This window comes from Pinus tabuliformis, chromosome 4_2, assembly GCF_031772625.1.
Source record: "Pinus tabuliformis cultivar Carrire ecotype Pingquan chromosome 4_2, CPIR1, whole genome shotgun sequence".
Taxonomy (NCBI): Eukaryota; Viridiplantae; Streptophyta; class Pinopsida; order Pinales; family Pinaceae; genus Pinus; species Pinus tabuliformis.
In genome coordinates, this window is record NC_142304.1 from 1,024,519,127 (window position 1) to 1,024,591,215 (window position 72,089).

At 39.8% G+C, this 72,089-nt stretch overlaps 2 protein-coding genes across 2 annotated transcripts; both read left to right on the plus strand.

Annotated features, from left to right (window-relative positions):
* Positions 1 to 25,936: 25,936 nt before the first annotated feature.
* On the plus strand, positions 25,937 to 26,506 carry LOC149173106 (uncharacterized). The gene has a single exon (XM_089426576.1). The coding sequence runs from the start codon at positions 25,937 to 25,939 to the stop codon at positions 26,504 to 26,506; it is 570 nt and encodes a 189-aa protein (XP_089282702.1).
* A 60-nt stretch (positions 26,507 to 26,566) lies between these two features.
* Positions 26,567 to 27,418, plus strand: LOC149173107 (uncharacterized). The gene has a single exon (XM_089426577.1). It carries the CDS (start codon positions 26,567 to 26,569, stop codon positions 27,416 to 27,418), a length of 852 nt encoding a protein of 283 aa, XP_089282703.1.
* Positions 27,419 to 72,089: the final 44,671 nt, after the last annotated feature.

The window sequence follows — 72,089 nt, forward strand, 5'->3', positions numbered from 1 at the left end:
ATTGGATGATTTATGATTTAGATTTGAGTGTTTCTTTGGCTTGAAGGCTAGATCCAAACATATATATTCTTTTTCCCTCTTTGTACAATTGGAACTCTCTTTTCAGAAGGTCACAACAGGTTATATCAACAAAATGCTTCAATAAGATTCATACAAACACATACAGAATGGTCCATACATACATGCGTAAATAACAACTACATATATCATTAGAGTAACCAAGATAGGTGAAATACAATAACAACATATGAATGAAACGTGTTGGCTTTGTTATATTAAGAAACTAAAAGATCCAATCATACATACAATCGACACTTCCACTAGCCCCGATAGTGGAACATTATAGTCACTGTCACCTGCTCCTCCAAAGAGATGTACTAGCTCTGCACTGTGGAGAAGCCAAGGCTTGTTACAATACACTCCAAGATTTCTCTAAGTTACACCTATAGGAAGCTTGGCTCCCAAAAGCCTCTACAATGAGTTATGAGGTTCTATAAATAGCAAAGGGTGGGGTGACCCTTGACATTCCCCTTTGTGACTCTTCACCTACCCTCATGACTCTTCAACTACTACATGATTGTTACATTCTACTATCGACACTTGGTCTTTCACTGTTACAACATGTTTACATTACAATATTCACATGTACCCATGTGAGACAACATAGGATTCAGTAAGCCATGCAATATATCACTAAGGCTCGGACAACTATGGGAAGACTAACTCTTCAAAATCCTCGCGATGATTGATGGTGGCGAACTGATGCCAAGCTTGGTAGTCTATTATGGTGTTCGTGTACTCTATGGAAACATCCTTCTGAAACCGAAATCTTGCCTCAGTTGCATCCAGGTCAACTAATTTGGCACCTCTGTTCAACTCGTTTGATAACATGTGCATCATAGCCTTGAGTGTAGCCAGACTAGCAACATACTGATGCATAGTGTTTGCGCTGATCTCCAAGTCTATGTTGGTGTCTACGAGCATCAACTGATCAAAGTAAATGTCTAGCTCCAGTCGGAATTGGTTCTTTGACTTTGCCTTGGTGAGTGTGACAATGGATGGGATCGCATGCATGCACACAATGACATCCATGCTCCTGAACACCCGTGCATGTGAAGCCTGCAAATTGGTGATGAGATGCTAGAGTTCCTCATAGTTCCGGTTCTAACTTTAGATGTGTGCCTTCAACTCTACTGCCTTGGGCTTCAACATCTTTTGCAAGTCCAATGGGGCTCCTTTGTACCTCATTGTTCATGTTTTCATGTGATCGACAACAGTGTTCAGATATGACAAGATGCATGCTCTCTTAGCACAACGCTGCTGCCAACCACTGAGATGGAGAAATAACTTATGCACAATGAAGAATCTAGAATAAAACTTCCACATGACAGTCTCAAGAGATGATACTTCATCTAGTATCGCTTTCCTAACCTCTGCTCTGGAAGATGTTGTACCCTGTTCTCCTCCCTGCTTGGCCGCTTATAATTCCTTAGCCATCTGCTTGTTCTCAACTATCAAGAATCTAACACTCAAGCTGGTGGCTTTGACATATTCTTTGGTAGCATCGGCAAATGCAGCTGGATGCTTTCACACATCGGACACTATCACTCATTCTTCAAATTGCACAGGAGATACATGGACATCCGAAGTGGGCACTCTACGCGACTGCACAACTTTGTGTTGTGACTCATCGAAAGACATGTTGTGCATCTCCTCTTCCGGATTGTCTTCAAGTATCTCTGTGTCCCCTTGATCACTTAGGAATTTCTATTCTTCCAGATCTGGTGAAGCTGGTGGGGTGAACTCTTAGTTCTGAGTCATGAGGTCAATATCCTAATCTAACTCTAGCCGAACCATATCAATATCCATCTATTCAATCTCTTGAGCCAAGTCCTGCTCTTGCAACTGCTCACCCTTTCTACTATGTGCCAGCTGCTTGGATGAGTCTATAACCTATATGGGTGTAATTTCATCAATCTATGCATGTTGCGCCTCCTGCTATACCTGTTCTTGTTGTGCTTCCTTCTCTCTTCTGCACAACTCTTGTTCTTCCCTGAGTTGGGGCTTCAACTCCTGCAACTCCTTTTCTATTTCCTCCATCCTCTGTTTCTCTATTTTCCTTTGCACGGTCCTCCTATCATGATGTCACCTCTTAGCCTCAATCCCTAAAGCTTCTTTCAACACAAGTGGATCTTCTTTTAACTTGCAGCTTTGCTCTTCCTCTGCGCTATCAACAAACTTTCTCTTGCCTTTGTCATGCGCATGTTTGCCACCCTCTGTTGTTGCTTCTTTCTGCTTTGCTAACCACTGTACAACTATGTTGAATGTTCATTGAGCCTTGAGAAGTGATAGTAATATCTCCATGGGTCTTCCTGAGATCAATGACATGCCCTATTAATCCAAGGATGTTGCACTCTCGCACAATGGTCCTTCACTAAGAAATGTGGGTCATACAGATTGAAACTTCTGGTGCCAAAGGTGAATCTTTTGAGTTATTCCATCTCAACCTCAGCATGCTTGAGTTTCCAGATCTCATACAACCCAATCCACAAAGGAAGAGCAGGAAAAGACGACTTCTTCTTCTTGTGTAGTCTAACTGACAACCCTATCAAGATGTGATATGCCACTTCTTGCATGATGAGCTTGTCCATGGCAAACTTTGGTAAAAAATGCAGAGCCTTCTCCATATTATACATCCGTATGAAGGTGCCAAGGGGTGTGGCATACCAATCTACTATGTTGATCAATGCATCCATTGTTTCATGTGACATGCAAGGTGGATCCTGCTCAAATATCATCTTGTACACCGGGGTGATGAAGTGGTCTGATAAGTATATGATAACTCCACAGAAGTTGCGTTTAGAGAACAACTTTCAATAAGTGTTCATAGAGGTTTCTAAAGGTGTCCATGCCCAACCCAAGCCTAGGAACTACTCACGGGCTCAAAGTGCATCGACTATGTAAGAGAACATGTATATCTTCACTTGCTGACTTTTGGGTGGATGTTGAGATTCTATTACCTATTCCTTCAACCTAAGAGCCAACATGTTGGACCAGTTGCAAGGTCTTCCTTCGCTCACTAGTTGATCCAACACAATCACCCAACTCTACGGGAAGGTTTATGTGCTCTCTTGGCCATATAAGTGACATGCAAAGATGACAAAGAGCTAATATGCCTTCCGCAATATCTTTGTCTTGTAAACCCAACTGGGTGTTTTCCTAAACTTGGATGGCTCTTTCACCCATCTCTTCAAGATATCTCTTGAGTTTTCACTATTGTTGGGTTTGGTGAAGGGTGTATCCATTGTGATCACCAGTTGTGGCAAGTAATACATCTCCTGAACATATTTTTCCTTGAAGGTAGCAAGTTTTGTTCCACTGACACTTCTCAAAAACATTGTCTTTAGATTAGTATGAGAGACAATCCAACGGATCATGTCTGTGCATGGAAACAGGGGATACCTGCATGCAATCCAATACAAGAAAAACTTGTGAATGTTGACATAAACCTTGTAGTCTTCCATATTTTCCTCAAATGTGCTTGAGAATGTATCATTGATGTCCTACCATTTCATCTTGATATCTTTGGCTATGAAAAAATTGGTGTCTTCATAGATAGGAAAGCTCATAGACACTTGCTCAACTGCATCTCTAGCTGCGCTCTTAATGGTGTCCTTTGACCCTACTCTCTTAGAGGCCATGGTACATGTACTGTTGAGAGATGGAGGAACACTTGTGATACCTAGAGACATAGAAACCCTCATGGAAAGAAATCTGTCAGTTGAAAACCAAAACAAATTGAGGACTGACATGCAACATACCCGGGTGACTGGCTGGGAAGATTACGCAATTTTCACTGGGAGGCGGGGAGACTGACTGCCAAAATTCCGCAAAGCACAGCCTGGACTGTTAGCGGGGTGACTGAATACTGAAACTATGCAATGCACAGTCTAGCCTAGCCTAATGAGGACTAAAACTATGCAATTTCTAGGGCTAGCAAGGCACTACCTCTGAGAATTGTGCAGAGAAATACTAGAGGTCAGTAATAGGCCATCTTTGCGCAATTTCTGGGAGGAAGGCAAAGCCTTTACTCTCAGAAATGCGCATCGCCAACTGGGCAAGGCAAGGTCTAGGCCAAAGCAACCCAGACACGTCGACGAGCTACTGAAAACATGAAAAGTCTAAATGCATGGTGAAGCTAAGTGCAAACAAGTGTGAATGATCATGAATGCAAACAGTGAGTGCAAGATTCAGAGAATGGGAAAACAAGCCAATGTGTGAAGTAAGTCACCACTATAATGACCATCAGTGCAAAAACAATGTCATGCATGCAATAACAGTGAGATGCAATGAAAAACTGAAACAATTCTTCTACAAGCTAACATGCATTAAAATGAAAACAAGTGTTTAACAAAACCAGACAAATGGTATTCACACAAAGTAAAATAGAAAAAGTGACAAAAATGCAGAAAAAGACATGAAAAGCGAACTCACCCGGAAAAAGCTGAGTTAAGTGTGCCAAATGTTCCTAGATGCAATGTGGGATGTGAGAGCTCAAAGATCGATGTGAGGAATGAGCTCTGAAGCATTGAATAAATAAGTTTTGATAAGAACGAGGCTTATGACGGCATGCCACAAATCTAAGAAAAGGTGACACTTGTCAGGAGGTTTCTAAAATGGATTTTCCATGTAACCTCCAACTGCTAAAAAGGGATCCCTAAAATCTAGGGAGGTTTTTTCTTTTTCGAGAAAAAGAAGCCTATGCATGCAGATCGAGATTTCTTAGTCCTGGAGGGAATTGGTCAACATTGGAGCACCTGCAACAACCTACAAGCCTGGGAATGACATTTGCGCAGTTTCTGGGTTGAGCAAGTCTAGTTGTCCTTCATGCAATGCACAATTTCTGGATTGAAGCCCTAATTGTCTGTCAGAATTGTGCAATTTTTTAGATTGAGCCCAATGTTGGGCTGCATTGCGTAGTTTTCAGAGGGAAGGATGCCTAGCTGGATTGAAAATTTCTAGAGCCTAGCAGGTAGCCCAGATGGATTGCACAATCTCCTAGGTGAGCATCACAACCAGAAAATGACTAAGTCTTAGAGTGTCAGCCAATGGGTGGGAGGAAAACAACTTGACAAGCACAGGTTGGTAAGACACTGAAACTCAACTGAAGCATTTGTACTTGGATAGTGAAACACATGCTTCTAAGGATGGTTGGTAGGGAGGCTCCAAAATGAAGCTAAGGAAAAAGTTTGGAGGGTGGTTGTCACCGCTACAACATATTCCAACCACTATTTTCCATTAATGTGGCCATACCATTTATAGTTACTCAAGGAGATTTAGCTCATGTCTAGTCTGAAGCTGACCGGGCTAACAACTTCATTAAGTGTATTCAAAACATCCTACAGTAGGTCCATAACATATTGGACAAATCCAATGCTAAGTACAAGGAGTGTTATGATCAACATCGAGTCCCATACAAGTCCCAAGTGGGCGACAAAGTTTGGTTGCATTTTCAGAAGGAGCACCTCACTAGGCCTCGCCGCAAGCTTCACCCACTCTGATATGGGTCTTCCACCATCACCAAGGATGTAGGGGATAATTCCTTCTAGCTCAAGATTCCACTGTTCCTTGGTCTACACCTAGTATTCAATGTGGACCGGTTGCGATGATAATTTCCTCCATTGTTGGACACATCTGACATCGCGGAGCAGTTGACACCAACAGATCTCAAACCAAGTTGCATTGAGTAGGCCACAACTAATAAGAAAATGGACACACATATTAAGAACAATCACCAGCAGAGGATCCAACTATACCGACTTGTCAAAGTAGGCCAACTCCTTCACCAGGGAAAGTGGTTCACTAGGAACCAGGTTCAACAGAAATTTCCTCACCTCATTGAGGCTTTGCACGCAATAGGGACCATTTCTTCCTAAGGGGGGAGGATTGACACAGGTGGATATTGGTGTCCACCCACCTATTCCACCTATACCTCCATCAGTTTTGTCGGTTTCCTTAATTATAGTAGCATTTACTATTTTTCGTAGTTTTTCGGGTCCTGAACTTTCAGAGTTTTTTTAACCCCCTAAATGGTGTTTTTTGAGGTCCGCAGCAGGCCCATAATAGGGGCATGTGGAAAATACTATATTAATTTGAGATATATTTCCAATGAGGTATTGTATGCGCCAAATGGAGATCATATGATCAAGTTAAGACCCCGGGAAGTTCGCTGCCCAGCTAACCCCAACAGGGTCCACAAACTCTTGGTGTTTCATCTCATGGGGTCAAGGTTTTGGTTGTTTTCAATTTTCCCTTTTTGTTCAATAATAAAAAGGACCTTTAGCCTCATTGTAACATAGTTTAGAGGCATGTATCCGCCACATCTCTTCTAAGAGATAAGCTACCATCACCCAAGATAGTTTATTTCCATTCTGTATGTAAGCATATTTCAGTTCTTTGATATGAATGAATTTTTATTTTATTCCTCCCACATCTCCATGTTTATGTGTATATCTGTATTTTTTTTTTTCCTGCGTAAGTCCAGATCATTAACCAAGAGTTCTATTTTTTCATAGGATTTTCAAACTTAGATCTTTAGGTCTACCTCTGCAACTTAGAAATGAATAATATTTCTTTTGTGCTTTCTATAGCTCCCTCTGCTTTGCTTGTCTCTCTCTATTTCAGCTATCACTCAATCAAACACCATTATTTTGTTGTACAACACTTCTTAGCTTCGTTGAGAGTGGTCTCGGCTCTTGCTGTCCAGTAGTCGCACTCACAACTACTCCTCAACGCACTCCTCTCAATCAACTATATTCCATACCATCAACACCATGCACATTAGTAGCTACTCCATTCACTCTACACACACATTGAATACACTCTACATCAACATATAAAAATTTTCTCTCCTCAAAGAGAAAAAATTTCAAATCTTCATGTTACTCGAGAGTGTCATGCATTGAATTTTCCATAGCCCACGATAGAGTAGGTAGTACATTCATTGTGCTTAGATATGGTCTCCAGTACCCATATATACAACCCTTGGATTGTCTCCACTAATTCTTCATGACCTAATATTGAGCTTACAAAACTCAAGGAGACTCATGGGTATGGATCACACTACCTAGGAATAATTTCCATCATCACATGTGCAACTCAAATTCGATCATCGCATGTGCAACTCAAATAATTTATCTTAATTAATTTTATATGGCACATAGTCCTTTAGTATGGAATCTCATGCCGAGAATGAAACTTTAGGTGGTTGATCTAGAATTATGCATGAATGAAACATAATACATATATAAAAATAAACACATAGATGCAGAAGATATAAATCTTCATTTCATCAATATTAAAGAACTAAAATATACTTACAAGAAGAATGTAAATAAAGTAGCTCGAGTGATGGTAGCTTATCTCTAAGAAGAGATGTGGTGGTTATATGCCTCTAAACTATGTTACAATGAGGCTCAAGGTCCTTTTTATTATTAATCGATAAAGGGAAACCCTAAGAAACCAAAACCCTATCCCCATGAGATGAAACACCAAGAGTTTGTGGGCCCTGTTGGGGTTAGTTTGGCAACCAACTTCCCAACATCGTAACTTGGTCATATGATATTCATTTTCCACGTATGACACCTCCTTGGAAATATTTATCTGAGTACTACAAGATTCGCACTAGGCCCTTGCCTATGGATATGGGCCTACTGTACACATCAAAAAAATTTCATTTACGGGATCAAAACAACTTTGAAAGTTTAAGACTAGATAAAATGCTAAAAATAGTAAACGCTGCTATAATCAATGAAACTGATGAAATTGACTGGAGGTCTAGGTGGAATAGGAAGTTGGCCACCAATATCCACCTAGATGAATCCTAACCCCTTAGGAAGCAATGGTTGCCATTGTGTCCAAAGCCTCCATGAGGTGAGGAAATTTTTGTTGAATCTGGTCCCTGGTGAAACACTTAGCCTGGTGAAGGCATTTTCCTGCTTTGACAACTCGATATAGTTGGATCCTCTATTGGTGAGTGTTATTGATGTATGTTTCCATGATCCTGTCAGTTGTGGATTGTTATATGTAGCTTGGGTTGATCTCTGTTGGTGTCATCTCTCAGTAACATCGGATGTGTCTAACAATGGGGGAAAGTATGGTCACATCCAGTCCACATTAAATACTCGGTGCAGGACAAGGAATGGTAAAATGATGAGCTCAAAGGAATTGTACCCTAAAACCTTGGTGATGGTGTATGATACATATCAGAGTAGGTGAAGCTTATGGTGGGGCCCAATGAGGCACTCCTTCTACGAATGTAACCTGTTATCACAAAACCAGTACTAGGGACTGCAACCAAGCAAGGTCTCATGTAACTGTTTCAGACCATACTTTAGATTAGGAATTAGCCTTCCTAATCAGAGAGGGCTCTCTCATGACTCTTGACAAAATCCTTCAAACACTAGAGGGCTAACTCTTCACACATTTATAAAAATATAGCTGGTTGGACATACATCAAATCAGTCTTCATTGGGCTATGGAGTCTCTCACAGTTAATAAACCAAATCACAGTCATCTCATAGAAGCCAAGGCTCTTTGCATCATCAAAGGTTCAAACATAATTTACCTAAATCAAAGCCTGCTGAACATATAGGAAGTCAGAGCATATAATATGAATTCTGAGTGATGTTCAAACATGCTTCACCAAAACCCACAGCCTGTCAAGCACACAGGAAGTCAGAGCATATAATATGAATTCTGAGGGATTGTACCATAACAAGGCTGTAAAAAGAACATTAAGAAACTAAAACCACCATCACATTTGAACAAAAGGATGCATTGAGAATCTTGGGAAGAAAAAACTCTGTTTGCTATTACTGTAACAGTCTTTTCATAAGCTCTAAAACTCTGTTTTTGTATATACAATCCAACCCCTATTACATCCTAGCTTTTACCTTATATAGGAAAACATTCCCCCTTTCCTAGAATGAGCTAACTAAAACACCTCGAGCATCCTCCTCCAGCATGAGGGGAGCCTCGAAGGTGATTATTAATTATTCCTACATGCTACTAACTAATGCATTAATTACAAACATGTTGGTACGTAATTACATAAAGTCCTAGTTAAACTAAAACACTACTTTCATTTCTCCTCTTAGGCTTGATGCTTCATTGAATGCTGTGACAGCTGTCCTTCTTCAGTTAAGCTGAGATGGTTGAAGGAGAACGTACTGAATGAGCTGGCCTTGGATTCCAGTCATGTAGACGGCTTCATTAATTAACTAAGGGAAATGCCCTGTTTGCACGTCTTTTGTCTCCCAACATTCTCCTAAAATATAGCAGCCTGCTCCCAAATCCTTTAATGACCCCAAGTATGGAGTAACGCCAGATTTATGATGTGCTGGAGGTGGTCCTTAATAAACAGCTATTCCTCTTCCTCAACTCCCGCTCACCGTGTTAGACTAGCTGCTCTGCACTTTAAATTATCACCTACAGCAGTTTCGTAGCGCGCTACGAAACTGCTGTGTGATTTTAAAAAATACACTCTTCCTCTCTGGTTTTCTAAATAATCATCAGTGTTCATGGCTTAAGCACTTGATTGTTTTGAAAAGATTTGCTTGCAACAAATATTTCTCCTGAGGAAAAACTTGTCTCCTCTGTTAAAGGACTCTTGGAAAATTTCAACATTGAATGCTTAAACTACCAATGAATGTGACATTGGGAACTCAAACTTTCCTTGAACGGGCCTTTTGATCATCTAAAATCAACTGTGGCCATACAATAGAAACATCTGGGATCACCATAAAATCTGCTCATCAACTTATTTGAAAAAATTCGTGCTTCCTTTTTTCCTTCCTCTACAACCTTAACTCCAGCTATCTGATGAAGATTCAAATTTTAGTGGCATTTCATTATTGAATGTCCATATATACTCAGCTGTTGTTAGTACTTTAATTTATCCAGTTGAACATATCTCATCTTCCATGCTGCTACAACAGAAACGTCTATCATCAATATATTCTGCATCCAGGCCCATCATTCATGAACCCACAGATATATCCTCATGTGCATATGTGTTTACAGAGGCACTGCTTATGTTAATATATTGTACAAGATTCCTCGACAAAATCATACAATGGAGCAGCTGTATTTTCCTTTTAAAGAGTTTACCATCGTGTTCACTAACCGAGCAGCAGTCATTCAGTCATCCATTATGCTCTGCGGCCCTAGCCAGAAACAGAGATAGTAATCTTCTTTTCGGTTCCCAGAATGATAAGTATATAAAATGACATAGCAATCAAGTAATTTGTTTCTCTGCTATGTTTAGGTTTCTTTCCTGCTGTTTCAGTAACCAAACTCATCTTAAGAAACTCTCAAATGCATTGTCCCTGTCATGAAAGCCTTTCCTTCGCCATTAAAATCATAGACATAAGATGCTGAAAGGTTGCGTTGTCGAGCTCAAAATTATGCAACAGATAATTCTTCAGATATCGGCTGACTTCAAGGAGTATCACCCTTTGTAAAGGAACAGAAGAAAATACACGTGACTGCCAATCCTTTTAATGAACTCTGGTTCATCAAATTGTGTTCTACCTATTACAGAAACCACTGGATACCACACCAAATCGAATTTTTCATATAACTGGAAAAAAATGTGTAATATCAAGTCAATCCGGCAACGCACCCCTGATTCTATGAATTTGACATAAGAAGCCGCAATGTTTGAGACATCAGATGCCGTGCTGAGCTTTCCAATATCACATCTTCTGCTAATGCTATTTTCTTGACCCGTGGCTTTTAAGTGAGCGCTAAAAATATATATGACAATCCTCCTTCTCTAAGCCAACAGCTGGAGCATGTGACCGGCACGTTACCACGTTTGTAAAAGACCACATCAAAATAATACAGTCCACCTTGACTGAGGAACTTATCTATTTCGAGCTCTGCCATTTGCTTCCTTGTCTCTATGACAACGATTTTTCCTCTCTGTCATTGACATTTGATTATGAAAACCCTGAATTGACAGTATCTTTGGTATGAATTGCGCCATCCTTCTTTATCTTCAGGTATTGCAGTCTTAGACTCGGGCCAGCGATAAACAATGGTTGCATATTCGCTTTAAAGTCTCTTTAATGTGTTCATACACCTTCTCGACACATGGTGTTGCTAAATACTGTGTTGTGACACCTGTCCAACGGACTTTATCGAGCTTACATGAATCAAGCCAGCCGTTTGCCCTGAATCCACAGGGTTATGTATAAGTGAAACAATTCCTTTCATTAACCCCTCCTTTTACCGGACAGATGCTACAGTCATCTAAATCTCTCTAAAAATCCGATGTTTCAAATAACACGATTTGTCACAAGCGGAGAAAAGCCTGACGGTGGGCATGCAACAAGAAATGCCACGTTACATATGATTTCCTTGGTGTCTCCGGCTTCTATAAATCTGCACAGTCTTCAGCATGCTTATTAATGCATGGGTGAAAAAACCAAACTCACTGGCCTGTAATTTCTGATATAACATTTTGAACTTTTTTGCCCATAGCTATTCCCTATCCGGTTTGAAGAACAAATTTTGGTATATAAACCACCCAGGAAACAGATTTTCAACAAATTCAAATGCGCTTGGAATAAGAGGAAACTTGTCAATTGCCGCGATAAGTCCAGTTGAAGCCCCAAAGCACTATCACAGCTGCAAAGCCCAGTCTATCAACAGTAAGTTTGTCATCAGTCTTTTCCCAAGCTTCCTGAACAGGTTTGAGGACATTCGTCAATGGCTTCACTGGATCAATAGAGGTCTCTCCAGTAGCCATTGCAATTACTCTGCCTCTCCTTTTACCTAGGCGAGTGAATGATGTGGAAGAGACACCAGGCTGATCTAAACGACATCTCAAAGATGACAGAGAAACCACGTGAGGCGAACAACGACTAGCCGATCCTCCTGCATTGTGATATTAACACTGCTTCCAGACAAGCCATGAAGAGAACTCTCTTCAAAGCATTCATCTTTAGAGTCGACGATTATGGTGAATGACCTAGATAATTCTTTCTTGCTCTCAAAGTGAACACCTTGACTTGGTGAGACAGCATGCCTAGTCACCAGGCTATTATCTGAGATGGCTAATATACCCAAATTACTTTGATGCGGTATTATGATTCAAATTAGCTAATGTCCTCATTGCATATGTTCCTTGCCTTCTGATTAAACCTCCTCAGACTCTACCACAAGGCTGGGCTTGCATTCTCCAGAAGACCGAAGAAATTGTCAATCAAAACATGCCACTACGCTCCCTACTAATGCTGTATAAATTATGTATTCACTATTACCACATACAACAGCAAATCTTCCATTTGGATTAATGCTACCAAAGGGATCCAAATTTTTCCATAAAGACCCTTCAAATAAGAACGGAATTTGGGAGACAACAGTCAATCTGGAGCGGAGTTCTTTGAGAGAAACATTTGATATATGCACATTATCAATAAGTATTTTCCCATCAGAGATTGGAGTGAGGCGAAATATGGCATTAAAGACACTAGAGTTGCTTTTCCAGCTATTCCAAACTGCTCAGTCATGCTGGAGATGTCCCTGATCAGCGAATCCTCAATTTCGTAGCGCTGCCAGTGCAAGATCAGTGTTTTTCGCTACGAAATCACTAAAACAGGAGGCGCTGCGAAACTGCTAACGGATTCATGCGCTACAAAAACAGTTTGTCCTTCAGCTAAACTGAAAAATTTTGGCAACACTATTTTCAGTGATAACAGTGGCTCCACTTGGGATAGTGTGCCCCTGTGGTGCACTAAGAACATGCAGCTCCAGTGCCTTACCCATTTGTAACAAAGAGAAATTTGCTTGACAAGCCTGACTGTAGGAGAAAGAAACTAATGCTACTGAAAAATAAATGCTCAGCCAACCTTGAGCTTATTTGCAATTTACCTACCTACCTACCCTAACCATTTAAACTTTCCTCAGCTCAATCAATATGAGACTTCCAATGCAGCCAATCCTTTGCTTTGTCTGACATTTGATTTCTTTGCCTGTCCCGAAGTTCAGCGCCAATGTAATAATGTAATGACCGCTGCCACTGAAAATGTCTTTGACTGCATCGAATTTCAGAGCCCATGTGACAATGTAATGACCGCTGCCACTGAAACTGTCTCTGATCTTCATAGGTAAGCTGAAAAACTGGAGAATAAAACTCTTCCATGTAATCAGCTATAGGATCCCAAAACACATGATCAGCTTGTCCTTCCTCGACACTTTCCAGCTGTGCAAACTGATCTTCAACCACAGTGCTCAGTTCCTCAATCATGAAAGAGGATGGAAGCAGCATAGTCTCCTTGCGCTCTGTCACAGGAAACTTTTGAGAATAATAATCATGATCATGAAAATTGTATGCCTGAATCTGTCCTTCTAAACCTTCAATTTCTTTCTCAATATCTTTGGCAATTTCATCAAAAAATTTTATTTTATCCTCTGACTTACAGTCAAAAGATTCCAGATATGAGGACAGGGACAAAGAAAAAGATTCATTTGCTTCTTCTTTATTATGATCATCATTCCACTGTTTAAAACCTTCAACCGAAGGAGATTTTACTTCCACCTCTGGCCTATCTATCCATTCCTCCAAGAACAAAAGCCAAAAGTCTGGCAATGACTTAATGGACTTGGCAGGCAAGCATTCAACCCACTGTTTGCATTTCCCTTGGAGTGAATCATAAAATAACCTTATGCAAACATCCTCATGTTTAATTCTAAGAAGCTGTGCAAAATGACAAAAATCTGAAATATGATCCAAGGTTAAACTCAAATCTTCACCGTTGAATTTTGGACCACTCCTTAGAAAGTATGCATCCTTGGGAAAATGATTTGGAAAACCATGACTTCCTGAGAAATCAATGCATGCATACCTTGAACAAAGAAGGGCAGCTTCTGGGTCTTTCATAACTCCAGTGGAATCACCATGAATATATAACTTTGAATTCTTCAATAATGGAGTCGCCAAGGTAGTTTTGCAGCCTTGAAAATCATTTGAACTCCTGCTACCTTCAGAAATTCAATCTTAAGCTCCCGGCAGACGCACCAAAATGTTATCACAAAACCAGTACTAGGGACTGCAACCAAGCAAGGTCTCATGTAACTGTTTCAGACCATACTTTAGATTAGGAATTAGCCTTCCTAATCAGAGAGGGCTCTCTCATGACTCTTGACAAAATCCTTCAAACACTAGAGGGCTAACTCTTCACACATTTATAAAAATATAGCTGGTTGGACATACATCAAATCAGTCTTCATTGGGCTATGGAGTCTCTCACAGTTAATAAACCAAATCACAGTCATCTCATAGAAGCCAAGGCTCTTTGCATCATCAAAGGTTCAAACATAATTTACCTAAATCAAAGCCTGCTGAACATATAGGAAGTCAGAGCATATAATATGAATTCTGAGTGATGTTCAAACATGCTTCACCAAAACCCACAGCCTGTCAAGCACACAGGAAGTCAGAGCATATAATATGAATTCTGAGGGATTGTACCATAACAAGGCTGTAAAAAGAACATTAAGAAACTAAAACCACCATCACATTTGAACAAAAGGATGCATTGAGAATCTTGGGAAGAAAAAACTCTGTTTGCTATTACTGTAACAGTCTTTTCATAAGCTCTAAAACTCTGTTTTTGTATATACAATCCAACCCCTATTACATCCTAGCTTTTACCTTATATAGGAAAACATTCCCCCTTTCCTAGAATGAGCTAACTAAAACACCTCGAGCATCCTCCTCCAGCATGAGGGGAGCCTCGAAGGTGATTATTAATTATTCCTACATGCTACTAACTAATGCATTAATTACAAACATGTTGGTACGTAATTACATAAAGTCCTAGTTAAACTAAAACACTACTTTCATTTCTCCTCTTAGGCTTGATGCTTCATTGAATGCTGTGACAGCTGTCCTTCTTCAGTTAAGCTGAGATGGTTGAAGGAGAACGTACTGAATGAGCTGGCCTTGGATTCCAGTCATGTAGACGGCTTCATTAATTAACTAAGGGAAATGCCCTGTTTGCACGTCTTTTGTCTCCCAACATTCTCCTAAAATATAGCAGCCTGCTCCCAAATCCTTTAATGACCCCAAGTATGGAGTAACGCCAGATTTATGATGTGCTGGAGGTGGTCCTTAATAAACAGCTGTTCCTCTTCCTCAACTCCCGCTCACCGTGTTAGACTAGCTGCTCTGCACTTTAAATTATCACCTACAGCAGTTTCGTAGCGCGCTACGAAACTGCTGTGTGATTTTAAAAAATACACTCTTCCTCTCTGGTTTTCTAAATAATCATCAGTGTTCATGGCTTAAGCACTTGATTGTTTTGAAAAGATTTGCTTGCAACAAATATTTCTCCTGAGGAAAAACTTGTCTCCTCTGTTAAAGGACTCTTGGAAAATTTCAACATTGAATGCTTAAACTACCAATGAATGTGACATTGGGAACTCAAACTTTCCTTGAACGGGCCTTTTGATCATCTAAAATCAACTGTGGCCATACAATAGAAACATCTGGGATCACCATAAAATCTGCTCATCAACTTATTTGAAAAAATTCGTGCTTCCTTTTTTCCTTCCTCTACAACCTTAACTCCAGCTATCTGATGAAGATTCAAATTTTAGTGGCATTTCATTATTGAATGTCCATATATACTCAGCTGTTGTTAGTACTTTAATTTATCCAGTTGAACATATCTCATCTTCCATGCTGCTACAACAGAAACGTCTATCATCAATATATTCTGCATCCAGGCCCATCATTCATGAACCCACAGATATATCCTCATGTGCATATGTGTTTACAGAGGCACTGCTTATGTTAATATATTGTACAAGATTCCTCGACAAAATCATACAATGGAGCAGCTGTATTTTCCTTTTAAAGAGTTTACCATCGTGTTCACTAACCGAGCAGCAGTCATTCAGTCATCCATTATGCTCTGCGGCCCTAGCCAGAAACAGAGATAGTAATCTTCTTTTCGGTTCCCAGAATGATAAGTATATAAAATGACATAGCAATCAAGTAATTTGTTTCTCTGCTATGTTTAGGTTTCTTTCCTGCTGTTTCAGTAACCAAACTCATCTTAAGAAACTCTCAAATGCATTGTCCCTGTCATGAAAGCCTTTCCTTCGCCATTAAAATCATAGACATAAGATGCTGAAAGGTTGCGTTGTCGAGCTCAAAATTATGCAACAGATAATTCTTCAGATATCGGCTGACTTCAAGGAGTATCACCCTTTGTAAAGGAACAGAAGAAAATACACGTGACTGCCAATCCTTTTAATGAACTCTGGTTCATCAAATTGTGTTCTACCTATTACAGAAACCACTGGATACCACACCAAATCGAATTTTTCATATAACTGGAAAAAAATGTGTAATATCAAGTCAATCCGGCAACGCACCCCTGATTCTATGAATTTGACATAAGAAGCCGCAATGTTTGAGACATCAGATGCCGTGCTGAGCTTTCCAATATCACATCTTCTGCTAATGCTATTTTCTTGACCCGTGGCTTTTAAGTGAGCGCTAAAAATATATATGACAATCCTCCTTCTCTAAGCCAACAGCTGGAGCATGTGACCGGCACGTTACCACGTTTGTAAAAGACCACATCAAAATAATACAGTCCACCTTGACTGAGGAACTTATCTATTTCGAGCTCTGCCATTTGCTTCCTTGTCTCTATGACAACGATTTTTCCTCTCTGTCATTGACATTTGATTATGAAAACCCTGAATTGACAGTATCTTTGGTATGAATTGCGCCATCCTTCTTTATCTTCAGGTATTGCAGTCTTAGACTCGGGCCAGCGATAAACAATGGTTGCATATTCGCTTTAAAGTCTCTTTAATGTGTTCATACACCTTCTCGACACATGGTGTTGCTAAATACTGTGTTGTGACACCTGTCCAACGGACTTTATCGAGCTTACATGAATCAAGCCAGCCGTTTGCCCTGAATCCACAGGGTTATGTATAAGTGAAACAATTCCTTTCATTAACCCCTCCTTTTACCGGACAGATGCTACAGTCATCTAAATCTCTCTAAAAATCCGATGTTTCAAATAACACGATTTGTCACAAGCGGAGAAAAGCCTGACGGTGGGCATGCAACAAGAAATGCCACGTTACATATGATTTCCTTGGTGTCTCCGGCTTCTATAAATCTGCACAGTCTTCAGCATGCTTATTAATGCATGGGTGAAAAAACCAAACTCACTGGCCTGTAATTTCTGATATAACATTTTGAACTTTTTTGCCCATAGCTATTCCCTATCCGGTTTGAAGAACAAATTTTGGTATATAAACCACCCAGGAAACAGATTTTCAACAAATTCAAATGCGCTTGGAATAAGAGGAAACTTGTCAATTGCCGCGATAAGTCCAGTTGAAGCCCCAAAGCACTATCACAGCTGCAAAGCCCAGTCTATCAACAGTAAGTTTGTCATCAGTCTTTTCCCAAGCTTCCTGAACAGGTTTGAGGACATTCGTCAATGGCTTCACTGGATCAATAGAGGTCTCTCCAGTAGCCATTGCAATTACTCTGCCTCTCCTTTTACCTAGGCGAGTGAATGATGTGGAAGAGACACCAGGCTGATCTAAACGACATCTCAAAGATGACAGAGAAACCACGTGAGGCGAACAACGACTAGCCGATCCTCCTGCATTGTGATATTAACACTGCTTCCAGACAAGCCATGAAGAGAACTCTCTTCAAAGCATTCATCTTTAGAGTCGACGATTATGGTGAATGACCTAGATAATTCTTTCTTGCTCTCAAAGTGAACACCTTGACTTGGTGAGACAGCATGCCTAGTCACCAGGCTATTATCTGAGATGGCTAATATACCCAAATTACTTTGATGCGGTATTATGATTCAAATTAGCTAATGTCCTCATTGCATATGTTCCTTGCCTTCTGATTAAACCTCCTCAGACTCTACCACAAGGCTGGGCTTGCATTCTCCAGAAGACCGAAGAAATTGTCAATCAAAACATGCCACTACGCTCCCTACTAATGCTGTATAAATTATGTATTCACTATTACCACATACAACAGCAAATCTTCCATTTGGATTAATGCTACCAAAGGGATCCAAATTTTTCCATAAAGACCCTTCAAATAAGAACGGAATTTGGGAGACAACAGTCAATCTGGAGCGGAGTTCTTTGAGAGAAACATTTGATATATGCACATTATCAATAAGTATTTTCCCATCAGAGATTGGAGTGAGGCGAAATATGGCATTAAAGACACTAGAGTTGCTTTTCCAGCTATTCCAAACTGCTCAGTCATGCTGGAGATGTCCCTGATCAGCGAATCCTCAATTTCGTAGCGCTGCCAGTGCAAGATCAGTGTTTTTTGCTACGAAATCACTAAAACAGGAGGCGCTGCGAAACTGCTAACGGATTCATGCGCTACAAAAACAGTTTGTCCTTCAGCTAAACTGAAAAATTTTGGCAACACTATTTTCAGTGATAACATAACCAAACTTCGTCGCCCACTTGGAACTTGTTTAGCACCTGATGCTCATCATGACACTTCTTACACTTAGCATTAGATCTGTCCAATATGTCATGGACTTTTTGGTGGGTGTGATGGATGCGATCAATGAAGTTGTTAGCCCTATAAAATTTAGACTAGACATGAGTCGAATATGCTTTAATAACTGCAAATGGTATGGCCACATCAATGGGACATAGTGGCTAGAACCCCAACACCACTTGAAGGGGGCTTGTGCATGTTGAGCTATGGAGAGATCTGTTTTAGTTGTCTGGGACATAGGGGAGGATTTCATCCCATGTTTGTGGATGATTCAAGTTGTACATGATTAGCCTGTTGGCAACCTCTGTTTGGCCATTAGTTTTGGGGTGGAAGGTTGTGGACTTAGTGAGCTTGGTATCCAACATTGACTAGAGGATTGACCAAAATGTACTCACGAACCTACTACCCTGAGATGAGTTATGGACTGTGGGATCCCAAAATGTACCCACACTCGCTCAAATAAGATATTAATAATGAACTTTTCTATGATACTCTTCTTCCAGGTTGTCAGAATGGCCATATTAGAGAATATGTCAAGAACCACAAAAACACAATCATTTCCATGCTTAGTAGAAGGAAGGCCTGACATTCGATCCATGGACATGGATTCCCAAGGTTTACTAGGAGTAGGCAGAGGAGTATCTAGGCCTTGCCTCTTGATTTTTGGTTTGGAAATGGCACAAGTAGTGCAATATCTGGTGTACTTCCCCACATCCTATCGGAGGTTCAACCAGTAAAAATAATTATGTAGCACTTCCACTATTTTCTCTACTTCGTAATGTCTAGTGACCTGACTATAGTGTGCCTCCCAAATAACCTTGGCATGCTCACTTGAAGGAACACATAGGTGTCCTGGGTGGCACAACAATGTGTCCTAAAGGTGAAAATCTGGAACTTTCTTTCCTTCTAAGAGTTTCTGAATTCTGGATCACTCTTGTAAAGATTCAGCCACCCCAAAGTAATGTGTCCACAATAGTCGAGCACAGTGGTCAGTGCTATAACCAATGCTCTATTGAGACAATTTGCAACATTATTAGTGTTACCCTTCTTGTACTTGATGTTAAAATGGAACTGTTGCAGATATGTGGACCATTTATGATGGTGATTGATGTGCAAATTTATTTTTGTCTATATAAATTGCAAGGGTCAGTGGTCTATGTGGATGATCATTTCCTTCCCCAAAATGTAATGCTTGCATTTTTAGCAGGCCTGCATAATGGAATCCATCTCTTTTTCATAAGTGGGATAATTTTAGACTATATATGAAAGTGTCTCACTGTGTTATGCCATGGGATGCCCCTGCTGGGTAAGAACTAGAGCAATAGCATAGTTGAAGGCATCTATGCCAATTTTAAATGGTTACTACATGTCTGGTAATATGAGAACTAGTGTAGACTAAAGGTGATCCTTCAACTCGACAAACACCTTATGTTGGGATTCATACCAAAAGAAATTTTCTTTCGCTCCACCATAGCTAATTTGAATCAAAGGCCAAGTGATATGAGAGAATCCCAAGATGAACCTGTGATATAAATTGGCAAGACCCAGAAAGATGTGGAGCTTTGTTAGAAGTGTTGGGGTTGGCCAATCCTGAATAACTTGTATCTTGGTTGGGTCCACATTGGCACCCTGCTCATCAATGATGTACCCTAGATACTAAACTTGGGTCATACCAAAAGTGCATTTCTCCAAATTGGCACACAATTTGTTCTGTTGTAGGGATTGGAGGACCCATCGGATATGGTGTATGTGCTATTCCCAACTCCAATTGAAGATTAGGATGTCATCTAGGTACACTACCACGAATGAGTTAGTGAAGGATCAGAATATGTCGTCCATCAGCCACATGAAGGTTGTGGGGGAATTTGTCAACCCAAAAGGCATGACCAACCATTCAAAAAGGCCCTCCTTGGATTTGAAGGCAGTCTTCCACACATTAGAGGGTTCTATTGGAACTTGATGATAACGAGGCCTCAAATCAATCTTGCTGAAGTATTTCGCCCACTTAAGTTGGTACAAAAGATCATCAATCTATGGAATTGGATACCTATTCCAAACAATTATCTTATTCAGTACTCGATAGCCAATATAGAGTCTCCAGGTGCCTCTTTATTTTGTACCAACACGATTGAGCTCCCACAGGTTGTCGAACTTGGGTTAATATTCCCTTTCAGAAACAAATCCTTAATCTTCCTCTTCATTTCATCATTATCTATAACATAGCATCAATAGATAAATTCATTGGGTAGAGATGTGCCCAGGGTCAGATTGATGGAGTGCTTGACTTGACAGTGCATAGGTTACCCTGTGGGTGAAGTGAAGATGTCTCTTTGCTCCTCCACAACCTTTTCCATCTATTTTCGTCGTTTGGAGAGCCCTGTCTAGAGGCTATGGATGTGGCCACCATCTTCTTCTTACCCTAAGGGTGAATCATAAGGAAGACAAATTTCCCGGTCTAGGAAATGATCTCACTATATTTCTTTTCAGAGATCAAGTAGATGGTGGTATCCTATATAATTTATTTCCCAAATAAATAATAACAGTGTGAGGCCTAGACTCATATAAAACATGACACTTCAAGAGGAGCAACGTCACACAATACCTCATCTGTGAAGGGCTTGATGCTATAGGGAATGAAACACTATTGGCTAACGTGGAGATCTCGTCCTTGTTGAAATCACTCGATGGTGTACGAATGCAGATGTGGTGTGGTCGGTAGGACCAACCAATTCATGAATTCTGATGAAATGAGGTTCTTTTGGATTCTATTGTCAACATTGAACTGCAGTGGAGAAAAAATCACCCACATTTGTGAGTGGAAGAGACACTCCCCCTCCTCTAGATCTTTGGGCTCAATCATATAGATCTTGACGGTGGCAATGGTGGCACTGGGCTCTGCATCAATAATATTCTTCCCTTTTTTATTTATGTTGTTAGGTTTTGACTCATAGTTGGGACATGCATCTAATTATAAAGCCTTCATCTCGACCGCCAGTGACTCCTTGGCCCGACACTCACTCGTGTTGTGAGTGGGGCTCTTATGGAACTCACACCATTTCCCCATGTCCTTATTTGTCTTCTTGGTGTTTTTCTTCGCTTACAGATTCAACAAGTTTTCCTGATTCACCATGCCTTGGATTCTTTCCTTGTTCTGTGGTCTAGGGGTTCCTTTCTCTTGCTTCAGATTCACAGATCCAAAGTCTCTCTTGTTTTGTTTAAAATTCTGCTTGATATTGATAACATATTGATAGGTGGCACTAAGTGAGGAGAATTCCATAAACTCAATCTCATCCTGGGTGTACTTGTGTAGTAAGCCATGGTATTTGAGTACTAGATGCTACTTACAATCCTTGATACCTAACTTAGTGTGAAGGGTATGAAAAATATATGTGAAATCTTACATGTCTTGGTCCCTTCCTTACCGTCACGTGGTCCACTTGATGTATTTATCTTCATAGCTCTCGATAAGGTAATACTACTCCTTTATGGCATCTTGAAAAGAATTCCAAGTGGGTGCAACTGAAAATACTGAGGATTCCCCCTTATCCTTCTTCTCACAGTAGGTTTCCCACAAGTTCTTGACATGGCAGGTGGCTTTGAGGAGTGAAAAAGTAATCATTTCCCTATTGGAAAAGTCATGAACCGAAAAATATCCTTCCAATATATTAAATCATTTATCTATGGCATTTTCATCTATTTGGCCTTCAAATATTGGGATGTCAAAGTTGAATTTTACCTTAAAGGGAGTGGCACCCCCAGAGTGGGTGCTGGATGAAGCTGCATCGCCTATGGGTAGCTGTCGAAGGATTTAGGAAAATTTATCCATCATTGCGTTCCTTTGATGCTTGAGGGCTTCCTCGAGAAATGTTTTGAAAGGATATCCTACTCCCTCATCTATCTTTTTTTCTGCCATGGGAGGCCATTGGGGTTTTCGAGGCTTCTCTTTCAAAGGTTTAACTAGTTTTAGTCCTAACTCCTTATACCCTAACCTTGTTGAGGACATGCAATGAAAAACAAAGAAATAGCAGACCTCTCTGATACCACTGATCTAGACTTATGTAGGAGCACAAAAGAATATATATATAAACATAAACATAGAGATGCAACAGAAATAAATCTTCATTTCATTAATATCAAAGAACCAAAAGATGTTTACAAGTAGAATGGAAATAAACTAGCTTGGGTGATGGTAGCTTATATCTGACAAGAGATGTGGCAGCTACATGCCTCTAAACTATGTTATAATGAGGCTTAAGGGCCTTTTTATTATTGAACAACAAATGGAAACCCTAAACAACCAAAACTCTAACTACAGGAGATGGAACACCAAGAGCTTGTGGGCCTATTTGGGTTAGTTGGGTAGCCAAATTCTCGGGGTCGTAACTTGGTCATATGATATTGTTGAAAATAGCAACAAGAAATGATAAAAATAGAATCTAGAATATCCCAATTTTAATTTGTCCTTGAATTAAAATCGAATTTAGTCTCACCATCTGCTTGTAAATAATCAATTAATTCATTATGGATTAATTAGTTGGAGAAATTCAAGTTAGAAGTCTTTTTGAAGTCATGCAAGAGTTATCCCTTAAATTATGGAGATAAGATTGAGTTATATTTTAGTTGTAATTAGTTAACTCAGTTTACCGAGTTAAGTCCAGTTAATTTAGTTCCAAACTATTTGAGTAACTAATTGTGAGTCATCAGTCAGTTGATGCATGCATGCACTCAACTAATGTACTCCAGATAACCGAAGATTCCCTCATTAGAAACTCATGCATGTCTATTATGAGAAAGACCCAGTTGAGATTAAAGGCAAGGACAATGTACTATCAGTTGCATGTGTTTTCCTATAAAGGAAACTAATGCATGCAGTCAAGGCAAGGTTCCTTGAGGATTGCGCAGTTTTGACAGTGTGTTAGAACAATGTTCCACTTGGTGAGGTGAGAATCATCCACTAGGAACTGCGCATGGAAATAGGAGCTTGGAGGGCAGAGAGGAAGGCTTATGAGAAGCCAAGATTTCCTGTGAGCATCTATGAGGATTGTACTAAGAGCTGGCTAACTGTGAGAGCTAAGGCTTTGTATAATTGCTATGTATTTCCACCTTGTATGATAATACAGATAGCGGGGTTTTTAGCTGAGGCTTTCCCCAAAGTATTTTCATGTGTATTGTGCATTGATTGTTCTTCTTTTGGTTATATTGTTCAGCTCGATAGCTCGATCTTGCTTGATATTTAAGCTTCCAAAAATTGATAGTAGAAGTAGGCTATAGTATTTTGCTTTGGTTATATTGCATTATCAGGTTGATCTACAATAAGATTTTCTACATGGTCTTAGAGCGAGATTTGTAGAGAATTTAGAAGAATTTCTACATGGTATCGGAGCCTAATTTATCGGAGCTGTGAACAGTATATGGAGAAGAGAATTTGAAGTTTGAAGTTCGGGGTTGCAGGTGCAAATCAAATTCATATCATACTTCAATTGAGATGGGACATTAAATATCAACTTGTATCCACGAGAATGTAGGAACGATGGCGGCGTCTCTAGGTTAGGGTTTCTGAGCACTGTTACAGATACAGAGCTGGAAGCGAATAGATCGATGCTAGTGGTTTTGCTCAGAAGGGGACAAGAACTGACCCTCCAGATGGTCAACGAGGGGTCCATTGGGACCCCTTCTTTTAAACAAATAGTCATGCAGAAGCAGAAGCAAACAACGCAGGAAGGAGTCAGAATTTCAGGATACGAAAGGCTCAAGCAGAACAGCGGGAAAAATAAGGAGAAAAAACAAGAAGAAGTCAGAGAGCCCAGCAGAAACCCACAAGTCAAAGGAAAAGGAAATGAGGGTTTGGAGAACAATGGAAAAAATGACACTACAGGACAAAAACTTACAGTTAATAATGAGAAACAGTCAAAGGAGAAGGGGGAACATAAGGAAGGCTCCCAGGGGAAAGAAGAAACGGAATGTGAAACCAGCTCGAACCCCAGCAGCAACCCAACAGCAAACGGAACCTGCAAACCTAAAAAAGCAGAGACCCTTAGAGTTGTCATAATAGATCCGGAGATTCAAGCTTATCGAGAGCACATGGCAGAGCATGCAGTCATTTGCAAGTTTATGGGCTTATGGCCAACTGAAAGAGCACTATGTCAATGGATACGACAACAATGGAAACCCAAGGGCGATGTGAAACAAAACTTAGGAGCAAAAGGCTTCTTCACTGTAGTGTTCACCAACCTAGAAGACAAGGACAAAATTTTTGATGGAGGCCCGTATTTCTTAGCTTCAGCCGGTCTCTACATGCGACCATGGAAACCAAATTTTGTTCCAGAAAAAGAAACCTTCACTCAAGTACCAGTATGGATCCACCTGTTTTCTCTTCCCATAGACTATTGGGGTCTATCAGCTCTGAAACAAATTGGGGATCAGCTGGGCACTTTTATCAAAGCCTCAGAAGCGACCATACAAAGAAAATACACCTCGTGTGCAAGAATCTGCGTGGAAATGGATGTATCAGGTGCTCTACATGAGGGTTTATGGCTAGAGTACAGGGATGAGGATTACTTCCAAGCAATAGACTATGAACAGATTCCTTTTCGCTGTCGAAGATGTCATGAGCATGGACATCTAATGAGGGAATGCCCTCTGAATAAACAAGAAGAAGTTACTAAAACAGAGCAAGCAAACAGAGGCAGAGATAACTTTGTAAAACCAAAGATAAGACAAAGAGCCAACCGAAGAAGAACAAACAGAATAGAAACAGAATGAGGTCACCACAGGAACACTTTTGAAATCTTAGAGTTAGATATAGACTCAGAGGATTTGAATAAAGCTCTAACCTCAAATGGAGGGCTAACAGAAAAAGCTGGGCAAACTACAAAAGAAACAGAAGAAACCATTATTAGCACAGAAGTCCAAATGAAGGAACAAATAGAAGAGCCAGAGGAGGATGCAGACATGCTTACCAGCGATGGAGGAAGCGATGACTTAGAGTTGGAGGAGGTTCTAGCAAAGGAAGGGATGAACCTACCAGTCATGGCCGAGAACTGGAAAGCTCGAGGCATAGAAAATGTGCCGGAAGAAGAAATCAGGAAGATCAATGAGCTATTTATAGCAAGGCAGAAAGCAGAGTTAGAAAGGCAAAGTAGAAAGTTAGGTATAGCAAGAGGAGCTGGGAACCACCCAAAGAGTCTTCTCTGCAACTCAACAAGTTCAAAGCAAAGGAAGAAGAGAGGCCGGAGAACAAGTGGTGAGGTTCTGCAGGAGCTAGGGATAATAATGATAAACTCAGGGAAGATGAAGGCTCTAAATGCCTTCCCATCTTACCAATAATTCTTCTAGTTAATCATGAAAATCATTTCATGGAATGTAAGAGGGCTAAACAGCCAAGCAAAGCAGAGAATTCTGAAAAGAAAATTTCAGAAAGAAAAACCGGATATCATATTCATTCAGGAAACTAAATGCAGCAATACAAGCATGGCTAACATCAGTAAGAAGCTCGGCAATCACATAAATTATATGGAAGTAGAGAGTCAGGGACGAGAAGGAGGTTTAGTCACTATGTGGGACTCGAGGATGATTCAAGTCCTCTCAGCAGAAGCAACCAGAGCATTTATAGCCGTGGAAGCCCAACCCACAGGTAACTCTGAATCCTTCTTATGCATAAATGTTTATGGACCGCAGAAGATAGAGGATAAAATAACCTTTTTGAGCTCTCTGTTAAGTTTGATTTCTAGGCATCCATATTCCAAATGCATTATGGGGGGTGACTTTAGCATGATAACTACCCTTCTGGAGAAGAAAGGGGGAATAAGAAAACTTAGTAGGGATGCGGAAATATTTACAGATTTCATTGACAGTGCTAAATTGGTGGATATCCCACCTAAGAGTGGCACTTTTACATGGAATAACAGATGAGGTGGAGATAGGTTGATTGCCTCTCATCTGGATAGATTCATCATCTCTGAGAGCATAATTATGGATGGTATTCTAGTTGAGTCAGACATCCTTCCAAGTGGAGGATCTGACCACTGGCCAATATCTTTAATAGCAGCTATCCATGGCACTCCAAGGAATAAACCTTTCAGATTCGAAAAATTTTGGTTGGAACACCCCAACTTCCTCAATCTGGTGGAGAAATGGTGGTCTGAACCTGTGATTGGAAGGGGATCCAAAATGTTTAATCTTCAGAAGAAACTAAAGTACACTAAAGCCAAAATAAAAGAATGGAACATTACGGAGTTTGGAGATATTTTTAAGGAGAAAACCTTAATAGAAGATAAACTGGAACAGATTCACAAAGCTTGGGCTTCAGGGCACAACAGTGAGGAGTCTGTAGAGCAGGAAAAAGCTCTAACTCATCAGTGGCATACACGCTGTCAGCAGGAAGAAACTCTTTGGAAGCAGAAATCCAGAATACGGTGGCTAAAAGAGGGTGAGCAGAATACCAAATTTTTTCACAGATCTGCTCTAGATTACAGGAGTGCGAATAAAATACTAGAACTCAAGGATGAGAATGGGGAAACTTTAAAGAATCACCAAGACATAGCGGCTTTACTCACTAGGCATTTCAGCATTATTGCCCAGGAACCACAAGCAAACAGAGAGGATGCTATAAAGGAGCTCATTACGGCCATCCCCAAAACTATCACCAATGAACAGAACTCAGCTCTAAGCAGAGAAATCACCCTAGAGGAAGTGGAAGAAGCAGTCAGAAGTATGCCAAGTGATAAGGCCCCTGGACCGGATGGTTTCACCATTAATTTTTACAAAGCTTGCTGGAACCTAGTGAAACATGAAATTTGGGAAGTTGTTGAGGACTCTAGGTGATCTGGATCCATCCTCAAATCTCTTAACTCCACCTTCATAGCGCTTATCCCAAAGATGGAAGAAGCAAACACTCCTGAGAATTTTAGACCAATTGCTCTGTGTAATGTCATTTATAAAATCATATCGAAAGTTATAACTAATAGACTGAAGCCAATTCTTCCTGGCCTCATATCAGAAGAGCAATCGGGGTATGTCGAAGGGAGACAGATCTTAGACAATATTCTTCTGGCTCAAGAAATGATTCACACCCTTCAGACTAGAAAATTAGCAGGGATGTTAATGCAGCTTGATCTATCGAAAGCCTATGATAAAGTTAGTTGGCAATATCTAGAAGCCATTCTAAAAGCCTTCGGTTTTTGCAAGCAATGGATCAATTGGATTCTAGCCCTTGTTAAATCCTCCAGATTCTCGATCCTTATCAATGGATCCCCCTGTGAACCCTTTTCACCCACTCGTGGAATAAGACAAGGAGACCCTCTCTCCCCCTTCCTATTCGTAATCCTCATGGAAGGAATCAGTAGACTCATAGCCAAAGCGAAAAGAGAAGGGAAGATCAAGGGACTTCAGCCTCTCCAATCCATTCCAGCCACCACACACCAACAATTTGTGGATGATACGATGTTACATGGAACCCCCACAGTGAAAGAAGCTCTGGCTTTTAAGAAAATCCTTGATCTTTTCAGCAAGGCGTCGGAATGGAAATTAACTTTTCCAAATCCACGATTTTTTTCTTTCACACCCATCCAGCTATTCAGAAGCATCTCTCTAATTTACTTGGTTTCAGAAAAGGATGTCTGCATTCAAGATATTTGGGAGCACCTCTAACACTCAAACCCTGGCAAAAAGTGCACTGGGAGAAAATCTTGGCTAATCTGGAGAGAAGGTGTAAGCATTGGACGCACAGGGCACTTAATTTTGCTGGGAGACTAGTCCTCACCAAGGCAGTTATGCAAGCTATCCCACAATACTTACTCCCCATGCTGTCGTCCCCCAAGGGCATCCTTCAACAAATTAGAACAATCCAAAGATCCTTTTTATGGAATGGAAATGGGGAAAAGAAAAAATGGGCGCTTGTGGCATGGCACAAACTCTGCAAACTAAAAATTTTAGGAGGCCTAAATCTGGTGGATCCTTCAATCATCAACATGACTTGTGGTGCTAAACTCTGGTGGCGATGGATAAAAGAGCCCCATCTCCCCTGGGCAAGACATTGGAAAGAGAAATATACCCCCGAATGCAATAATCAGGATCTTATTAGACTTCAGGAGGTTCCTGAGGGCTCCCCCATATGGAATCTTGCTAGGAAAAATCGCAACTTGGTGCAGGAAAACAGTTTTTTGGAAATTTCAGAATGGGAATTCAGCTCTTTTTTGGGAGGATGCTTGGCAGCAAATCCCAAAACTAGAAAATCCCGAACTCGATCTTCTCAAGCAGAAATGCCAACATGAAGGCCGATACAAAGTCCATCATTACTGGAACCGGAACAGCAGGGATCCCATCTGGAGAGAATGGATAAACTTCAACTTCGACAACAGCAATGGGGAAAACGACAGCACAAAGCATCTAATTGACCAACTACTCAAAAGGAAGATAAGGAATACGAAAGAAAAGGACCATCGTAGATGGGGAATGAAAGGCAGCGGAAACTTCTCACTCAAGGAAGCTAGGGAACTGATAGAAAATGCAGAGCGGAGGGAGGTCATACTGTGGAGTCATAAAGTGTGGGACAACCTGTTTTGGCCAAAAATCAAAACGTTCCTCTAGCTATTAATGAGGAAAAAAACCTTGACATGGGAAAATCTACGCAATAAAGGTTTTCATGGGCCTTCCAGATGCCCAATGTGCCTGGAAGAGGAAGAAACAATAAACCATTTATTTAATTCCTGTGACTGGGCATGTCATTTATGGAATTGGGCGGAGGGTATATTGTTAGACTCGAACAGAAATAGGGAGTCCATCCAAGATACTTTACAAAATTGGCAAAAAAATTATTCAAAGAATCCCAGAGTCAACAGCATTTGGAAAGTTATGCCAGGTTTCTTAACATGGACCATATGGAAGGAGCGTAACAGGAGAATATTCCAAGATGAATACAGAAACACAGAGCATGCCATAGATACTATTATGATAAATATTAGACAGTTAATTCAAGTGAAAGTCAAAGCGGAAACTAATGAGAAGCCTTCGTCTTGTGACTTACGGATTTTAAAACTCTTCCAGCTGGACATCAACCAGAGCATGGCTACGTCGAGCGGCCAGCAGAACCCGCATTCTGAGTCCAACAGTTGGAAATACCCGCCGGTTGGTTGGCTGAAGTTGAATTTTGATGGCGCGTCCAGAGGAAACCCTGGGATGGCGGGTATAGGAGGCATCATAAGAAACCATGAAGGAGACATTCTTCATATTTACTGCAAAGCTCTGGGAGAAGGGACGAACAATGAAATGGAGTTTGCAGCCTTAGAACAGGGACTACGGATTCTAAAAGACATGCAAAATTGTACAGCGGTGGTGGAAGGTGACTCGGCCCTGGTAATTTCTGTGGCAAAGAGAATCTATGGCAGAACCAAAGCGAGCAAAGCAACGAAACATTGGAGATTAGCAAAGGTGACGGAGAACATAGCCGAGTTAATCAGCGGTATGAGAGGGTTAGTCTTCCAGGTAGTGAGACGCAAGGCGAATGCGATAACGGACCACCTAGAAAATCATGGCATCGACAACCAAAATAGGGAATGGGACAACTGTTGGTAGCAGGTGAACTGTCCAGACCTGAAGCAGAAATGCACCCAGCTGGCCAAACAAGACATGGATAATGCCAACCGGGCTTAACCGGAAGGCGTTCGGTCTCCGCGTTTTTCTATGATAGGGCACACTGGAGTGGATATGGATATTAAAAGTTGGTAGAAGGCAAAAGGACAGGTAATTCCGGTGCGTTTATGGCAATAGAAGGGGAATAAAGGAAACAAATCTAAAATGATGTGCCGCAACGATCACCGCCGCCACCACAGCAAGTTGGAGGACACTTGGCACTTTCTGATTAGAGAGGGAAGAGGCAACATTTATGTCAAGGTTTTGATACATCACTCGGAAAACACAGTTCTATGCAGTAACAATTATGTTAGTACATCCACGTCGTTTCGGGAGGATCGGTTGGTCATGAGTAATATCCTCCAGAACAACTATTTAACAGCGAGTAGAGGCAAAGGCATGAACAGAATTTTTCAGTGCATCGTTCCAGTTCATTTTCTTTCGGCTCTCAGCGCCTGTTCTCACGTCGCAAGCGTTAAGCTAAGTATGGAAGGTGACGGCTGCCGCAGCACCACTGCGAATATGGAGCTCAAGACATCGAGGGAAATGTATGAGACCAGAACCGCGTCGAAGAACAAATGCAAATTTTCTGAACTAGAGGCTTCTGTGAAGGAAGTAGAGCGAAAGCGGTCTGAGGAAGATATTGCGCAGGAGGTTGATTGGCTTCAAGATCCTGGAACAGTAACCAAACGTGCCACACAGTTTGTGCGTACTCAGGCAGAAAGCTGGCGAGTAAAAACCCTGCTGGCGCGTGCTTTGGAATCAAAGGAAGATAGTGAGAGGCTGCCTCAGAGTGACCAGTTCATCCCTGAGGCCCAGATGAAAAGTTTATATGGCATTTATGAAGCTCTGGATTTCAAAGTCACTGCGGTGCATGAGGTAGTAGATTCTCTGTCCAAGAAGATGACGGTGCTTATTAAGCTCCTCAGGCAGACGCTCAGTCCAGAAGCACGGCAAACTGGTGGACCGCAGCAAGAGAAGCAGGCGGAATGCTGCAACTATCAATCCCTGCAAGCGAGAGCAGACAGCCATGTTCTGGAACAGGCCTTGGACACAGCGAGCAGGTTCGGGAAGTCCCCTCAGTAATTTTGTTTTGATGTTAATTCTCATCCGTCTTGACCGGTTGTTCATATGTCTTGACCGGTGTTTTCTTGGTCTCCCTAAGATCTGGGGTTTTGTCATTTCTATAGTGTCTGCGTGTTGAAGGGCTGAGGTCTTCAGCTCAATATCTCTTATGCTCAGGCGAAGTTAGATAGAAGGATCAACCACCCTGCGTGGTGTGCAGTTAACAGTTTTTTGGTCATTTTGTATGGAATTCATGGTTTCTGGCTTGTTATCTTCAGGCCTCGATCTGCTATGGCAGATTTTTTGTACTATATTTTTACTCTTTTAATATAATCTTCTGACTTACACAAAAAAAAGAGATGGGACATTATGCGACTAATTCCCCATCAAAGAAGTCCATCAAGGGATCCTCGGATGGATCGGAAGGTGAGGCATTAGCCTCTCAGTTTGAAATGGACTTTACCCTCATCGCATACATGGTGTCATCGATGATGTGTTGTGTTTGGTATCTATATAGTGGAGCCTCATTCAACATGACTGGAGATAAAATTTTATTCAATACCTTGGAGGAGAAAGACCTCAGGATGCACATAGAGATGGGTGATGATGGAAGGCATAGTTTTTCAGGAGTGGACATGGTTGCTTTTCAGAGGGAGCATGGAGCTCTTATCACCTTGACATATGTGAAGCATGTACCTAGACTAAAGAAGAACTTGGTATCGATTGCGATGTTGGAGGACAAAGGCTACGATGTTATCTTTAGTAAGGGAAAGGTTTTCCTTAGACACATCACCATGAGATAGGTGAAACAGATCGGTTCACGAGTTAAGAACCTGCATGCTCTTGAGGTTCAAGATGCATGCAAAGCATTGAGGAGCAAGGCAAATGTTAGAGACTTGGTGGTTGAGAGGGAGAGTAAATTACCTCTCAACATGCAGCCCTAGAAGAAGTCTCAGACAATTGTGGAGGAGCCACAATTGGAGAAGCAGAGAGGAGACTGAGTGAAGAGATCCACTCATGCAGATACCTCCATTAGGAGGGAATTTTGATCCAAGTGGGTAGAGGGATCATATGCAGTCATACCTCTAGGTATGAGGTGGGGTGATGTGAAGTGATAGTCCCATGAAGGCAGGAATTGGGCAGGGTCCATTGAGATGTTTTATCTCATGGATCATACCTTGCTACGGAAGCCCAAAGTACATAGTAGTGGGAGGAATCAATGGGATTGATGTAGTCAGAGATCAAAGTGACAGAGGCTAGAGAAGTCAAATACTAAAGAGCGCAGAGAAGGATTGACAACAGTGCAGAAAGGCAGAGTCAGCAGAAGCGCAAAGTTTTCAGTTGACAAAGGAAATAACAGTCAGAGACTTTGATGACAGATGCATCATACTGATTCAGGTTGGATTTTTTTTGTTTCTAGAGTTGCTGGAGAAAAAAAAATAGATAGAAGTGTTTCATGCATAACATTCCAAAGGTTCACGATCGGGATTGAGTTGAATTCCTTTCTTGTTGAGAGGGAGTGTTGGAAATAGCAACAAGAAATGATAAAAATAGAATCTAGAATATTCGAATTTTAATTTGTCCTTGAATTAGAATTGTGAATTAAAATTGAATTTAGTCTCACCAACTGTTTGGAAATAATTAATTAATTCATTATGGATTAATTAGTTTGAGAAATTCAAGGTAGAAGTCTTTCTGAAGTCATGCAAGAGTTATCCCTTAAATTATGGACATAAGCCTTAAATTAAGGAGATAAGATTGAGTTATATTTGAGTTGTAATTAATTAACTCAGTTTACCGAGTTAAGTCCAGTTAAATTAGTTTCAAACTATTTGAGGAACTAATTGTGAGTTATTAGTCAGTTGATGCATGCATGCACTCAACTATTGTACTCCAGATAACTAAAGATTCCCTCATCAAAAACTCATGCATGTCTATTCTGAGAAAGACCCAGTTGAGATTAAAGACAAGGATAGTGTACTATCAGTTGCATGTGTTTTCCTATAAAGGAAACTAATGCATGTAGTCAATGCAAGGTTCCATGAGGATTGCGCAGTTCTGACAGTGTGTTAGAGCAGTGTTCCACTTGGTGAGGTGAGAATCATCCACTAGGAACTGCGCAAGGAAATAGGAGCTCGGAGGGTAGAGAGGAAGGCTTGTGAGAAGCCAAGATTTCCTGTGAGCATCTGTGAGGATTGTACTAAGAGATGGCTAGCTGTGAGAGCTAACGTTTGTATAATTCCTATGTATTTCCACCTTGTATGATAATACAGATAGTGGGGATTTTAGCTGAGGCTTTCCCCAAAGTATTTTCATGTGTATTGTGCATTGATTCTTCTTCTTTTGGTTATATTGTCTAGCTCGATAGCTTGATCTTGCTCATCTTTAAGCTTCCAAAAATTGATAGTAGAAGTAGGCTATAGTATTTTTCTTTGGTTATATTGCATTATTGGGTTAATCTATAGTTAGATTTTCTACATGGTCTTAGAGCGAGATTTGTAGAGAATTTAGAAGAAATTCTACAGATATTTGTTTGGTGCATACAATACTGCATTAGAAATTTATCTCTGAGTACTATAGTATTTGTGGGAAGTCCTATGGACATAAAAAATTTCCATTTAGGGGGTCAAAATAGCTCCGAAAGTTTAGGATTCGAAAAACTGCTAAAAATAGAAAATGCTGCTATAATCAAGGAAATTGATGAAACCAACTGGAGGTCTAGGTTGAATAAGCGAGTGGCCACCAATATCCACTTGGATCAGTCCTCACCCCTTAGGAAGAAATGGTACCCATTGTGTGTACAGCCTCCATGAGGTGAGGAAATTTCTATTGAACCTGGTCCCTGGTGAACCACTTGCCCTGGTGAAGGAGTTGACCTACTTTGACAACTTGACATAGATGGATCCTCTGCTAGAGAGTATTATTGATATGTGTGTCCATGATCTTGTTAGTTGTGGCCTGTTAGATGCAGCTTGGGTTTAGCTATGTTTGTGTCATCTGCTCAAAAACATCGGATCTATCCAATAATGGGGGAAAGTATGCTTGTAGCCGATCCACATTGAATACTAGGTGCAGGCCAAGGAACGGTGGAATGCTAAGCTTGAAGGAATTTTCCCCTACAACCCTGGTTATGGTGTACAACCCATATCTTAGTGGGAAAGGATTACAGTGGGGCCCAGCGAGGCACTCCTTCTGCCAATGTAACCAAACTTTGTTGCCGACCTAGAACTTCTGTGGTAGTCGATGCTGATCAAGATGCTACTTCACTTAGCATTATCTCTCTCCAATATGTCATGGACGTGCTAGTGGATGTTATAAGTGCACTCAATGAAGTTATTAGCCTTGTCATATTTAGATTAGACATGAGTTGAATCTACTTGAGTAGTTGCAAATGGTATGGCCACATTAATGGGGCATAGTGGTTGGAATCCCAACCCCACCTAAAAGGGGTTGTGGCCAGTTGAGCTATGGAAAGCTCTATTGTAGCTGTGCCATACATAGGGGATGATTTCATCCCATGTGCGTTGATGCTTTGAGTTCTACATATGTAGAATGTGCAAGATCATCATATTAGCGACCTCTGTTTGGCCATCAATTTGGGGGTTGAAGGTCATGGACTTAGTGAGCTTGGTATCCAACATTGACTAGAGGCTTGATCAAAATGTAGTCAGGAACCTGCTATCCTGATCTAAGAGAATGGATTGTGGGATCCCAAAGTGTACCCACACTTTCTCAAATAAGAGATTAGCAGTGGCTTCTGTTATGATACTCTTCTTGCAGGTTTCCAAAATGGTCATCTTATAGAATATGTCAACGACCACAAAAACACAGTTGTTTCCATGCTTAGTAGAAGGAAGGCCCAACGTGTGATCCATGGAGATGGATTACCAAGGTTGAATAGGAGTAGGCATAGGAGTATATAATAATTTCGTCTTTATTGTCAGTTTGGCAATGGCGTAGGAAGTGCAGGATCTGATGTGCTTCCCCACATCCTTTTAGAGGTTCGACTAGTATAAATACTTCTACAACACTGCCACTGTTTTCTCTACTCTGAAATGTCCAACGATCTGACTATAGTGCACATACCAAATAATATTAGCACACTCACTTGAAGTAACACAAACGTATCCTAAGTGGAAAATCAACACATCCTACAGGTGAAAATCTAAAACTTACTTGTCTTCTAGGAGCATCTAGTATGTGTTGTCGAATTTTGGATCACTCTTGTAAATATGTAGCCACCTCAAAGTCTCATATTGATAAGAGTTGAGCATAGTGGTCAATGCCATAAACAGTGGTATACTTGATGTTCAAATGGAATGGTTACATATATATGGACCATTTCTGATGGCGATTGTTTTGCAACGTTCCTTGTGTTTGTATGAACTGCAGGGGTTCGTGGTCTATGTGGATGACCATTTCCTTCTCCAAAATGTAATGCTTCCATTGTACATAAGCTGAAATAATGGAATACTTATCTTTGTCATAAGTGGGATACTTTCATACTGTATCTGAAAGTTTCTCACTGTGATATGCCACCAAATGTCTCTGTTGGGTAAAAATAGCACCAATAGCATAGTCAGAGGAATCTATCTCAATTTTGAATGGTTGTTGTAGGTCTGGTAATGTGAGAACAAGTGTAGAGCAGAGGTGATGCTTCAACTCTACAAATGCCTTCTATTGGGATTCATACCAAAATAAATTTTCTTTCTCTCTTCCCTTGGTGACTTGACTAAAAGGCCAAGTAATATGAGAGAATCCCAACATGAACATGCAATAGAAATTGGCAAGACCCAGAATATGTGGAGCTCTATTAAAGTGGTTAGGGTTGGCCAATCCTAGATAACTTGTATCTCAGTTGGGTCCACATGAAAACCCCGCTCATCAATGATGTAGCCCAGATATTGAACTTGGGTCATACAAAAAGTGCATTTCTCCAAATTGGCACACAATTTATGTTGTCGCAAGGTTTGGAGGACTTATCGGATATGGTGAATGTGCTCTTCCCAACTTCGGTTGAAGATCAGGATGTCATCCAAGTACACTACTAGAAAAAATTTGGTGAACAACTACAAGATGTCGTCCATCAGTCACATGAAAGTTGTGGGGGAATCCTTCAACCTGAAAGGCATCACCAACCATTTGAAAAGCCCCTCCTTGGATTTGCATGCAGTCTTACACACATCAAAGGGTTTGATTGGTGCCTGCTGATAACCAGAATTCAAATCAATCTTGTTGAAATATATCCCCCCCTTGAGCTTGTCGAGAAGGTCATCAATCCCTGGATTAGATTTGTATTGTAGATAGTGATCTTATTCAATGCTCGATAGTTAATATAGAGTCTCCAGGTGTCGTCTTTCTTTTGTACCAACATGATCGGGCTCCCACTGTTGTGTGTGCGTTATATTATTTCCATGACTACCCCATGCGTGCGAGGGTCACATGGGGGGCAGAACCCCCTGCCTATTGGGGTATTTGTAGGGGGACCGTAGCCCCCATACATGGGGTTCAGAGCAATGGCGCAAGAATTTTTTTTTGGACCCTATATTAGGTGGGAAGACCTACCTATGGTTTTGTGCATGGATTTTTCACATGGTTTTCGGTATGATGGTTTCCTGTCCATGGTATTTTGTAAATTCGGTCAAGGTAACTACGATTATGTTCTAATCTAGGGTTAATGGATTGGGGTTTATGGATGCTTCGACATGTATATATATGTATTGTAACATTGAAAGGAATATAATGAAGAATCAATTTGGTAGTCCCGGTTTTGGGATCTAGGGGAAAATATATATGTATATATGTTTTATGTTTTATGCTCTCACCATTATTTATTTTCTTCTCTTAAGAATTCCTTTGCAGGTAATTTTTGTACGAGGTTAAAATCTACATCCATAGGGTGATGAAATTGTCCTCATGTGCTATTCTGTAAAAACTCTTGAATCTTCCTCTTTGTTTAATCATTCTTCATAATAGAGTGTCACTAGATCAGTCAGTTGGGTAGTGTTGTGCTCAGGGTTAGATTGATGGAGTGCTTGACCTCATAGTGTAAGGGTACCCTCGTGGGTGAGGTGAAGATGTCTCTATACTACTCCATGAACTTGTCCATCTGTGACTGCCATGTGGATGAGCCTTGTTTGGAGGTTGTGAATGTGGCCACCATCATCTTATTTCCTTGAGGGTGAATCATAAGGAAGACAAATTTCTCGGTATGGGAAATGATCTTAATACATTTCTTCATAGAGATCAAAGAGATGGTGGTCATCTGTGGTACCTTAGATATCCTATGTAACTTATTTCCCAAAGAGATAATAACAATGTGAGGCCTAGAATCATACACAACATGATGCTTCCACAAGTATTGTTGGCCTAATAATACATCACAAAATTCAAGAGGAGAAACATCCCACGGTAACTCATTTGTGAAGGACTTGATGCTGTAGGGAAGGCGACACTATCGGTTGACACAAGGATCTTGTCCTTAGTGAAGCCACCCGATGGTGTACGACTGTAGATGTGGTGTGGTCGATAAGCCCAATCACTTGATGACTTATTCTTCCACTATCGAAAACAAATTTCATCTAAGAACCCTTAACCCACATTTATGACTGGAAGAGACACTCCCCTTCCTCTAGATGTTCAAGTTTAATCTTTTGTATCTTGGTGGTGGTAACTATGGCTGTTGGCTTGTTGGGGCCTGACCTAGGTTCAGAGTTAATTAGCCAAAAAAATCCTAGTACTATTGGCCCTTTCGGCAACAGCCCATGGAGGGCAGACTGAGGTCTCACCCGAAATAGTATGGGAGGGTGCTAGAACTAGGTTTACACACCCTAGAGATGTCTGATGAGTTCAACTAGTCTGTGGGTTGTCCCTGCGCATAGGTTGCTTCGCGCACTTTCCCGTTCCTTGCGGCCTGATATACTGCCTTTGCACAGCCCTACCCAGGGGCTGTGCGTCGTGCTCTGCATCATAACCTTGCTTATATTCCAATATTAGTTAATTATCTTTGCCTACTTGAGTGCTTTAAGTTATACTTAACAACATAGAACCTTCATACAGGTGTGCACAGTAAATAAACATTATATCCGCAAATTATATCAATCATGCATTAACCCAAGAACGGATACACAGAATTACAGAAAAATTCTCTTTATTGATTCTTTCCATGGTTACAGACTCGACTCTCCCTCTGTACTCAGCTGCAGGGGTCCGTTCACTCACCTACAGACTACTAGGCCTCTGCGCACACAGCTGCAGAGCCTCTCCTACCCTAGGACCCAAGGACACACTTCACACTATGACTCAATCACTTAGATTTCTCATACTTCTCTTATGTTATCTATCTCTCCTTTTACACTTAGAGGCTCGCTCTATTTATACAATCCCATGGCCTATAGACCATGGGTAGGTCTATCTAGCCGACATTACATTAAAAAACTAGGGTGGACAACCCTGTGACTCTATCATACTTTCACGCCTCACGCCTGCAATTTGCGGAGTGTTACAACAAGATTCGGTCAAAACTTGGGCTTTGAGCCTCAAAACATGCCTTGGGGGGATTCCATGCCTAACAGGCCCCCAACACAAACATCGTGACTCACCCTCAAGTCACTCTATTAGTGCGACGATATTTGCGTGGAGTCCCTCCATCTGTTCTCGAACTGTGCAGAGGTCAGCAGTGCATTGAGCTGCTGCTTGCTGGATTTGTTTCATTCATTGTTCCGAGACCTCTGTGTCCAAACTGCTTCTCTGCCTCTGTGCCAGTATCCCTTGAATTTGTTTATAGTCCTATGCCTTTGTCCAGATCCTTGGAGTGCGAAGACTGTGCTTCTGCCAGTTAGTTAGATAGTCGGGTCACCCATGTAGGGCTTCAAGCAGCTGCCATTCACTTTGCCTAGGAAAGGCTCTCCATTTAGTTTGACTAGCTATATTGTGCCTCCGTCTGTGACCTCCTTAACCATGTATGGTCCCAACCAATGCATTCTGAACTTTCTTGGGAATTTTTCAAACTTACTATCATACAACAACACTAAGTCATTTACCTTGAAGGTGCACAACTTAATATGGCGACCGTGCCAAGCCTTTTCATGCTACTTTTGTACATGCTAATGAAAACTAGCCAGGAACTATTCCTCCTCAAGTTCTTCCAATTGCGCAAGCCTTTCTTCCAGGGCTTCGTGGTTCGTCATACCTATGAGCACTGCTATGCGCCGACTAGGTACAATATACTCCATCGGGATGACAACTTCCATGCCATAAACTAACCGGACGGGTGTTTGTCCCATCAATTTCTCACACGTTGTCCTATAAGCCCATAGTACTATAGGTATGTGCAGGTCCCAATCGCTTCACTGCGCATTGCACACTTTGGTTATCATAGTCTCCAGTATTTTGTTGAATGCTTCTACTGTCCCATTGGCTTGTGGGTGATACAGTGTGCTTTTCTGATGATACACCTGGAACTCTTCTATGAGTGTGTTGATGGTTTTGTTTAGGAAATGTGTACCGTGATCACTCATTAAGATTTTTGGACAACCAAATCGAATCAACAAGTGTTCAAACAAAAACTTCGGAGCCATGGTAGTTGTGCAGTCTTTGACTAGCTGTGCTTCCACCCAACAAGTTAGGTACTTCGTCGTGGATATGATGTATCGCGTGCCCATTTTTCCCTGAGGTTTGATAGGTCTTACAAAGTTGATTTCCCACTTTTTGAGGGGCTGCAGTGTCATTTGTGGATTCAATGACATCTCATCCCTTCACAATGGTTTACCAGTCCTTTGACATATATCGCAGGCCTTATAGTGTGCTTTTGAATCCTGATGAAGGGTTGGCCACCACAACCCTGCGCAAAGAATCTTTTGCGTGGTCGCCTGTCCTGCATAGTGTCCTCATGTAGCACCTTGATGTGCTTCCATGAGGATCTGACTTCGTTCAAATTCAGGTACGTACCTTCACAATATCTCATCATTTCCCATTTTGTATAGGTATCCCGCGATGACAGAGAAATCCGCCGTGCGAACCACCAATTCCTTCTTCTATTGAACAGAGTATTCCTTCGACACAGTCCTTGTTGTCAGAAAGTGGATTATATCTTCAAAGTGTCCATCTATGACACGCACATCAAAGAGCTGTGCATTAGGTAATCCTTCCTCCAAAATAATAGGTTCCTCACCCGTCTCAATACGCGACAAGTGATCTAGTTGTATGTTCAGGCGTACAGGCTTTACCATGACCTCAAATCCATATTCTTGGAACAATAAGAGCCACCTACATATGCACCACCCCAACACAGGCTTATTGACCAAGTATTTTAGTGGAAAATGGTCTCTATACATCTTGAAATGTCCTCCCAGTAAATAGTGCCGTTATTGTTGGAGCGCATACACCATAGCCAACCCCTCGCGTTCGATTGTGGAATATTTCTTTTCCACTTTGGACAACCTACGACTTGCAAATGCGATAGGGTGATCCAGGCCCTCTCCACCCTCTCGTGTTACCGCTCCTAGTGCTATGCATGACGCATCAACATGGACATGAAACTCCACATCCCATTTTGGGAAGACCAGGATTGGGGCGAGGCCAATTTCTCTTTTAGTACATCCAGGCTCTTCATGCAATCATCATTCCAGCAGAACATGAAATCCCTTTTCAACAATTTCTCCATTGGCGCAGTGATCTATGCATAGATTTTGATGAACTTCCTGTAGTACCCCATATGTCCCAAGGTAGCGTGCAACTGTTTAACACTTCGCGATGCTTCCAAATTTAGGATTACTACAATTTTCGCGGGGTCTACCATTAATCCCTGTTTGCACACCACATGTCCCAACAGGTTCCTAAAGGGAATGAGGAACGCACATCCTTTTAGGTTCAGTGCGATTTGGTGTTGTCAGCAAGTATCCAACATCAAGTGTAAGATCGCTACATGGTGCTTGACCAATTCAAATACAGTCCAATCATCCAGGTAGACCTCCAGGAATTTGTGGATATATTCTTTGAATGTGGCAACAACTATGCGCGAAAAGATGGCTGGCGCGTTATTTAACCCAAACATCATGATGGTGTATTGAAAGCAGCCTCATTCAGTCACGAAGGTGGTCTTGCTCCAGCATTCCAGTGCGATTTTGATTTGGTGGTACCCTGAGAACCCATCAGTGAAAGAATATGCTTCTTGCCAGCCAACATTTTCCAATACTTCATCTGTGAACGAGGTCAGGAATGGGTTGTGCACACAAGCATCATTCAATTTCCTAAGGTCCACGCATATTCTTATGTCGCCCTTCTGCTTCTTCTCCTATACTTCCATAGGGCTTACCCAGTCGGATTCTTCCACTGGTTCAATAATTCCAGCTGCGAGCATTTTATCAATTTCTACGCAGACCTTTTCCTTGTACTTCGAATTCAAGCAGTAAGGCCTATGCTTAACTGGCTTCGTGTTGGGTTTTAGGGTGATCTTCATCATCCCTAAATCACCAATGATCCATTTTAAGTCCATGATCTTGGTCAAGAATAAGTCTTGATACTCGCGAAGTAACTCAGTGACATTAGCCATTGTGGCATCATCCGAGTAGTCGTCAAGTGTTGCATACTTCTATTCGGCCTCCGTACCAATATTTACTAGCTTCATTTTTACCGGTGCAGTAATGTCAGGGTCTTCAATCAACGGTCCTTGAACTTTGCAATATCCTTCTCTTTCTGGAATGTTAACTTTTTGTGGATCTTCATCGTCTTCTTCAATGTTTACGTTGTAACACTCCAACGTGTAGCTCAGCTGGGTCGCCCATTTAGGTTGCAACATTTCCATTGGTTCCCATGGTATTTTAAAGATAGTTGCTTTTACGGCTTGTAGCACATCATCAACAGTATCCCACCACTAATCCTAAAATGTGAAGGTTAACAGGAATCCTTCTCGCAAGATATCCCATTCGTTCGTGCCATGGTAGAGTTCTGTTTCTATATACCAAGTCATGGGTATAATATCCAGGGCATGATAGAATTAGTGCACCCACTCAGGTTGTGGCTCTTCCCCATATACCATTGCCCATTTTGCGAGCTACACTCATGGATCATCCTGTCCTTCATATCTATCTTTTAACTACATTTGAGGCTTCCCAAACCGCATGCACATCATCCTTCTACATTCGTGCCAGTCCTCAAAAATTATTTGCTGCATACCCCACCATCTTGTGGGCGTAGTGTGCAATACCCATTTCAGAGCGTCGAAACGCTACTGTTCCGGTACTTCTCTTTCAAATTTGTTTAGGTATTCATCCACCTTGCTTAACCCCTCACATGTAGGCAGATCTATTACCTTCATTGCTACACAACACAATGATCTTTTCATCATGTTGTAGTTGAGCGTGGTTACCTAGTGTATCTGGCTCTGCCATCTTTCTATCTCTTCGTCAGAATAGGATGTATAGTAGTTTTCACACTCCCATGAGATTCGACTATCCGTTGTTGGATTTACCTAGTCTTGCTTGGGCACAGTTATCTTGTAGATACAGTCTAGATCATCGTCGCTGTCGTAGTCACGCACTGGCTCTGTGTAGCGCGATCCTTCCACAGGGTCTGAAGGTACCACTACGCGCAGTGACTTTTTCTCAAAAATCATCTTGTGCTTCTTTAGATTTATCACTCCATTCATGTGAGTAGCTCAATCTATTCCTAGTAGCATGGGGTAGGGATTGCTGTCATGAACAATCTCTATCACTTCGAAATCTACTAGCGCGCTTGCTCCTTCGATGTCTACTATGATTCCTTGCAATCTTCCCACAGGTAGGATCTTTTGCTGGTTCGCCATTTGTAGTTGGATAGGAGACCATTGCAACGCAGGCCTGCCCATGCGCTACCATGTCTGCTTTGGCAGGACGTTCATGTCTGATCCTAGATCTAGAATCACTTGATCCATCTCATATTCCCTAATCTATGCAATCAATCTCATCTCCCTTCCTGTTCACGTTGTGTGCTTCCTATGCTTTCAGACTACACGCGACTCCCCTGACGCGGTCCCAACGCATCTAGTTATGAGTTCTTGCAGCCCCTTCACAGCCTTGTTGTCACAAAACAGCTTCATGCATGTCTCTAAGAATGTAGTGAGCATCGATGGGTCAATTTCTGTCTCCAGTTTGTCCTTACTTCCTGAAGTGGAGGCATCAGCGAAGCTCCTCTTAGCTTCCATGAAGGTCTCCTTAGCACACTCCAAATCAAATTCTGGTTCCTTTCTTGGAGCCTTGCGAACCCAGGTACTTCCTTCAGGTTGCTTACCTTTGTCATCCCCTGTCATAATACCACTTCGGAGCACGATATTTACATTGAGGTCTTCCTCATGCAGCTCAGACCTCATCATTTGCAGGTTTTGAGTCGAGGGAGGCTGGAGTGCTCCTTTATCGCATAACCTCGCTATCAGTGTGGGACAGTCCTCTATCTCATGATCAAACTGCGTAAACTATAAGTATGATGGTCTTGTTGGATTTGTACAATCATGGGCATAATGCCCCGACCCTCCGCAATTGTAACATATCAATTGTCCGCGACCTCTTCTTGGTCCCATTCCACCTTGGCCTCATCTGCGCCCCTAAAATCCAGTGCGTACCATTCTTGCATTTTGATTGATGGCCCGTGTTTCAGCCTGAATTCTGTAGGTAGGATTCCAATCCATCATCAGTTCATAAATTCTACGGGTGCCCTCATCATGGCATACTGACCTGCAAAAATTACAGAACAACTACTGGGAATTCTACTTATACTTTTGTAATAGATGGAAGTTATCTGTAGCATGCTTCCCTCCTATCTGAAAAATTTTGCACCACACTGCAGGCATCGCGTTTGGTCCTACTTGTGCCTCAAGTCTCAATGGCATTGGTCCTACTCCTACGAGGTAATTCGCGAACACCGAGCTCTAGGCCTTATCGTGTCCTTAGCCCTTGCACTTTATGACCATACCTCATTGCACACTTCTGGATGAGCCTTCCTATCTTGTTTCAAGCCTTGCATCTCAAGGCACAATTTCTTCAATTGCACGTGAATCTGCTGGACTCCCAGGTTAGGTTCTTGTATCGAAGTCTCATGCAATCTCATCGTGACCTCCAAAGCTTCAGCCTGAGTGGTTAACCTTTGTTGCAACAATGTGTTCCATAGATGTGGTGCTAATGAGGCTACAAACCATTCGTGGTGTTGCCCATCTACTAAGGTCATGTTTGCTTCACAAATTTTTCACTTCAGTCTTTGATCCAACTCCCACAGGGTTTCGCCTAGTAGCATTGTGATTTCCTTGAATCCAATGATCGACTGTGCCTCCAATTTCGGCTTGCTAAATTATTTATTTAGCATAGTCTGGATATCCATTATCCTCACATTCGGATTGTCATTGGAATGCTTAGTGTACCAAGTCAGCGCGCGATCCTGCAGAGCGCTGACCAATGTTGCCTTCTTTATATTGACATTGTGACACCCTATGCTCCCCATACCGCTTTTAGCATGAACCAAAATTGCTCTAGATCTTCATTCCCTACTCCCATTGAATACTGGTAGCTTTATTGCGCTAGCCATACTACTTCACGGTGGTGGCGGAGGTGGTATGGGCGAAGTCAGGGGTGAAGATGGTGAAACTAGTGGTGGTGTGGGTGGGGGTGGTATGCGTAAAATTCTCTGCTTTATCAGATTAATCGTACTTCTTGGTGAAACCTTCACGAGCTCTTGTTTGCCTCCACACGGAGGTGAAATCAAGGGGCTAGTTTCTAGTTTTGTACTACCTTCATTTCTGTAGATTCTCCCACTTTGCATAGCCCCAAACATCAATTTATTTGCATAACCCCCTTTTCACACAATAGCATTTTAATCCAAGTGTTCAAAGATTTAGCATACTTACCTCGCGGTCCCTTAAGGAAGCATCGTTCTGCCTCACTATAGTTGACCAATGTATCTACCGTGAATTGGGTGATGAACCCTCCCATGATCTGATCCAGCCAGTGATCAACAACATGCGTGATCTTATCTTCCAATGCTTCAAGTCTACGCACTAATTCTGGAGTCCACACAATAGGTTTGTTGAGTTTACACCTTCCTTAGTTACTTGCTAGCTTCGCGATCCACTCGTAAAACTTAGTAGGGAAGGATGCAAAGAAAATTTCATGGATTTCCGTATATAAGTAGCAATATAACCACTCTTCCTTCGATATTCATGGATTCCTATTTTCTTGCACCGCGAACTCATGAATCTTTCTGTCCAACCACTCTTCGACTCCTTTCTTGGTTGGATTCCAGTGATATGAGATTAGACATCTCTATGTAGATCCCAGTCCTAGCAACGGAACGATTTGTTGGCTTGTTGGGGCCTGACCCAGGTTCAGAGTTAATTAGCCAAACAAATATCAGTACTATTGTCCCTTTTGGCAACAATCCGTGGAGTGTGGACTGAGGTCTTACTTGAAGTAGTGGGAGGGTGCTAGAACCAGGTTTCTGCACCCTGGAGATGTTTGATGAGTTTGACTAGTCCGTGGTTTGTCCCTGCACATAGGTTGCTTCACGCACTTTCCTGTTCCTTGCGGGTTGATATATTGCCTTCACGCAGCCCTACCTAGGGGCTGTGCACCGTGCTCTGCATCAAAACCTTGCTTATATTCCAATATTAGTTAATTATCTTTTCCTACTTGAGTGCTTTAAGTTATACTTAACAACATAGAACCTTCATATAGGTGTGTGCAGTAAATAAACAGTATATCCACAAATTATATCAATCATGCATTAACCCAAGAACCGATACACAAAATTATAGCAAAACTTCTCTTTATTGATTCTTTCCATGGTTACAAACTTGACTTGCCTTGCGCACTCAGCTATAGGGGTACGCGCACTTAGCTGCTGACTACTAGGCCTCTGCGCACACAGCTGCAGGGCCTTCTCCTTCCCTATGACCCAAGGACACACTTTACACTGCGACTCAATCAATTAGACTTCTCATACTTCTCTTCTATTATCTATCTATCCTTTTACACTTAGAGCCTCACTCTATTTCTACAATCCCATGGTCTGTGGACCATGGGTAGGTCTATCCAGCTGACACATTACAAAACTAGGGCGGACAACCTTGTGACTCTATCATACTTTCGTGCCTCGCACCTGCAATTTGCAGAGCTTTACAACAAGATTTGGTCAAAACTTGGGCTTTGAGCCTCAAAACATGCCTTGGCGGGATTCCATGCTCAACATCAATAATCTTATTCCCTTTGTCATTTCCCTTATCGGTTTCTGACTTAGAGTCGAAACATGCATCTGATTTTAAAGCATTTAGCTCAGCCACCAGTGACTACCTGGCCTGACACTCACTCATGTTGTGAGTGGGGATCTTAGGGAACTCACACCATTTTCATGTGCCCTTATTTGTCTTCGTGGTGGTTTTCTTTTCTTGTGGGTTTGGAGGGTTGTCCTAGGTCACCCCGCCTTGGCTTTATCCCTTTTTCTACAGTTTAGGGGTGCCTTTCCCTTGCTTCAGATTCACAGATCCAAAGTCTTGCTTATTTTGTTTAAATTTATGCTCGATATTGATAGTGTATCGATAGGTGACGCCAAGTGAGATGTCTAGGAACTCCATCTCATCCTAGATGTACTTGCATTGACAATGATGGTATTTGAGTACTAGATGCTTCTTGGAATCCTTAATACCCAACTTTTTATGAAGGGTAGCACGTCTTAGTCCCTTCCTTGCCACAACATGGTCCAATTTATGTATTTATCTTCATAGCTCTCGACAGGCTAATACTACTCCTTGATGCATCTTAGAAAGAATTCCAAGTGGGTACGACTAAAAACAGTGAGGATTTCCCCTTGTCCTTCTTCTCGTAGCAGGTTTCCCACCAATTGTTGACGTGGGGGGCAACTTTGAGGAGTGGAAAAGTCATATTTTCCTGATTGGAAAAATCATGAACCAAAAAATATCCTTCCAATAGATTTAACCATTTATCTATGACATATCCATCTATTTGGCCTTCAAATATGGGGATGTCAAAGATGAGTTGTACCTTAAAGGGAGTGGCACCTCCAGAATGGCTTCTGGATGAAGATGTGTCACCTATGGGTGGCCACCGAAGGATCTGGGCAAATTTATCCATCATCGCATTACTTTATCGCTCGATGGATTCCTCGAGAAATATTTTGAAAGGATCTCCTACTCCCACATCTTTCTTTTCTTCTACCATGGGAGGTCATTGGGGTTTGCAAGGCTGGTCTTGCAAAGGTTCAACCAGTTTGAGCCCTAACTCCTTATACCCTGACCACCTTGGGGAAATGAAAAGAAAAATAGGGAAAGAGAAAAATGATTTGATACAATTGATCCAAACTTATGCAAGAACACAACAAAATACATATATAAACATAAAAATAGAGATGCAATAGAAATAAATATTCTATTCATTAATATCAAAGAACTAAAATATGCTTACAATCATAATTGAAATAAACTGACTCGGGTGATGGTAACTTGTCTCTAAGAATAGATGTGGCAGCTACATGCCTCTGAACTGTGTTACAATCAAGCTGAAGGGCCTTTTTATTATCGAACAAGGGAAACCCTAAACAACCAAAACCCTAACCCTAGGATATGGAATGTAACAACCCTTGTAAAAAATCCATGTAAAAATTAATAAAGGTAAAATAAGACCTTGGTCATGGGACACGTATTCCAAGTTGAATGTTGGGAAAAACATCCTAGTGTGGGTGTTCATTTGGTTTATTAATGGCTATGGAAATTGGAAAAGGAAATGGAAAAGGATTTGGAAAGGCAAAGAGGCATTATTTGGCATTTTATTTATGAAAATGATGAAAATTAGGATAAAAGGAAGGTGAAAGGTCACAAGTTTCATGTGAGGAGGAAAATGAAGGAAAAATAATGGAAAATGAAGAAAATAGAGGCCTCAATAATAAAAAGGCTTCCGAGGATCGATTCATGGTTTTTTAATGAGTTCAGTTTTGGAGCTCTCATTTTTCTCTCTCTCTCTCTATCATACTCTTGGACACTTAGAGTTTTCTTGGAGCCCTCTTATAGGAGTGTGGCATACTTGGGATTTGTAGCAAGAAGCAAAAGGAAAAGCAAGAAAGCATAAGAAGACATTGGGATCAACATCTACAATGAATTTTTTTTGCAGGTACTGAGTTGCATGTATGATTTCCTTGCTAGTTTTTGCATGCATGGCATATGCATGTGGTTATTTGGCTATGATCTGTCATTGGCTTGGAGGATTTCTTGGATTGATAGTGGTTTTGCCAGGCCTTTCCATTTCATGGATACCCATGGTGTTTTGGGTTGTACTTTTGTTTTTGTTTGGTTCTCATGTTCCTTTGTATGTGGGTTGAGTTATTAGTTCCTAGAAGCCTTTGTTGGACAAACGCTCTGGAAGCCCTATAAAGTATTGGGTTGAGTTACTATTCCTGGAAGCGTTGGATGGAAAAATTCTTTGGAAGCCCTTGGTGGGTTTAGTTACTATTATTGGAAACCCTGGCTGGACAAATGCTCTTGAAGCCTGATGGCAACTATGGGTTGAGTTACTAGTCTTGGAAGCCCTGGTTGGAAAAAATGCTCTAAAGCCATGGATAACTTGGGTAGATACCAATCTGGTGATGGTTAGTGATGTCAGACCATGAGGTGGAATCACTGGTTGAGGATTGATGTGGATGGCCTCTGGAACCCTGGTTTAGTTTTGATTGATTTTGTTTATGAGATCCCACATTCATTCTTGGAATATGGAACAAGGGTGACTGGATGAAAGAAGGATTTGGTTCAACCTAGTCTATGGTCAGGTGGTTCATGGAAATCCCATACCTGGTCGAATTATGAAATAATGAATAAGAGATCTTCCTCCTTGGTATTTTATGGGTAAATATACTTGTTTATATGTGGATTATATGGTTGTTATATCCTTGATATTTATGTTGGTTATATGTCGGTTATGAGTGAGTTTTATGACAGTGAAAATGTATGGCTCTAATCATGTTTTGGTTAATCACTGAATGTATAATGAATATATGGCTTGATAAATGGTAATGCAGTTATTGTAATGAGGCAACAATTCTTTTTAGTGATTCTTAGATAGGTGTGAGACCCCTATGCTCAAATTTGTTATTTAAACTTGTAGAATGCATATTTGTGAAATGTTTAACAAAATTCCTGTCATGGCTAGTAGGCCTCTAGTTAAGTAATTTTTCAATTATTTTCATTTGTATCATTTTTTGATGTTACTTTTCATTTTTGGAAGTTTCATGGAGTCCTGGGTAATGGTATGAATCTTTTCCTTGAAAACGTTGCACAAAATCCATAGTCACTAGCACATAACTACTTGGAAAAGTCCCAAGTCGTAGGCATGCCTTGCTATGTGAGTGGCTGGAGGTTCCTAGATGCATGCATGCCCATGTCAAGGGAGAGACCGAGGCTTTAATGAAACAAAAGGTTAGCTTGTCTCAGGGGCTAGTCACCTGGATGGGTTGGATGGCTCTTGGGAGTTCTGTTGCATGTGTAGAAGGTCAAGTTGGAAGTGTTCTATCAGTTCCACTTCCTTAACTAATACATAGGGAGTCGAATCATATCATAGTAACTCTTCATCACATGTTTACCCAAGTTGGCTAGTTACTTGAGTAAATGTGGGAGGAGGGTGTTACAAAGGGGTACCAGAGCATGGTTTCGTTCTTATTGTGCAATGTCTAGTTTATGTTTCCCTTGGATGAAGGTGTTGTCATATGTGCATGTTAGTTGCATATAGTTCCTTGTGCTTATGGTCTATGTGCTTTTTGTGTATGCATGTCATTGGTCATGATTGCAGTGGCATCACCAGAAGAAAGTTTATGGTTCCATTTTTGAATGTATTTGTTGTGAGTGTATTTTAGTCATGCATTAGTTATGTGTGTCAGTGTCTATATGTTTTTATGCATACATTGGCTAGATGATGGTCGCTCTGCATGAAGTCATGGTATGTGGTCAGCATAGTCAGGCATTGATAACTGGCTAATGGCTGAAAATATGCTTATATGTTGATCTTATTATGTTTATATATGTAATGTGATAATCTGGTCAGTCTTACATATGAGACATCCTCCATGAACTATACTATTGTACGCTGGTTTGGTTTAGTTGACATGATATACCTTGCAGGAAGAAGAGATCAAAGATGACTAGCTTGATGTTAGACTACATAAATTCTACCTACGAATCAGATGAGAAGCATGGTGTTGGGCACTCGTTTGACTTAGCAGACACAATGAGGAGTTTGAAGGAAGAAATAAGGATATGCAAAGCAAAGAATGATAGAATCATGCAAGCACATGAGAAACAAGAAAAGGTCAATGCAATAATTATTTATAGTTTTTTAGAATTGTAGATGTTATCACAAAACCTTGGCCTGATAGGCTGCTGATTAGGAAGGCCTTGTGTAACTCTTTCAAACCTACTTTTGGTTGAGGCTTAGCCTCCTCAACCTGAGAGGGCTCTCTCAAAGGATTAATGATATTGATAATGGATTAGATGGCTAACTCTATTAAACAAATGAAGAAGTGTAAGTGGTTGAAACACAATCAATAAACATCCATTGGGCTTATGGAGTCAGAAAATCTTAGTATGATAACAGTATCAGCTAAACATGGAAGTCAGGGCATCAACAGTTCAATATATAAGTTAACACATAGAGACATGTAGGAAAACACAGTCCATAAATGTATGAAGGAAGTTAGAGCATGTCAATGAGTTCTAAGTATCATACATTCATACTACTGCACATAAGGAAATAAGGACAAACATAAACAAGCCACCATTGAACTCCTTCTGAATCCTGAGAAGTAAAGCCAAAGTCTACATTCATAAAAACATAATCTTCTACAATGGCACAATATGAGTCTTTCTCTGAAAATTTCCAACTCTTTGTACATTAGATCTTCTCCTATATAACAACTCTTTACATGACTTAGATTCCTCCTCTAGGATGAGGAAAATTCGAATTCTACCTGACCTGACACCTATTGACACTTAAAAATAAATATTAAATGCAAATGATAGCTAACCAGCAGTCTTAGAGACCTAAAACAATTAGGAGTGTAACTCCTCATTATGATTAAAACAACATTATCTAGGAATTAAACACTCCTTTTGACACCTATAACTCCATGAATTCGAATTTGATGGTGCTCATAACCCTCCAGCTGGCCCTTGATGACTCATCCTTTTACTATTCCTAGAAACTAGGAGACTGTTCCTTGCTCTGTTTTGGCTGAAAAATGGGTCTTGGGACAGAGCTCATATCTTCTCATAAAAAATGTATTTGGAAAACCTAAAGGATGGTTTTGTGAACCAATCCGTTCTGAACAAAAACCTCTCTTGGTTTTTTGAAACACCTTTCCTACTGCCCAAAATGTGTCTTTGAAAAACAGGTGTAAAACAAGAGAAATATGCTTGTGAAAAACTACACCTACAGCAGTTTTGTAGCGCAAGTTTGGTCACTCCTTTTTCCCAGATCATAACAGATTTGAAGAAAGTGGAAGATGGCTTTGTATTTTAGTATCTTAGGAATGAAAACCTCTTTCACTTTTAAGAGATGAGTTTTCCATTGCTTGGTAATCACCTTGGAAGTTGACTGCTGTTTTCATAACATAAAATTTTGGAGTTCATAAATGTCCTTCTTTACTTGTTTTTCCCTTCCTTGATGTTTATACCTTTTAAGTAATCCCTTTCAGTTGCCAATATTCAAAAATATTGCCCTTTGTCTCTCAAAATTGGTCCACTAAATGATAATATGTAGCTACAGCAGTTTCATAGCACGCTACGAAACTGTTGTGCATTAGGCATCACCTACACTACGAAACTGCTGTGTAATTACAAAAACATAGTTTAAGACCAAACTTTAACTTTCTTGAGTCTTTCTTTTTCTTGGAAATGAATCTTCCATATGACATGGGGCTGTTCAAAACTAAATAACTTGACACCATTCTTCAAGGTAAACTTCAAAAGGTAGTCTATATCAAAATTTAGGATTACCTTACTTGCCTTGCTTGAGCCTTTAAAGAACTCTGATGTATGCTGACCCTGAGTTTTCCAAGTGCTTCCTATGCATGAAAGGAGCACGAGAATGACCAAGACCAATTCTTCCTTACCTTACCCTTTTCCTTTGAAATCTTTTCAGTGATAACAATAGAGACAGGGACCACTTCAGATCAACTATGATTAGGAGGATAATCCTAATGGGGTCTATGGCAGTATACCCCATAGTGGGCACAAGTTAGATAAATATGATGCAATAAAGGATGAAAGGTTCTTGGATACTATGAATAGGAGGGATGATGGATACATGCACTATTATAGTTCTAGTTCTGATAGGTATCATGGTCATAATTGTTATCATCCTTACAGGTGGAGTGATAGGGGATTTTTCGGAGGAGTTCAAGAAAGAAAAGCCACCTACATTTGATGCGGAAATGAAGAAAACATGAGACGTAGAAGCATGGTTGCTTGGAATGAATAAGTTCTTTAGATTTCACAATACTCAAAGAACGTGAAGGCCAAAATAGGTACATTTAGTCTTAAAGGTAAAGCATATATCTGGTGGGAATATGTAAAGAACATTAGAGATATTTATGAGGAGGAGTTACTTTGGAGTGAATTCGAGAGACTATTCAAGAAGAAGTATCTATCAAAGAGGTACTATGACGAGAGGGTAAAATAGTTTAATGAGCCAAATATGGGATCTATGACCAATGAGGAGTACACTAGCAGATTTTTGGAGTTGTTGAGATATGTGCCTGAGCTCAAGGAGGAGAAGGCCAAGATAAAGAGATTCATGGGTTTTCGATAGCATCCAAAGACGGGATTGAGTTTGATGAGCCTAGATCATTGGAAGAGGCCATCCAGAAGCTAAATCATTGTTATGAGTAATCAAAGCATAGATTTGAGACAAAAATGGACTGGAAATGTATTGCAAGGAATAAAGGTAAATGGGATAAGAAAGGAGAAAGGCCTTAGGACACAACTAACAAAGATAATTCAGCATCGCACAAGAAGTTCAATGCATATGACAAAGGACAAGGATTTCAGTTTAAGGAGCAGAGAAAGGGTGTGTTAGAATATAACCATAACATCTATATTTATTTTTTAGCCTAAGTATCCTTGACTTAGCCACATGCACTAAAAATCATGTTCACACTTCGTTTTTGGTAAACTAGCTCGGTGGACCAACTTTCCCTTGTTTTTTGCCTTTAAAGGCTTAATATTATGGAAATATTGGTCCAAACACTTTCATAAACCATTTAGACATCTAAGTGCATGTTCACACCTAACCACACCTCATCCACTTGAGTTATTTGAGGATTGGCGACCCACATGAAGATTCCCCCTTAAATCAAGGGATTTGGTCCCCCGAACCATTTTAGCATGTTTTAAAGTTTCTTTCTTTGGGAAATGTGCCCCTCCTCATGCTTTCCTCATGGCTGATAGTTGGCATTGGTTGTCTTGAGTCATCGTTGCTATTTTAGGCCTCCCTTTAGCTTTTCTTAGCCTTTTCTAGTTTTTAACTAGTTTTCTTCCTAGTTTTCTAGATTCGGCAATTTCTATATAACCACCTCCCTTTGGGATTAGAGGTTTGGTTGCTCATGTATTACTATTTTTCATTAATTTAATAAATTGATTTTATGGAGAAAATTATTTCTCTCCTCTCTTGAATATCAGCAAATTACTTGTGTTTAATTTAACTAGAATTCTAGATCTATCGGAGTTTCTGCAGGAATTCTACAGGGTGCAACTTGAAATCCTATACAGTATTGGACTTGTGGAAAATATCATTGTAGGAGGGATTGTCCACAACATTAGGGTGGTAGACCACAGATCTACAGTGCTCGGGAATCGTAGATAGTTGAGGATGTTAGACAGAGTGTTCCTCGGATCTATGCAACATTGGATAATAGGCAGGCAGATCACCAGACGTATATTGTCAAGATGGATGGTAAGCTTTGTGATCAAGTTGTTTATATTTTGATTGACCCTTTATCTAATTATAGTTTTGTTAATCCTAACCTAGTGGATAAGTGTGGTTTGAATAAATAAGTGCATGCATAATATTGGTTAGTAGAGTTGGTTACAGGTACTAAGAAGCAAGTTCATCATTGAGTAGGAGCTTGTGCATTTGAGTTGAATGGTATGTCTACATCAACACATTTGAATGTATTGTTATTGGGTTTGTATAACATGATTTTCGGTATGGACTAGTTGTATCTCCATAGGACCAAGGTTTATTGTTATGACAAATCTATGGAGTGCTTGGATGATAATGAAGAACAAAGAGTATTGCAGGGTAAGAAGAAGGAAACATCAGTGAGAATGGTGACAGCTATGTAGGTGAAACATAGTCACAGGAAAGGGTGTGTGTTCTTTGTGGTAAATATTTCTAGTGGAAAAGGTAAGGAAGTTGAGGATTCAAATGTTTTGAGTAGGCACCTAGTTTTACAAAATTTTCCAAATGTATTTTTAGAAGAAATTTCAGACTTTTTGCCTCACAAGGAAGTGTATTTTTGTATTGAGTTGGTACCAGGGGAAACACCATCATCAAAAGCACCATACAAGATGAGCGCCCCAAAGTTGGTAGAGATAAAGTTGCAATTGAAGGAAATGCTTGATAAGGGATACATTAGGCCAAGTGTATCACCATGGGGCTCACTGGTATTGTTTGTGAAGAAGAAGGATGGTACTCTCAGGTTGTACATTGATTATAGGCAGTTGAACAAGGTGACCATTAATAATAGGTACTAGTTTATGAGGATTGATGATTTGTTTGATCAGTTGAAGGGAGAAACAATGTTTTCGAAGATTGATCTAAGATTAGGATATCATCATGTATGGATTAAAGAAGATGATATTCACAAGACAACTTTCTGGACTAGGTACAGACATTATGAATTTATTTTATTTCCATTTGGTTTGACTAATGCTGCAGCAACTTTTGATGAATAGTGTGTTGTGTGCTTATTTGGAAAAGTTTGTTATTGTATTCATTGATGATATATTGGTATATTCTAAGAATGAGGAAGAGAATTTCAAACATTTAGTAGCAGTGTTGAGATTTCTAAGAGAGCATTAGTTGTATGATAATCTTAGCAAATCCAATTTCTTTCAGACAAGGGTACATTTATCGGGGCATGTTGTTTCCAAGGAATGAATAGAAGTAGATCCAGAGAAGGTAAGGGATATCATGGAATGGGAAGCTCGTAGGAATATGGATGCCGTAAGATCATTTATAGGGTTAGAAAGTTACTATAGGAGGTTCATCGAGAACTTCTCTCACATTTCATATCTTATCACGTCATTGCAATAAAAAGGTAAGAAGTTTGAACGGATAGAAGAATGTGCAACAAGTTTTGAGTAGTTGAAATAGTTGTTGACAAATGCTCCAATGCTGAAGATTGCAGATTTGTAAAAAGAGTTTGTGGTCTAAACAGATGCTTGCAAGGGAGGACTTGGTGGAGTTCTTATGTAGGAATGATAGGTAGTATGCTATGTGTTGGCATTATGACACAGGTTTGGCACTATGACACAGGTGTTGTCCTTGATGGCAACTCACTCAGATGGCAGATCACTGTTCAGGCTCTCAGAATGAAAGAAAAATAGGTATACACAGGTTTCCTTTGACGAAGTCACGTATACACGCGGGATTGCCGATCAAAAGTCATGTATGCGTATGCACGCACTTTCATGCACGGAAAAGCACGTACATGTGGGAAAGCTTATTTTTAGGACCATGGTATTTGGACCTATGGTTTTGGACCTTAGTATTGCATCCGAAGTATTGAACCTAGGTTTTGGGTCCCTAGTATTGGTTCTCTATGGTTTTGGACCATGGTTTGAGTAAGGCCTAAGACTATAAAAAGGAGGAGATCATTTGGCAAAGGCATTGACTTAAGGATTGAATATCTTATGAAGAGCAAGATCTGGAATACTGGTGATCAGTTTATGGTGCATAGCTGAATCTGAATCAAGGAGGAACCTGAGCACAAGAAGACGGATAAGTTCTATTGATGGGTCAAAACTCAAGTCTTCAATAGTAGTATTTTGATCTGTTATATTTGGTGCATGACTTGATCTATAAATATGATAATCTGGTTATAACTGATGTCTGAAAGAGTGGATTATCTTTTATAGATCTGTACGCAAGTTCGACACATCAGAGGTGCGTATACACACTGGCTAAGTAAATCAAAACAGCGTATACACTGGTTGGCCTTAATACAGAAGCGTATGCACGCAGGTTTCTACATATTGAAGTAGCGTACGTCTCTTGAAATATATTTTAGATACTTTTGTTTATTACTGCAGTGTTCTGGGTTCAGAATTGGTGTCTGGTTACTGTTACTATTTTCTGGGTACATCATTCAGAGAAGTGATTATTTGATTCAGTTTGTTTGGTGCAAAGGAGATTGGTTGATGCAGATATACTTGATGTTTGATTGATGTTATTCATGGATCCAGTCTGAAAATTTATGAAATGTGGTCCCTAGAAGAAAAGAGAAGGTTGTAGCCTTCTGTAGGTCAGCACCTATGTACTAGTACCTCATCTAGTACAAGAGCTAAAGGGGTTGTAGCTCCCTTCCAGGAGAAGCTAGAGAATGAGAGAAGGTAGTAGCCTTCTGCAGGTAGAAGCCTGTGTACTGGTATAAGACTGCACCAGTACATATCCATTGTAAAAACAAGTTTCTAATTGAAAGAAGATAGAGACGAATTGCAGCAGGTGGTTTTCACCCACATTAGGTTTCCACCTTATATCTTGTGTTCTTGTGTGTGACTGTCTAATCTGTTTTTACTATTCCTAGTTACTGTTTATATGGTTCTAACACACAGATTAATGATCAATATTAGAGGAAAAAATTAAATTACAAGTCTACAAGTTATACGTGAATTTCCTTAACTATAGTTGCGTATATACGCGATTTTCACTAACTGAAGTAGCGTGTGAAAATCTGATTGTGAAATCAAAAATAATTGACCTGATAATACTGATTCACCCCCCCTCTCAGTATTATTTCCAACAATTGGTATCAGAGCAGGTCCTTCAGAAGAAGCTTGATCGCTTGAAGTAAGATCTATCATCATGAGCAACTATGAGAAAGAAGCATCGATCAGGCCACCAATTTTTGATGGGAGCAACTTTGTCTATTGGAAGGCAAGCTTCACAGCCTATCTTCAATCTCTTGGAATGGAAGTCTAGGATATCGTGGAAACATGATACACATTTCCATCAGCAACTCCTATAGATACGTCTGGTAAGAAGCAGTATGAAACAAATGCAAAGGCTTTCAATACTCTATTAGGGAGTCTATCTCAATCAGAATTCGTCAAGGTTATGCAGTTCAAAACCACAAAAGAAATATTGGACAAGATCATTCTAAGCTATGAAGGAGATGATCAGGTAAAACGAGAAAAACTTCAAACTCCCAGAATTCGATATGAAAATCTCAGAATGCACAATGATGAAAGTGTGGCTAACTATTTCCTACATATAGATGAGATTGTTAATTGTATGAAAAGCTTGGGTGAAGAAATAAAAGAATTTGTTTTGGTTGAAAAGGTTCTAAGATATTTGTCTTCTAAGTTTGAATCAAAAGTTTCTTCCATAGAAGAAAAACAGAATCTACAGAGCATTACCATGTCACAGCTGCACGAAATCCTAACCGCTTACGAAATGAGAAAATGGGGACCATCAGACAAGAGAGAAGCTGCATTCAAAGCCTAAGGAAAAGGAGATTACAATGACTCAGGACATATGTCGGAAGAAGAGGAAGAATCAAATTTTTTCAAGAACCTTCAACGGGGTTCTGGAAGATTCAAAGGTAAGCTACCTTTCAAATTTTTTGCTTGTGGAAGAGTCGGTCACTATGCTGCCAAGTGTCCTCATAAAGATAAGCTTGAAAAAGGTAAGGAATCAGTTAGATGGAACAGAAAACAAAATGTAAGTAAGAAAAGCTATTACACACATGAAGACAGTGATGGATTTTCAAATAGTGATGAAGATGAACAAGGTAATGATTATAGACTTTTAATGGCTTTTGAAGATGATGATTTCTTGGATGCTATAGATGAAGAAGGTCTTTATGAAGAAATTTATAAACTCAAAATTTGTTTAGAAGAAAAGAATATGATTATAGATACTCTGACATTCCAACTTGCTGAAAGGGAGAAACACAATGAAAAGTTAGAATGTGAAATTGTGGGACTTAGAAAAGACATTGAGAAAGCAAAAGCTCTTAATCTTAGATTTGCTAAAGGATTTGAAACTTTAGATGAGATTATCAAAGTGCAGTGTTCTCCTCTAATCAAGACTGGTCTTGGGTATACTGAAGAAACATCTCAAGAACAGAAACCCTTTACCTCCAAAAGTTATCTTGAAGTAGCAAGGAGAAGTGAACAGGTTGACAATCGACAACAAAGGCACAATGAAGATCATCAGGTAAACCATGGACAATTTACTTCAAGAATGAACAGAGATCACCAAGTAAGTCGAGGGAAATCTACTTCAAGGATGAATAGAAGCTACAACCAACCGTAGGTAAATCATCCTCAATTTTCCTCAAGAACGAATGGCTACTACAATCGCCTAGACAGAAGGTTTGATGATCGCAGGAATTTCTTCAATGGCCAATGTTTCTCTTGTCATAACTTTGGACATAAAGCAGCTCAATGTGTTGCCTACAAGACCATCATGACCAGAGAAGCACGAAATCAAAGGAGTGTGACTGGAATCATGAAAAGAACATACAATAACTTTTCTACTCTTGAAAATGAAATATAATGTTCTATTTGTAACAACTTTGGTCATGAAGATTCTGAATGCAGGAGTAGGTTTCGGCAAACAACTCAGAAGGAGCAAGCTTCATTGAGCCCCAAAACATGGAGGAAGAAAGAACCACAACCAGAAAGATGTGGTATAGCCTTATATGCGAAAGGGCAGGAAAACCAGTGGTACATCGATAGTGGATGCTCGAAACATATGACAGGTGATAAAGAAAAACTTCAATCATATAGTGCCTTAGAAAAGGAAAAGAAGGTCTCATTTGGAAATGACACCCCTGCATTCATAAAAGGTAAAGGTTCTATTCTTTTGAAGGAAAAGGTCAAAGCTGGGAATGTTATGTATGTTGATGGGTTAAAGCATAATCTATTAAGTGTCAATCAAATGTGTGATCAAGGGAATGAGGTAATATTTCGATCAAATGGATGTATTGTTCGTGAGCTTGATACAGGAGAAATGGTGATAAAAGGCATAAGAACACCAAATAATTTATACATACTCAAGGGAGGATAACAACGATGCTATCTAACCAAGAATGATGAACACTGGCTATGGCACAGAAGATTGGCGCATCTAAGCTTCTCTCAGATAAGGAAAGCATGCAAAGATCAGGTGGTTCGTGATCTCCCTAACATCAAAATTCCAGACAATACAATATGAAAATCATGTCAGTTTGGGAAGCAAACCAGAACTAATTTCCCTGAGAAGGATGGATCAGCTAGTAGGCCACTTGAATTTGTCCATACTGATGTATGTGGTCCATCTAGGAAAAGGTCACCTCGAGGAGAAGAACACTTTATATTGTTCATTGACGACTTTTACAGGATGTGTTGGATAGGACTTATGAAGCATAAAGACAAAGCTTTTGAAAATTTCAAAGCATTCAAAGCCTTGGTTGAAAACAAATCAGATCACAGAATCAAATGCCTCAGGTTTGATAGAGGTGGGGAATTTACCTCGGATGAATTTTTCGATTTTTGTGAAGAACATGGAATTAGAAGGGAATTCTCTACGGCAAGGACTCCTCAACAAAATGGAGTAGTGGAAAGGATGAACAGAACGGTTCAACAAATGGCTCGTGCTATGCTTGATGAGCCTGGAACTCTTGCAACCTTCTGGGGTGAAGCCACATTTGTTGCAGTTACTATTCTCAACAAGACAAACGTCCGGGTAAACAACACTCAAACTCCTCATGAACTTTGGTATGGTAAGACTCCCACAGTAAAATACTTCAAAATTTTTGGAAGCAAATGTTACATCAAAAAGACTGATGAAAACTTTGGTAAGTTTGAACCTAGAGCAGATGAAGGCATTCTTCTTGGTTACTCTGCCCACAACAAAGCATATAAGTGTTACAATAAAAGACTTGGAAAAATTGTTGAAAGTATTGATGTAGTGGTTGATGAAGAAGGAAATATTCCTAGGCAAGTAAAATCTAAAGATTTCGAAGATGATGAGGACTATCCTTCAAATCATACTCATGATGAAGAAGAAACCCATGAGGCACCAGAAGAATAGATAAGGATAGAAGAAAAGACTCCATCTAGGTACGTTCAGAAGAATCATCCACAAACTCAAATTTTGGGGCAGAAAGAGGCATGTGTACAAACAAGAAGAACTATTTCAGAAGCTTCAAGCTACCCAGCATTGCTCTCCTCCACTGAACCACAAAATGTAAGTGAAGCATGCAAAGATGAATGTTGGGTCAAGGCCATGAATGAAGAACTGGAGCAGATTGAAAAGAATAACACTTGGGAGTTGGTTCCTAGACCAAATGATAAAAATGTAATAGGCACAAAATGGATATTCAAAAACAAACTAAATGAAAATGGAGATGTTATTAGAAACAAGGCAAGACTTGTTTGTAAAGGGTATGCTCAACAAGAAGGCATAGACTTTGAAGAAACTTTTTCACCAGTTGCTAGACTTGAGGCCATAAGAATGTTCCTTGCTCTTTCAAGCTTTCAGAAGTTCAAAGTATTTCAAATGGATGTGAATTCTGCTTTTCTAAATGGAGACTTGGATGAAGAAGTGTATATTGAGCAACCAGATGGGTTTATCCTTGGAAATGATCCAAAACTTGTATGTAGACTCAAAAAGGCTCTCTATGGCCTTAAACAAGCTCCAAGGGCTTGGTATTATTGTTTGGATAAGTACCTCCACCAACAAGGTTTTACAAAAGGATCAACAGACAACAATCTATATATAAAATTTGATAATGATAAGTTGCTAATACTTGTTGTATATGTTGATGATATCATCTTTGTTAGCAATGAAGAAGACATGAGTCAAAACTTTGCCTTTGTGATGCAAAAAGAATTTGAAATGTCCATGCTTGGTGAGCTCACATATTTTCTTGGTTTACAAGTCCAACAAAACAAAGACAACATTTTTCTATCACAAACCGAGTACCTCAAACAGATCTTGAAGAAATATGGGATGGAGGATTCGAAACCAGTATGTACCCCTATGGCAACAGGATGTAGCCTCAGCGCAAATGATGATTTAGTAGTAGTACATCAACCAACCTATAGATCCATGATTGGTAGCCTGCTCTATCTGACAGGAACCTGACCAAACATCATGCATGCAGTAGGAATAGTTGGAAGATTCCAGGCAAATCCGAAAGAGGCACACCTTCAGGCAGTTAAAAGAATCTTCAAATATCTTCAAGGGACACAAAACTATGGCTTATGGTATCCTAGAGATATAGATCTCACACTTCATGCATATACAGATGCAGATTGGGCAGGAAGTGTGGATGATAGAAAAAGCACTAGTGGTGGTGCATTCTTTATGGGGTCCAGATTAGTCTCTTGGTTCAACAAGAAGCAAAGTTCAATTGCTTTATCTACAACTGAAGTGGAATATGTGGCTGCTACATCTTGCTGTACACAACTCCTTTGGATGACGCAAATTTTGCAATATTTTCAAATCACTTGTACTCCACCTATCTCTATTTTACGTGATAATACAAGTACAATCCGCATTTCAAAAAATCCAGTCATGCATTCAAAGACCAAGCACATACCTATCAAATATCATTTTCTCTGAGAACAAGTGCTTGAACAAAAGGTCAAGTTGGAGTATGTTCCCTCCAAGGAACAGGTTGCTGATATAGTCACCAAACCACTACCTAGGTAGACATTTGAATACCTCAGACAGAAGCTGGGAGTAGTTGATGCATCATCTTGCTGTTGAAACTTGTCCGTTTCAGAAAAAAGTGGTTGTACGCGAGTTTAATGAGGAGAATCCGCGTACATACGTCGGTTTATGTGGATACAGTTGCGTATATGTTGGTTTGAAGACAAACAGTGGGCTAAGCTCAGGATGAAAGGAGTCTGATATGGGTCTGATAGAGACCATCTGGCATAGGTTCAGGGGGAGCATATATATTCTTCTAATAATGCATTGTTGGAATTATCCTAGAAGATCTTGGTTCAAGATCACAAGTGTTCTGGTTTCAGGGGAAACAAGTGCAGAAGGAGAACATGGTTACTGATCTGAATGATGAATGACAGATGCTGCTGATGATAGTTGTTGATAACTATCATAGTCTGGTTGTAGATACTTTGTCTCTATGTCATGTATTTATTTTCTTATCAAGGTCATGTAACGACCTACCTTGGTTTCCCCACTATGCCTGGGATGGATAATGTAATGTTCTTGTTTTATATTGTGTAAACTTTTGATGTATCCCCACTTGGTTGGGTGAATGAGTCAAACCCCACTTGGATTGAGACATGGATGTATGTATGAGACTTTGGTGGTAGGAAGGTCATTTATGGTGTATAAAGTTATGTATCTTCTTGTAGAACATATTCTTGCAGACCTTTCTTACAGTCAGGGGGAGCACAGACAGCACAGCAGAGCAGAGATTTCAGCATGAACTCAGGGGGAGCATAACCCTTTGCCCTTGATGTCAAACGGGGAGAATAACTTTGAGTGAATTGGGGTTGCCGTCAAGTCCAAAGGGGGAGATTGTTGGCATTATGACACAGGTGTTGTCCTTGATGGCAACTCACTCAGATGGCAGATCACTGTTCAGGCTCTCAGAATGAAAGAAAAATAGGTATACGCAGGTTTCCTTTGATGAAGTCGCGTATACATGCGGGATTGCCGATCAAAAGTCACGTATGCGCATGCACGCACTTTCATGCATGAAAAAGCACGTACATGTGGGAAAGCTTATTTTTTAGGACCATGGTATTTGGACCTTGGTATTGCGTCCGAAGTATTGAACCTAGGTTTTGGGTCCCTAGTATTGGTTCTCTATGGTTTTGGACCATGGTTTGAGTAAGGCCTAAGACTATAAAAAGGAGGAGGTCATTTGGCAAAGGCAGTGACTTATGGATTGAATATCTTATGAAGAGAAAGATCTGGAATATTGGTGATCGGTTTATGGTGCTTAGTTGAATCTAAATCAAGGAGGAACCTGAGCACAAGAAGACAGATAAGTTCTATTGATGGGTCAAAACTCAAGTCTTCAATAGTAGTATTTTTATCTGTTATATTTGGCGCATGACTTGATCTATAAATATGATAATCTGGGTATAACTGATGTCTGAAAGATTGGATTATATTTTATAGATCTGTACACAGGTTCGACACATCAGAGGCGCGTATACACGCTGGTTAAGTAAATCAAAACAACGTATACGCTGGTTGGCCTTAATACAGAAGCGTATGCACGCAAGTTTCTACATATTGAAGTAGTGTACATCTCTTGAAATATATTTTAGCTACTTTTGTTTATTATTGCAATTTTCTGGGTTCAGAATTGGTGTCTGGTTACTGTTACTATTTTCTGGGTACATCATTCAGAGAAGTGATTATTTTATTTAGTTTGTTTGGTGCAAAGGAGATTGGTTGATGTAGATATACTTGATGTTTGATTGATGTTATTCATGGATCCAGTCTGAAAATTTATGAAACATGGTCCCTGGAAGAAAAGAGAAGGTTGTAGCCTTCTGTAGGTCAGCACCTACGTACTAGTACCTTAGCTAGTACAAGAGCTAAGGGGGTTGTAGATCCCTTCCAGGAGAAGCTGGAGAATGAGAGAAGGTAGTAGCCTTCTGCAGCTAGAAGCCTGTGTACTGGTATAAGACTTCACCAGCACAGATCCATTGTAAAAAGAAGTTTCTAATTGAAAGAAGGTAGAGACGAATTGTAGCAGGTGGTTTTCACCCACATTGGGTTTCCACCTTATATCTTGTGTTATTGTGTGTGACTGTCTGATCTGTTTTTACTGTTCCTGGTTACTGTTTATATGGTTTTGACACACAGATTAATGATCAATATTAGAAGAATAAATTAAATTACAAGTCTGCAAGTTATACACGAATTTCCTTAACTGTAGTTGCGTATATACGCGGTTTTCACTAACTGAAGTAGCGTATGCAAATCTGATTGTGAAATAAAAAGTAATTGACCCAATAATACTGATTCAACCCCCCTCTCAGTATTATTTGCAACACTATGAATCATGGAAACAGAATGAGCACAATCAGAATTATCCAACAAATGATCTTGAGTTAGAAGTGATCATCCATGCATTGAAGATGTGGAGGCACTATCTTTTTGGCAAGAGATTTGTATCGATGAGAGATCATAGTGGAATATGGCATCTATTTTACCAACTGAATTTGAATGCTAAACAAGCTATATGGTTGGCCATGATCATTGAGTTTAACTTTGAGATCAAGTACTTTAAAGGTAAAGAGAACAGGGTTGCAAATTCTCTTAGCATGCAGATACATGTGAACCATATAGTAGGTATGAGTTCTTATGGGACAGATATATAGGATCAGATTTTATAGGTAGGTTCACAGGATAATAGGTACATGGAGCTTAACCACATGTTATAGCAGAGTACATGTCTAGGTACAAGTGAAGGTACAGGTGCACAGGATGTGGACTATTGTCTCACAAAAAATGTCTTGGACAAATTTAGGGACATAATATATGTGTTAGATGACAATAAAATCAAGAAGATTATCTTGAGAGAGTTTCATGAAAAATCGTATTCAGGTTACCCGTGATATCATAAGACATTGACAACGGTGAAAAATTTATACTACTAGATGAACTTGAAGAAAGAAGTGGTAGAGTTTGTCGCAAGATTCTTGGATTGTCAACAGGTAAAAGAAGAGTGTAATCATCCAAGTGGGTTACAACAACAGATCTCAATTATAGAGTGGAAATGGGAGGTCATTTCCATGGAATTCATCACAAGTTTACCAAGGACATCTAGACAACATGAATTGATTATGTTTTTGGTGGACAAGTTGATAAAGGTATCACACTCCATTATAGTAAAGTCTACTTATTCAACCAACGATGTAGCACATGTTTTCATTGGAGATGTAGTGAGGTTGCATGGTGCCCCGAAGAATATTGTGTTAGACAAGGATGGTATTTCATTTCTAGGTTTTGGAAAGAGTTATTTACAGGTTTGGGTAGATAATTGGCCTTCAACACAACTTATCATCCACCAGATAGATGGATAGACAAAGATGGTTAACAGGATATTGGAAGATATGTTGAGGATGTATGTGATGCATCAACAGTCAAAGTGGGAAGAGCATCTTCCGCTTGTAGAGTTTTCTTAGAAGAATGGGTATCATGAGTCTTTGAGGATGAGTCTATTCAAGGCACTCTATGGTCAGAGTTGTAATAATCCTATTCATTGGAGTGACCCAGTTAACAGGGTATTGATAAGACCAGATATGTTGGTAGAAATGGACCAGGAAATGCAGGTAATCAAGAAGAATCTAAAGACAGCACATGATAGAAAGAAAAGTTATGCAAATCGGAGTAGGTTGTTTAAGGAGTTTTAGGCTAGGGAACTTGTGTACTTATGCATCAAGCCCAAGAAGAGCTCCTTGTGGATTGGATCATGTGCCAAGATGGCACCTCGATTTTTGTACCTTTCAATATTCTTGAAAGGATTGGACTAGTAACCTATCGATTGACACGACCTCTGATAGTGAAAGTCCATGATGTTTTCCATGTATCATTGCTTTAAAAGTATGTTAAAGATGTTGATCATGTGATTGATTGGTCTGTATTGTAGGTGGAGCCAGAAGGAGAATTCTAGCCAAAACCTCAGTGTATATTGCAGAGAAAGACGCTCATGCTCCAGAACTGAGCAATTGAGCTAGTTAAAGTGCAGTGGAAGCACTTTGGGCCCGATGAAGCTACATGGTTGATGGCAGATCATATGTGGGCTATGTATCCTTCTCTATTGATTAGTTGAGCGAATGTCCTTGATGTATGTCTTTTTTATATGATTTGTATGATGTTTTGGTATATGTACATATGTATATGGATATAAATAGTACCATGAGTTGTGTTATAAAGCCCCTATAAGTGGTATGAGTGTCATGTTGTTATGTTGTCGTGTTGGTTTGCTTCTTAGCAAGTTGATCATTTTAAATATTGCAACGAGCTAAGTTATAAATCTCCATGGGAAGTATATTTTCCTTTCAGCAGTCTTGTTGGTTGTAGGTGTCATTGAAAACTGAGGATGGTGTTCCCCCAAGGGGGAGGGTTCTGTAACATCCCTAGTCAAAAATCCATGTAACAATTAATAAAGGTAAAATAAGACCTTGGTCATAGGACACGTATTCCAAGATGAATTTTTGGAAAAACATCCCAGTGTGGGTGTTCATTTGGTTTATTAATGGTATGGAAATTGGCAAAGGCAATGGAAAAGGATTTAGAAAGGCACAACGACATTATTTGGCATTTTATTTATGAAAATGATGGAAGTTAGGAGAAAAGGAAGGTGAAAGCTTAGAGGTTGCATGTGAGGAGAACAATGAAGGAAAAATAATGGAAAATGAGGAAAATAGAGGCCTCATTAATAAAAAGGCTTCTGAGGATCAGTTCATGGCTTTTTGATGAGTTCAGTTTTGGAGATCTCATTAATCTATCTCTCTCTCTCTCACATACTCTTGGACACTTAGAGTTTTCATGGAGAACTCTTGGAGGAGTGTGGCATACGTTGGATTTGTAGCAATAAGGCAAAGGAAAATAAAGAAAACACAAGAGGAAATAAGGATAAATAGCTACACCAGATTTTGCTTGCAGGTACCGAGATTCTTGTATGATTTCCCTGCAAGTTTTGGCATGTGTGTGGTTATTTGGTTATGATCTCTCATTGGCTTGGAGGATTGCCTGGATTGACAATGGTTTTTCCTAGGCATTCCATTTCTTGGATAACCATGTTGTTATGGGTTGAAATATTTGTTTCTGGGTTGGTTCTCATATTACTGTGGTTGTGGGTTGAGTTATTAGTTCCTAGAAGCCTTTGTTGGAAAAAAGCTCTGGAAGCCCTATAACAACTTAGGTTGAGTTACTAGTCCTGGAAGCCTTGGTTGGAAAAATACTTTGGAATCCCTTAGTGGGTTGTGTTGTAACATGTTTTAAATTATATGTGATGTACATGTTAAATATAATTGTAAATATAAAAGAAAAAAATCAAATATTGAAAGAGAAAAGAAAAAATGTGAAATAATTTTTGTTATTTGATTAAACTAAAGTTATGCTGGTTTATCAAAATTATTTTGAATTACTAATATAGTGTTACTACAAAGTTCTTGTAATAAATTAATACGAACGGTGGGACCCTACGATGACAGTTAGAAGTGTTAAAGTGTGGGCAGGTTAGTGGTGAGCGAAAGGTAGGAGGATGGGACCCACCTGACGGAGAAAACCTGATGACACAACTAAGTCAAAGGTTAACACAGGTAGTGCCCCCACAAAGAATTTTGTCGATCTTGTTGACTTTTGCATGAACAATGCATATTTACTGTGGGGGCGCCACCGAGAAGTTAGTCTCGTATAGAGTAGTCCCCCTGTAGTGACGTCAGCAAGCGAGCTAGTTCATTCTAATTTCATTCACCATGTCATGCTCCTTTTTCCAGCTGTCCTCCAAACTGTCAAATCCTTCATTAAATTCGGTCATTTTCCAGCGATGGAATTTAATGTCATTTTCCCTCTTATATTTTCTCATTGCGCTATAAAACCTTTTCTTATATTTTTCTCAATGCATTGTCTTATTGTTCGCTATCAACAAATTAAAAGTCCATCTCATGTCTAAGTCAGCCTCATCACTAGTACCAGGTATTTTGTCATAATAAATCGTTTATCCTTTAAAAATGGCCAAGAAAATTGTTTTAGCCGGTTCATCCTCTCACATTCTGCTCATGGATACTAAAAGAGATATCTTTGATATTTATTTCCTTGTCAACCATCATGAATTCTACCAACATGTCTAGTTAAACCAGTCTAATTCCCCAATTTATGTTGCAATGGTAAAATCTGGTGTGTTGGCAGCCTTTTTCCCTCAAACATATATGTTTCCTGAATTTATTCATTGGCTAGTTTCAACAATGTATCCTCAAAAATTATTTGTGATAAATAGGCTGGGAGAAAGTGTTTTTCAAGTGTTCGCTCTCTTGATTCAGCAAGTATTGTGCTATCCTTCTGCAAAGTCTTACTTCTATTTCTCTAAAGAATAATTGAATGCTTATTTTGAAGGTTTATCCAAACAAGAATATAATGTATTTCTCTTGTATTTAGTAACTAGTGGAAAACAATTCCTTATAGATTCCACTCATTTTCCCTTGGATATCTTTGTCGAAGATGTAATACCAGTTCTTTAGGTGTTGGCCATAAATTTAGGGAAAGAGTACATTAAAGCAGTTGAAAAAGCAGTTTAGGAATGTTTGTTGTAATGATGAAGACTAGAGTTGTATTAGATATACCAACATATTGGGAAAAAGAAATTAATGTCTAGTTCATGAATTTCACTCTTATAGGTTGTTTTAGGTTTCCTTCACTTGTGACATATCTATTCTTGTATTCCAATGTTGAGAAATTCATGCATCTAGGGTTGAATATTATGGACACTCTCAAGCATAAACAATTAGTGTTTTTCTGGACTGATATAGTAAGAATTGATCCTAGAAATGAGGGTTTGTCCTATTTTGCATCTTCTTTCCTTTCTGTTGTATATTCAATCATCAACAGTTCACCTACACCAACTTTACTCCCTAAAGCCCAATCTTTCCTTCAAGTGAGTAAAGATGTAAAGGTTGGAGATTGGTTTTCTTTCCAGGATCATGTTGAAATAAGATTGTATGGAGTTGAGGTTGAGCCCTACAGATTACCAACTTTTGTTCCCATGAGAATGTTTGCTCTAGAATTCATTAGACAGAGTCTAAATGTGGATCAAGTACATTTTGTACCTAAAAGGAAGGGACTCCTTTTCAAGTTGCCTAAGACTATTGGACCATTCATTGTGAATACTAGGCAAGCAGTAGATGAAGTCCAAAAATTGTTAGAAGGGATTAATTTATTACTAGAAGAGAAATGGTCTTATGATCCATATCATATAATTTCAAACAAAAGAACTGGAAATGGATATGCTCCTTTTGTGCATGAATCAAAACCAGAAATTGAGAAATTGGAAAATGGAGGATAGTCAACTCCCTTGAGAAATATAGATATTTACAACCCTCTTGCTACTGAGAAGAACCCAAAGAGAGGTAGGTCAGAGGTAGATGATCTAGAGGAAGAAGAAGACAGAGAAGCAAAAAGGGCAAATATGTCTGAAGAGACTAGTGCATAAACAACTCCCAGTATACAATTGTAGTTAGGGGAAACGTTTTTTACTCATTCTTCTCTAGTTTCGAGGGAATCTTATCAAGATTTAGTCTCCATAATTATACAGATGTTTTTGCAGGTGGAGGAAAGAAAAAAGAAAATCAGAGAAAAAATGGAATCACAATTAGAAGCTGAGGTATCTTTCGAATATCAGATAAGGCTTCTATTAGTTATGGATTTAGAGAAAAGTCAACTAAAATTTTCTCTCTCTCATCCATCAACAATGTTAGTAGCATCCGCAGTAGGGTTCAAGGCTGCTAATTTAACAGTGGATGCAAAGATGATTCCATTTCATGATAATATTAATCTACATATGCAAACTAGGCAACTAATTTTTCATGATTTATATAAATTTGCTTCAGCTGCCTCTAATGCTGAAAATATGTTAGAGAAAGTGGTAAACAACCTAAATTTGGAGAAAGAGAATTCCAGAGTTCTTAGTACCCTAAATAAAGAGCTAAAAAAGATAATTTTCAAGATTGCTATGAATCCATAAGATAGGTCTGCAATTTAGAAGTTACTGCAAAGTGTTGAGATAGAGATTCCAGCACTAAAGAAGAATTTGAAGTTGCCCTCAGCAGAGCATCCCATGGCTTCAAAGGTAGCAGGGGTTGAGAAAGAAAAAAATTATTGGTCCAAGAGGAAATAATGAAGTTAAAAGAAATGAATCTTTCTTTATAGAAAAATATTGATTCACATTTATGCACAATTGTGGTGGAAAAAGATTCAAATGATCCTACAGAGAAACTAACGCAGGTGAGGACTGAGTTTCACATTTTTGAAAATGAATTAAAGAAGAAGTAGAATGTTTTGGAAAATGTTGTGAAAATAACGAAAGCAACTCAGCATGAGTTTCTTATGACCAAGGAGGCTGTAGAAAAATATAGAAGGGATTTCCAGGATGCTCAGCAAGAAATTAAAGAATTAAAGGAGAAAGTGAAAGTGAAAGGAAACATGTCCATGGTATAAGAAAGAGGAATCTTGTGGAATGACATAATTAACATTGTAAAAAGTTTTTGGCAATTCCTAGTTATCATTGAAGAGGAGAAGATTATTGTTAGAGATTTAGAAGAAGTCATCCTCAGTAGTAAACATAAGTTACAGAATAGAGCCCAGTTTGCTAAGAAATTAATTGACTTCTTAAACTCAAAGTTTGTGAAGGAAATGAAGGAGTTCGGAATACAAGATAGGACAAAGCATGCGATGGAAATAAAAAAAATGATATTGAAAAATGGTAACAAAAAAGAAGCAGAGAAGAAATTGATGGAGATTAAGGAAGCAGTGATGAGTTTTGATATCAATTTTGATAAAAGAACAAGGGTTGGTTTGCCATTCTGTTGGGATCAGTAAAACAATTTGTTATCCTGGGAACTGTATGAAACATTACTGGTTGAAGAAATAACTAAGATTAATTCTACACATGAAAGGACTGCAGTCTTAAAGGGAGATACAATTGTCAATTATCTTCATAAATATTTTCAACTTTTTTAGATGATGAAGAATCTTTTTATTGAGAAGCCTACATATAGCAGAATCACAGACTTCAGGATAGCACATGTTAAGTTTATAAATTCCCCAAGTACAAGTACAAAAATCTAGAGGAAGACCAGGGAATGGATGTCGCCACAAGCTACTACTACAGAAGCAGAACCCTCTACTGCTCCACAATCTCAGATTGATTTGAGATGAAATGTTTACTTTTAGAAGTTATTATATTTTCAAGCCATGTAATTTTTATGTTTCAATGTAATGTTCGAATAGTTAGGTAGTTAGGAGGTTGACAGTTCTGATAACTATCTTTTTGAAAAGTTTGTATAAATGTACTTCAACAAGATGAAAAAGGGTTCCAGATTTTTGCAATACCTCAGAGAGGACCACTTTTGTACTTTGATCTTCACTTTAATGATGAATAAAGCTTTTAGTGATTCCAAAAATTGTTGGGTATGATTTGTTTTCCTTGTGTCATATTATGTATGTATTTCTTCATTGAAAGAATTGAAGCAGCCTGTTCTTTATTTACAATTAATGGTTATAATTTTCTGTAAATTTAGAGGTTAAAAAAATCCTTAAAAACAATTCTCTTCTTTCAAATTTTCCATTTCTCATCAAACACACTTTCCTCTAGGTTTATGATAAAAGATTCTGCAGAGACAACCTTTTATTTTGAAGCTTTCACCAACACTTCTCACAAATTTCAATCCATTTGTATCCAACAGTTAAAGGCCATTTAAAGTTATGTTCCATGTATTGAAGGTTAAAGGGTTTAAAATTTAATATTCTGGGGTTTGCAAAATGATGAGACAAACAAATAATAAATATGTAAGCTT

What these genes read in the sequence shown, in the direction of transcription:
- LOC149173106 (XM_089426576.1), top strand. Translation starts at nt 25,937, where the DNA reads ATGAAAATCATTTCATGGAATGTAAGAGGGCTAAACAGCCAAGCAAAG.
- LOC149173107 (XM_089426577.1), top strand. Translation starts at nt 26,567, where the DNA reads ATGGATGGTATTCTAGTTGAGTCAGACATCCTTCCAAGTGGAGGATCT.